Source organism: Rhinolophus sinicus, linkage group LG03, assembly GCF_036562045.2.
Source record: "Rhinolophus sinicus isolate RSC01 linkage group LG03, ASM3656204v1, whole genome shotgun sequence".
In the NCBI taxonomy this organism is placed as follows: Eukaryota; Metazoa; Chordata; class Mammalia; order Chiroptera; family Rhinolophidae; genus Rhinolophus; species Rhinolophus sinicus.
In genome coordinates this window covers 198,068,236-198,138,665 of record NC_133753.1, presented here as the reverse complement: position 1 = coordinate 198,138,665, position 70,430 = coordinate 198,068,236, and the positions used below count along the sequence as shown (strand labels likewise).

At 51.3% G+C, this 70,430-nt stretch overlaps 1 protein-coding gene and 3 long non-coding RNA genes across 4 annotated transcripts; 1 reads left to right on the top strand and 3 right to left on the bottom strand.

The window, feature by feature from the left end:
- Positions 1–37,924: 37,924 nt before the first annotated feature.
- On the bottom strand, positions 37,925–40,988 carry LOC141570742 (uncharacterized). Its single transcript, XR_012495205.1, has 2 exons — positions 40,411–40,988; positions 37,925–38,604 (listed from the first exon to the last, which is right to left on the bottom strand). It is a non-coding gene; the product is annotated as an uncharacterized LOC141570742 (long non-coding RNA).
- Positions 40,989–43,905: 2,917 nt separating this feature from the next.
- On the bottom strand, positions 43,906–52,647 carry IRX2 (iroquois homeobox 2). Its single transcript, XM_074329111.1, has 5 exons — positions 52,201–52,647; positions 50,470–50,872; positions 49,447–50,154; positions 48,611–48,685; positions 43,906–47,930 (listed from the first exon to the last, which is right to left on the bottom strand). The coding sequence occupies exons 1-4, from the start codon at positions 52,444–52,446 to the stop codon at positions 48,633–48,635; spliced, it is 1,410 nt and encodes a 469-aa protein (XP_074185212.1). The 5' UTR covers positions 52,447–52,647; the 3' UTR covers positions 43,906–47,930; positions 48,611–48,632.
- Positions 52,648–52,840: 193 nt separating this feature from the next.
- On the top strand, positions 52,841–56,344 carry LOC109453570 (uncharacterized). Its single transcript, XR_012495203.1, has 4 exons — positions 52,841–53,171; positions 53,600–53,719; positions 54,265–54,346; positions 55,955–56,344. It is a non-coding gene; the product is annotated as an uncharacterized LOC109453570 (long non-coding RNA).
- LOC141570741 (uncharacterized) lies at positions 53,535–54,340 on the bottom strand. Its single transcript, XR_012495204.1, has 2 exons — positions 54,139–54,340; positions 53,535–53,996 (listed from the first exon to the last, which is right to left on the bottom strand). It is a non-coding gene; the product is annotated as an uncharacterized LOC141570741 (long non-coding RNA).
- Positions 56,345–70,430: the final 14,086 nt, after the last annotated feature.

The window sequence follows — 70,430 nt, the reverse complement described above, 5'->3', positions numbered from 1 at the left end:
GCCTGGTAGAAGAAGACTCAACGGACCAAGTCCTCGTGCCTGGACAGTCGGAGGGACCAGACCCCTGTCCCTGGGCCGTTCGCACCCTCCACTGGCCTGGCCCTTTGTTCCAGACACCATATGGAAGCACCTAGTGGGGAGAAACCACGGATGTGCAGAGAGTCTTTGGAACGGGAGCAAATTTCAACACACTGCTTCTAACAGATGAAGCCATCTCACAAAGGGGCGGCATCTCTCTTGATTCCAAGTGAAATCGAGCACGTTTATGTCTGGATCCCACACGCCAGGCTGGCAGGTGAAGATGCCGCCCTGGCCACATCCTGCCACACGTGCGCACATCTGGTGGGGCCTGCACGGTCAGACCTGCCTTGCAAAGCCAGCCACCTTCACCACGGAAGATGAGTCTGCCACGCTGGCTCGGACCTTCGGCTTCGCCCGCAGCAGTCCCTCCAAGGACAGCCACCGGGGCAGACAGACACAACACCGAGGTGGAAGGCCAGCCTCGTTGGAGCTCCACGGCCAGCTGCTCTAACTGCTTTATGTTGTGCCGTGGCAGCGTGAACGGGGACGCGTGGCCTTGTCACGTACAGTGGTCCTCACGGGGACCTAGCACACCTCACCACGCTCAGCCGCGGACCAGACCATGTCCGCTGAGTTCTCTCCTACTGTCGTACCATGGAGACGTGCCCCAATGCTCTCTGTGTGCTATCTCAGCACGTAGGGTTTAAACGAAAGAAATGGTGAGTTTAGCAGAAAAAGCAAAACAGAATGGGGGACTTAGAAGCTGAGGCTCACTTCTTTGCCCCCAGGGGTCATCACCAAAGAAGTCACGCAGATGGTGGAGTTGGCAAGGAGGTTGGCTGCAAACACTGCCCCTGGGACCCGCCGCTGCTTAGCGAGCCACAGCCACACGGGCAACCAGACAGGCCCCTGGCACTGGGGATGGGTAGGTCCTCATGTCAGGAAGGACTGTTTCTTCACCCAGTTGGTCTTCATCCATCCGGGCCCTATTTGTGGGAGTCCTGGGCGGGGTTTCGACTGGACGCAGCAAGGCCCATGGTGCCTGGCTTAGGGCCTGTGGTTGTCTCCTGGACACGTTCCTTATTTAACTAGCTCCCTCCCTCTCTCTCTTCCTTTCTCTCTCTCTCTCCCTCCCTCTCTCTCTTCCTTTCTCTTTCCATGAGCTGATGGAAAGCAAGAGCAAAGTGTGGGGAAGTCTGTACCTCCCATCCCCTTCCCGGCTCCCATTCTCACTGCCGATTGTCTCTTCCTTCTGCAGCTTTACCCCTCAGTTAAATGTCATTTTACGTCAACACGGAGCCATCTCACATTTCTTCAGGGACATGAGAAGAATAACTAAAGAATAGCTTTTATTTACAAATTCAATTTTGTATTTTTAAGGCTTAAAATGTACACAGGCAAGAAGGAATATTTAATTACTGTTTTTTCTATTTTGAAAGTGCTATATATTTATCAAAAATAATCAGATCTTGCAGATTTTAACAAACAGGTAGCAACAATGAAGAAAGGGGAAAAGCATCCTTTTAGTGAATCTGCACGTTTTGAATTTAAACGTACTTCGCTGATTCCCTCCAGAAGACGTGCTGCCCTGGATGTGACGAGCAGCACGGGCCTGGGCCCACCTTGCAGCTCCCACCTGGGTGTTTCGCTAGTCAAACGTCTGCCAGTTTAAAACATGGACTTTTCACTTCCCCTGAGTTTACTGCCATGAGCCAGGCCGCCAGGTTTGCACGGGCCCGCAGGCTGCAGAACGACTGCTGCCACCGTCGTGAAGAGCCTGGACTCGGAGCACCCTCTACTTGCGTCTTTATCTCCTTGATTTGTAGAGCGCGTTTCTTTGTCATAAGTGTTGTATTTTTCCCTCTTTCTCATTTCATCTCACTTTATTTTTCACCTTCCCTAAGTAGTCTTTAAATTTTCATTAGTCAAAGTTTTCATCCCTTTTCCAAATAATTAAAAGCCATATTTTAAAAGCCCTTCCCCAAACCAGACCAATGTGGCAAAAATGCACTTAATTTTCTTCCTGAACTCTCGTGGTTTTAATTTGAATATTTGACTCATCTTAAATTTATTTTTGTGTAACATGAGTATTTGTGTTCTATCAGATGAATTTCTCACACAGATGTATTTTCTTCGCATGTTTCTTTTTTCCAAATGGCTAGCCCAGAGTCTCATCATGCAGCTAATACCCCATCATTTTCTTGTCAACGTAAATGCCTCCTTTGTAATTTGTTAGATGCCACTCTGTACGTCATCTTTCCTTGAACTGGGAATTCAGTTTCATTAATTGTTCTGTCTTTTCCTAGACAAGGACTCTAGTTAATTACTAGAACTCTTGTGAAGTAATTCGAATAATTCTCAAAGAAGCGTTTTTTAAATAAGCCAGCTATGGGTAAAAATATGTAATGACTTATGTAAAATCACAGTAAGCCAATAATGGAAAAGGAAAAGAGAAGCATGTGTATCAACAAGCTGGAAGAAGACACAGAAGCCAGGATTATCAGATACCATGTTGACACGAAGTCTGGGGGGGCGGGGGCAGGGGCTCGGTAATCCTGGGGACCAGAGTCCGACTTTGCAAGAAAGCAGGGGATCAGAACTAGCCGGTCAGTCCTGGGGTGACTGTGAAGCAGGTACACTAGGTTTAGCAAGCCGACTCCACTTGTACCGGCTGAGAAAGCCTCGCATTAGCACGGCCTCTTGTGAAAAGACCGCGGGTTTTCATTCACCGCAAGGGCCCGTCCGCCAACAGGGCACATTTGGGCGGCACCAGCAGAACCGGCCTGGAAGCACATAGAGCGCGCCTGGGAGCCCCTGTCCATGTCGGCGGCAGGTTGCAGGTTTCCCCAGCATGGTACTGCGTACGGGGGTCCCCAGTGAGCCAGCAACAGTTTGGGGGTGGGGGGCCCGCTCCCTCCATCTAGTCAGCTCTTAGCAGGGACCCAGCAAATACTTTCAGAAGTGATATTCGAGTCTAAGGCTAGAACTTGCCTACAGTGCTTGCAATTTTAGCTAGTGTTCCCTTGAAATGATGTTTTTAGAAAAGTAACCCCATTGTCAACTGAAAGTATGACATTTAACAAGAAGAGCACCAACCACCACCTAGAAACCTTCTCTACCTGCGTCAGCCAAGTGGAGCACAGGGGAAGGCCAGGTGAGGACGGCTTACTTACGGTCGTGGAGGCAGGACGCAGAGAGCTTATCAGGCAGGAGGACAGGCGCTTCAGAAGTTAGGATTGTCAGCAGGGCGACGCCGAAACGTGATCACGAAACAGAAAACACTAAGAAAAAAGGAAAGTGATGAGAATACAGGTCTAAAAATATATCTGGATTTTTTGTGCAGAAAATGAATGATAGAGACAAAAGCAATTTCTGTGCTCAAGTTGAGAAAGAGTGTGTAGTTTGGAAAATGAACGGAGCAAAAGGAAAGAAGGAAGAGGGGGAACAAATGGAGGAGACATAGCACAGGTTCTAGGGAACGTCAGCCAGGTGGAGTAGTTACCAGGGAAACACCAAGTAAAACGACTACATCAGCTTGAAAAGACCCCCCATAGGCTCAGCCTCTGCAGCTGGGTCCAGATGGAGCCCCCTAGACAGGTGAGCCGTCAATTGCACCCTAGATGACGCAGCGTCTCCTGCAGGCTACCTCAGAGCAGCGCCCCCTGCCACGGGCGCTGACCGCATAGGTGGTGGCTCAGCTGATGTCGTCTCCGTCTCCACCACCGTGGTTCCCAAAATTCAGTGTTTGGAGCCTGCACAGGAAGCAAGGGAGTCTCATGCACCCCTGTCCTCGGATCAGCATTAGGGCAGTCAGCTGCGTCTAAAAGGTGCCGGTGAGCTCTGGATTTTGTGAACAATGCCTTCCTTTTATCTGTAACTGTTTACTTGACATACAAATATTTTGGTGGCAATTCAACGTTAGGATACAACCCAGGTTGCCGTGGAACCTGACCCCAGGATGTAGCGCTGGTTTGTTGGAAGTAAGTTGCTGGAGTTCAATCCACTCATAAGCTGAACACTACCCATCTCCGCTACCAAAAACCAAGTAACTGCTCAGTCCTGGGATGACAGCTGCAGTGGCTCTGTCGTGGGCCACGTGAACTCCGTGTTTCCCTCCAGAGCCTGGGCCTGGGAACCAGCGGAGGAGCTGGACCCGCTCTGGCTGCTGCGGGCTGTGCGGCTGGGCTTCCCTCGGGCCTCTAACCCGGACGCTAACGTGCAGACAGGAATGTGGGCCGTGCAGAATAAGGCGCACAAGCACCAGGGCGGGGAGCCTAAGAGCGCGTGCTCTCTCCCACCCAGGCTTGTCGTGTCAACACTGCGCCCGGCTCTGCTGTTCAACGATTGTAAGTGACTGATAAAAGAAACACAGTTGCTTGTTTACTTGTCTGAACACAGTGTATGAAGTATCGGGGTAGAGTGTAATGTTTAATTGCTACCAAAATATTTGTGTCTCAAGTAAACAGTTACAGATAAAAAGGAAGGCATTGTTCAGAAAATGGATTAATTAGTATTTAATTGCAATAATGCAATTAATCTGCTAATATTAGGAATGCAAGCTTGTTACAAATTAGCGAGGAACAAAAAGCAGCAAGGAAAGAGGGATGCTTTGCAAATCCTTACTTAGCCCAAGACTTCCCAGCTCCTGCAAAGTGGAGTCAAGCTGGCTGTCAGGAATCTCCAAATCTTTACCGGGCTTAAAACTCGGTCTGGCTTTCTCACCTGAAAAGTTGTTTGAAACGGCTAGGTGGGTTCAGTACTGGTTTGGATGACTCACTTGGAGGCGCAGGAGTGGGTGCCCGTGCAGAGTGCCTTGGAAAAGAATCGCTTTGCTGGGAGGAAGTATTTAGCGAGGTGTGTTTGGGAGAACACAAAACCCCAAATGTTCGCTGCCTACATGATGCCTTCTGGCAGCTCTGAACGCTGGGGCTGAAACCAGACACAAGTTTCCTAATGCAGCTCTGTCCATGGTGGGAGCTGGACATCCTGCCACCTGGACACCACTGACTCTGGTCAAGCTGTCCCCCGCTTGCCCCCACCGTGCTCTGACCAAGGGCTTGAGGAGCCTTTGGGCAGACACATTCCCAGCGCCCACACCAGGCATCACCCAGGAGACTGGGTGGAACCCCAACTTAAATCGTGGGGACCCAGCTGGTGTTGCCTTGTCCCAGCCCAGGGCCACCGTCCCCTGGTCCCGGTCCCAGGGAGCTGAGTCCAGGGAGCTGCTCATTAGGAGGTGAGAGCCCCACACACGACGAGCCTCCCTCCCACACCGTCCACCCACGGCCGCTCTCAGAGGCCTTTCTGCACTGCTTGCTGTCAGCAAAACAAGTGTGTGCCCCGCGATCCCACAGACAACAAAGCCCGCGGCCTCATTGCACACGGGTGATGTCACCCAGGTAAAATCGCACTGACAAGCTTTTAATTAAAGTTTTCCCACACATCTCTCCACGGTCCCTGGAGCGATGACTCATTATGCTCCGACTGCCGGCCAATTGTGCTGGGGAGGGAAGTGTCTTATTTTCAAAGCTCTTGCTGACAGCTAGAGAACACTTTGTTATACAATCTGTTTACGTTTGTTCACACACACTCACACGCTCGCACACCATCTTGCTGAAGGGGAAATGGCCGTGCGGCCGATCGGTGCGCACGGCAGTAATTAAATACATCTGCTGCCCAACGAGCTGGAGGGAGGGGCGGGGCAGCCAGGCCCCTCTATAAACAGTCCCCCCATCTTGACAAGACCCCCCCAGCGTGCAGACAATGATGGCTCCAGGAGAGCACAGGTTCAAACAGGTGCAGCGGGAGTGGTTCCCAACAGGAAAACGTGCGGCGCTGACGGAGCCATGAGCACTTAGAAACTGGCTTGTCCACACTTAAGGCCGAGGCCCGTGTTTCTGTCTCTGCGAACATGCTTCCACAGGGATGGTCCCAGATTTGAAGAGCAGAGTGATGGATCGCGGTCCCATGGTCCCTGGTTCCTGCTGGTAGAATTTCTGCAGAACATGCACCCTTTCTGGACCGTCTGCATGAAGGTGACTGACCCTCCACAGCCCACAAAGGGAGAAAGAGGTGGCCCTGCCCACAGCAGGTGACTTATCTTCAGCTTTGGAGTATGAAAAAGTCCCTTTTCATAATGACCATCGGCCTAGGCCACTCTTGACATCTCCTGTCGCAGATCGGCTGGGGACTGTGGGGCCTTCAGAAGCAAGCTCCCATTGTGAGCAGGCTGCTTGCTAGATGAGGGAATTCATATGCAGCCCACCCTCCCTGGCTGCAGTTTCTCCACGTGTAAACTGGGGACAAGAACACCTGAACCAGGGCTGGGTCGCGACCTGAGCACAAAAGAACCTAGTCCTGCCCTCGTGTAGGGAGCCCATGGACCACAACACCCCGGGAGTCAGGAAAGGCTGTGACCAGGAAAAGCACTGAGGATGGGACCACAACAGTGAGTGGGACTCACTCAGAGGGACGAGCAGAGGGCCCCATGAGGAGTTAGCAAGGCCCAGAAGAAAGGGAGGGAAGGAGAGGGAGAGGGAGGGAGGGAGGGAGGGCAGGAGAGGGAGGGAGGGAGGGAAGGAGAGGGAGAGGGAGGGAGGGCAAGGTGGGGACGCGATGAAGACGGCAAGTGTGCCCTCAGCAGTTTCACCATTTGGAATCGGCTTGGTTAATCTAATTTAGCATAATGCATAAGGCAATTTTTAAACAATCTACAGAAGTCTTTGCTGCTCCTCCGATCGAGTGGTGGGGTCCCTGTGCCCTCCTCTCCAGCGTTGGGTGCTAGTGTCTGCATCAAGGGACAGATTGTGACAAGTATAATGTGTGACACCCGAGGCTGGCTCAGGGCACTGCAGGTGGAGAGTCGGCCGGGTGTCGGGAGCCCCTGTGGAGGCTTTCTGGGGGACGGTTCCCGCGGCCGACAGCTTCACCCAACTTTTCTGCACATACATGTGTCCTGCGCCCTGCGGGTCAGCCCCAGCCTCATGTTTCCACTTAACCCTGCAGGTCAGACACCCTCCTCGGTGCCAGGTTTAAACTCTTAGCTCCCTGCATGTATTCACAAAATAGAACAGTGGTTTGTGTGATTGAGTTGGGAGTGACTTGTTTTGCACCAGCAGGAACTGGGAGCGAATCTGGCAGCTGGAAGTGCAATGCCCCATGATAGAAATCTAAAATCTCAGCATTGGTTTGAGGGCTGGGGGCAAGCGAATGCAGAGGAGACGTAGCAGAAGGCACACAGGTGGCATCGGACGTGTGAGTGAAAAGCCAAGGAAAGTGCGGGAACAGTAATCAGAGCAAAGGAGACCCTTGCTATTGAGCCGTGGAAATCTCAGCGGAATGGTTGTCTGGAACCATGGAAAGAACAGCAAATGTACAGAGTGGAAAGGTGGGCGCAGCCAAGGAGAATTTTAGGGAGACTGTTGAAAGTGGCCACTGTTTTCTTCTAGTTTAACACCTTAAGTAAGGAAGAAGAAGGGTGAGACTTAGAGGGAATAGTGCAGTTTTCAAGCAGAATTTAGAGGAAATAGAAGAAGGCAGGCCGTGCACCTTCGGTGTCTCCAGAGAACGGCGCAAGGCCACGCTCGGAGACGTTTTCACACCAGCAGGGCTGCTGAGGGCCTCACGCACAGACCCCCCACCTCCCCCCACCCCATCGAGGAGCAGGGCTGCTAAGCAGTTCGGGCGCTTCCTGCTCTGTGCTCAAAGGGAGCCCCCCTCAGAAAAAGATTTATCTTGCCGAGTTTTGTGGGTGTGGACTTGATTGTAAAACGACACAAGGGAAACCCACTATGTTTTTAAGGAAATGGTAAATGGTATAAACTTGGACTGAAATAGTGCAGAAACGGCACAAAATGAAAAGTGTGCGCAGCTGCAATATTTAATATGAGTGAGCAAGTTCAGAAGGGTATTGAGTTACAAGCTCGGGTTATTTCCAATAGAAAAGGAAGGATTTTATTAAAAATAAATTCCTTTATTTTTGTCTTCTTTGTTAACTGTGTTGGGGTAATCTTAGTGGGTAACACTATGTAATCTTCAGGTGGTTATAATTCGACATCTGTAAGCTTGATTGCGTGCTCACCACCCATGAGCATACACTTGCCCTCCTTTGCCGTGCGTGGAATATAAACCAAAAAGGCGACTCTTGTACACAAGCCTTTACACGGAGAGGAGCTGCACACGAGGGGCCACATACAGAAGCCTCACTGTCACGTGGCCCTGAGCCCGATGCCGAAATGGCTGAGGACAGCCTGGACCCATTTTGCACAGCAGCAGGATGTAAGTAACGTGTGCCCAGAGGACAGGCCGTGGTGTTCTTTGGAACAAAAGGGGCTGTGGCCTTCTTTGACGTTCCCCCCACTGAGACACAGGGTCTCTGATCCTCGTGAAGCCAGGGAGGGCTGTGGTGGTTGCACTAAGCCTACAGGACAAAGGGTGCTGTGACCACTGAAACTAGTCCATAAAAAGTCACCCCGGTTTCCCCTGGCTCACTGGGACACACAGGAGCTCTGCCACCCTGAGGCCGCCATGCCATGAGGAGACCCAAGCAACACAGGGAGGTCCCATCCCCCTGGTCTTCCATCCAGCTGTGACATAGGATGAGTAAAGGATTCTCCAAGTGCAGTCACAAGCCAAGGAGTGAAGGCAGCCACCAGAGGCCAGGAGAGGCAAGGATGGACTGTCCCTTGGGACCTCCAGAGGCGGTGTGGGGAGGAATGATGGTGTGACCGGAAATTCTGAGGGTCAGGCAGGCGCAGTACGGAGAGGCGTGTCCCCCAGGCGCAGGCCACGGGGCATATCCAGGGAAGTGGGCGCCGGGCGGCTCCAGGCGCAGCCAGGGACAACACCGCTGTGTGGACGGGGACTGTGGTGTCAGCTCCTCTGTGGGCTCGAGCAGTGCAGCTGGTTCTCTCTGAGGACCGGCCTGATGTGAACTCACAGCATCTCCTCCAGTTTCTCATCACTGGTTCTGGTGCAGTGACAAATGAGAGGAAGATAAGGACACATGAGCACCAGCAGAAGGAAGAGTGCTTCCCAGGTCCCTGCTCTGTGTGACAGCTTCCCGGCCACTGGGGCAGAGGACACGTAAGTGCTGGGGGCAGGCGGGTACCTCCTGCTCACGCGGCAGGCAGATGTGCTGGGGGCTTTGATAACCAGGAAACCCCAAAACAGATTGTGGAGGGAAATTGTCCGCAGATGTGTCACGGGGAGAAGAGTCCAACCATTGCCAATAAATTAGTCACAATTACATTTCCCCAGATCAGCCTTATCTTCTCAAGGATAAATTATGGTGTTAGGCATGCAAGCTACATTTTCCAAAGTCTTCAAAGGCAAGGCACCCAGAGCCCTGCGTGTTCTTGGCAAATCTGTGCTTTTCCCTAAAAGTATTCACAAGAGAACTCAGAGCGTTCCAGCGGCTTGCCGTTTGATAGTGGAGTGAGTTATGCAACAGAACGGGAGGGGCAGGGGCGCAGAGCCCAGGGTTTGCCCCCGGGTCACCCTGGGTCCTAGGAGCTCAGCTTCTCCTCGCGCCCAGGCGGGTGCACCCACCTGGTGCTACACAGGCCCCCTGGAACCCTGCAGCTCAGCGTGGTTCTCATCTGGTCTCTGTGTGCCGTCCCCTCGGGGACCTCCAATCCTCATGCGCTAACGTGACACTCATGCGATGCCCCCGACATCATTATGTGAACAGAGATCCTGTTTTTATTAATTTCTACTTTAAATGAGAGGAAACCGAAACACAGAAGAGACCGAGGTCAAACCCCAGCCCTCTCGAGATTTCTGGAATGAAGTTGGGCAAGTTTTCCTCACGCAAGAAAGCTTTATTCTGAGGGGGGTGAGGGCTTTTCAGAGCAGTGACTCCTGATCTAAAATGCATCCATTATCTCAAGGGATTTTTCAGATGGTCTCAACTCCCAAGGCAAAATGCAAAAGAAAACCCAAAGAAAAATTTAAGGAGATATACACACAAGAAATTTCACAAATTCCCTTTGATGCTGCCTTTTGAATAGGTGAACTGAATGTTGGCCCTCACCTTAGAAACTGTGCTGACTGGGTTATGAATAACAGTTAATGTATTGACAAGATAAATGGACAAGAAGTGAGGCCAGGGCACAGAGGACACGGCCCTGAGGTGCTGGGCGCCTGTGCGGTGCCCGGGACTCTGAGCCTCCGGCCGCCTGCGGCCCGATGCCGAGCCCTGTGCAATGCGCTGTACGGTGTCTGTCCAGACACACGCTCAGCGGGAACCTCAGAGTGTGACAGCCTGTTTGGGCTGTCGTGACAAATTGCCACCCCCTGGGCAGCTTATAAACGGCAGACACTTACTGTTCAGAGTCTGGAGGCTGGAAGTCCAAGGTCAGGTGCCGCAGGGCTGGGCTCTGACGAAGGTCGTCTCCAGGCTGCAGACGCCACCTTCGTGCTGTGTCCTCACGTGGTGGGAGGAGCCGGGGAGCCCTGTGGGGTCTGGACTTTCCAGGGCACTGGTGTCCTTGTGGGGCTCCACCCTCACGACCTGCTTCCCCCACAGGCCGGCCTCCAACTCCATCACCTCAGGGCTGGGCTTCACCGTGAGGGTCGGAGGGGGACACACACTCAGGCATACAGTGACCGCCTTCGAAATAAGGGACTTTGCAGGTGTAAATGAGCGAGGGCTCTCAGGGGTGGACCCTGAATCTAGTGCCAGTCGTCCTTGTAAGACACACAAAAGCAGGAGGCGATGTGAGGACGGAGGCAGGAGTTGGGTGAGGACGGGTCGCGGCCACGAAAGTGAGGGCCTGCGGGAAGGAGAAACACAGCAGGCCCGGGCGGCGGGTGCATCCTGGGCGGGACAGGGGCCGGTCCTTGCCCCGCTCTGGGGCACATGGCAGAGGCCACCTGAGCCACTCAGCCAGCCACTGAGGATGCAGGGGGATGGGGACAAAGGCGTCTGCTCACTGCCCCTCTCCAGCTCTGGCCCAGCTGCCCTAGGTTGGAGCTGACCCACCCCCTGGCCCCAGGGCGAGAATAGGGGACAACTCAGGAGGCACGAGCTCCTGGGGGAAAGGGAGCCAGGACGGGAGAGGTGTGGACAGGAGCGGGGCCTGTCAGGAGGCTGAGGGGTCTCAGGCTGGAAGGGGTTCCCTCCAGGTGGTGCCACGCCTGCAGCCCTCCTGCTGGGTGAGGCGAGTTCTGCCAGGACAGGGGCACTTCCCACTCAGACTGGGACAGGAATTCCTGTCAGTCGCCCCTGCGTGTGCCTCTGCCCGCCGACCCCTGAGTTCTGTGTGTTCTGTGCCTGTCCCAGCACAGCAGAGGGCTCGGCGGACAGGAAGGCAGGGGCCCAGGAACCCTGGTCAGGTCCTGGCCATGGCCACACACCAGAGAGCCCAACGCCCTCCAACAGGAGCTCAGCACGGCTGACCAAGATCTGCATTGCCGTGGGGTCAGGAGCCTGTGCAACCCCACAGGAGGCCCACGGTCAGTGCCAGGCTAGGACTCTCTCCCTCCCCGACGCCAAGAGCCACCCTCGAGGGGTCCTGGGCCTCCCCCAGCCCCAGCCTGCACCTAACTCAGATCCTCCCAAGGCTGTTGGCATCCTTCCCATCCCCTTATCTCCCCGCCACGTGTGTCCCCTCAGTGCCACACACCGGGTACAAAGACAGAATCGACGGTGGCACACAAGCCTCGCCGCACCTACATTTTAGCCAGAATAAAACCCAACTTAGAAATTACTTGAAGGGTCTGGCCCAACACAGGCAGAAGCTATTCCAGCAAGAGCCTGGCTGCCCAGGGAGTGGGAAGAATGAAGACCAGCAAGGACCCATTCAGCTCTAAATTGGACCCGTTTCCACACCTCACATTCAGTGCGCTTATCTCCCTGCCCTCCCTCCTCTCCAGCCTGCCTGCCCCACACACTGCGGCCTTTGATGGTTTTCAATCACAGGAGCTGGGAACCGTGCCTGTGCAGGCGACGCAGGAAAGCCTGTCCTCCCACCGGTAATGAAACCTGCAGGCCCGCGCCAGGCCTCCCTGGGGTGCCAGGAGGCTGTCCTCTGTGTGACTTTGCTCGGAAGCCCATCGCGCCCTCTCGGTGCCTGGTGAGGACACGGCCACATTCGTGCCCAAGGGGTCACACAGGACAGACCACACACAGCTCCTCGAAAAGCCTCTGCAACAGGCATTTGGGGAGAGAAAGGGGCTTCTGGGTACTGTGCAGCTGTCAAAGCTGAAAGGCTGATCTGTAAACTTAAACACTTAAATACCTTTCATCTTTCATAAAACCCATTAAGGAGCGTTATCTGCTCTTCTCAGACACAAAATAACTGGAAGTGTGTGAGAATGTCATGCTCTTAATGTTTGATTATTTAAATGTTTGTGAGAATCTGGCCACTCCGCAACTTCACCCAGATTTCAGCTCCCTCCCGCCACCAAACTGTTCTGGCCGCTGTCCTCACGGCCATCACTCCATCCACAGAAACTCCAAGGCCACTCTCTGCCCCTCTTTCCTGACATCTTGGCAACCTTTAACTGTCTGGAAACCCACTTTCCTGACTCCAGGATCGTCCCAGCCCTCCGAGGCCTCCTTCTCTGTTTTCTTTGCTTCATCCTCTTCCTGTGGTCCCCCCAGTGTTGGGGTTCCTGCGATTCTGTCCTCAGTCTTCTGGTCTAATCCAATCCCACGCCTGCCCTTGGGGGGGTTTCTTGTACAGCTAAGGCCACAGCATCTCCTACATGAACGCCCATCTCTAAACATGCCAGTTCCACCCACCCAGCTGCCCATTGCACGTCACCAAAGGATACACCTATTGTCACCTGAAGCTCAGCATCTCTGCAAGACTCACCTGCACCCCAGGAGAGCCACTCCTCTGCCGCTGACCTGGCTGGGCTGCCCTTTCCTCAGAGCCGTCACACACGCTGAGAGCCAGCACATGCTGTCAGCATCTCGGGCCCCGGTCCACCCAGCATCACACTGCTTCCTCAGCTTCCCTCCACCCCCTGCCACCTCTGCCATGGCCTGGGGGCTCCCCCACCCCCAAACTGTGCCACAGGCATCTGCTCACCCACAGCTGCCCGTCCTCCACACACACCGAGGGACACTGGCCAGTGGGGTTCTAGGCAGCCCAGCTTTGCCCCACACACAGCCTGCTCTTTCGGGATGAAACGTAGGGCAGCTGCCCTCCCTGCTGGCCCCTCCCCCTGCTCGTTCTCACGTTGCTTCCTCCAGGAAGCCGTCCAGCCTCCCTATGCCTGGCAGACCTGGGCCATCCCTTCTGTCCACAGCAGCTCGGCCCCCGGGCATGGCCCCTTTTCCTCGTCGGCCCCCAAGCTCTTTGACAGAAGGAACACCTGGTGTCTGTGTTTGATGCCGCACGGCTGCTCCCCGCTCATCCATTCACTCATTCATTCACCTGGATGGGCTTCAGCTGCACACAGCTCCTGCCCTGGGCGTGAGAAGGAGCAGTGGGGAGGCAAGTGAGGCCCCCCCCGGAGGTCGCCTACGACAGGCATGTCCAGGGACAAATTCATGCACGAGTTAACCCCAATCACCCCAGCGTTAGCTATGAGATGGACTAGATCTTAACAACATGCTTTTGAGAGGAACAAAAACAGGTGGTACGTAATTTTGATCTCATGGACATTTAACTTAGGAAATGAGTATCGTTTCTGCGCGGGTAACGTGCAGGCAGTGTGCACATAGCACTCGGTTGCACACGCACACACACTGCAGCCGTCTGAAACTCCAAGCTGTTGTCCCACCTTTCCCAGTGAGCACAGCCGTCAGCTGACGCTGGCCGAGGGCCGACCCCACGGCAGTGCCCCTGACAAACGCCCATCTGCATCTTCTCTCCCTGTCACAGTGGGAGCTGTCCCCAAGTACCTGAGAATTGCCCTGCCCCTCATCGCCTCGGCCAGGGCAGCTCTGCTCATTAGAGGGCAGTCCAACCCCTTGCCTGGCACCCTCCCTGGTCTCCTGCGTGTCCCCGAGTCTCAGGGAGCCAGGCTGGCCTCACGGCCCCACAGAGCAGGGACCTAGCTGTCCAGGCTGCTGGGTGCCCTCATCTTTAGTGCTTTGGTCTGTCGACAGCTGTGCTGCAGAAGTCTATGTGTGACACACGCACCTGGAGCCTGGGAAGTGGGTGGCACCGCTCGGTGGCTCCACAGAGCCTGGCTTTGGAACGAACGAGCCCCCAGCATGTGGTGGCCCAGCCCCACCAGGCCCTCGCGCTAGGACCCAGCTGGGGGGAACTTCCAGACCAGACCGCCACTCTGGCCATGCAGCCGCCAGCACCGTTCTGCCCCATTGCCTCGTGGCGAAATGAAAATAATAATAATTTCTAAGACTTTCAGATTCCACCCCCAAAGTACTTTTCCAGGAACATACTTTGAAAGAACACCATAGAAAATGTGGTCCCGGTGACACAGAACTTCAGACATCCTCGTGATTTAGGGCACAAGAGCCCTAAGGGGTTTCTGGAAGTATTTTTTTGTTTCTGACATTTCCGAAGAAAAAAACACACCTTGGACTGAGTCTGTACCGTCAGCGTTCACAGCTAAGTGTGAGTTTGCGTGGCTGGTGCTGGTCTTGAGTATAAAGGAAGCGTTTGCCGTTAGGCCTGGCTCTGTGCAGTACCCCCTATCCAGGGGAGTCGGAACTCAACATCGTGTCTAAAATACAAAGCCTTGTAAGATTTCTGTAAAGCACAGAACATACAGTATTCTAGAAGAGTCCATGTTGTGAGTGAGTCGCCTCAGTTTTTTGCAGGATGTGAGGTGGATCCAGGATGAAAGTGCAGACTGGAGGTAGGGAGAGCATAGCAACCCAGATTTGCCTCTATGCCTGGAGCACTGACTGAGCACCTACTGTGTGCCTGGCACACAGTAGGCTCAGGGACAGAGGGAGGAGCAGGTGGGGGCTCTGCTCTGTCCTGGGGTCGCTGGTCCACTCAGGGGGGCTGCACAGCCCTGCTGTGGAGGGTGGACATGGGGGCTCAGGGCAGACGCCTCCCCCCAACACGACCCGACTCAGTGACATTCTCTCCGAGGAGAAGAGCTGTGTCTCATACAAGGACAGAATTAAAGCTGCCCTTCCCCCACACTGCAGAGTTCCCAGTCTGCCCCAGAAATGGACCGTGGGCTGCAACATGTAAGAGGAGGAACTGGACCTCAGCCTCCCCGGACACGTGATGGCTTAGCAAACTCAGTTCAAAAAGCCCATCAGCTGGTGGGTTTCGCAGAGCTGCTGATCCAAGCTCCCAGTTGCACCCACAAGCGTTTTGGGGAGGATGCCTTCCCACTGCCCCCCTGCTTGCTTGAGAAACAATGCTCATCGTGAAGAACAATACTTAACTCTTTCAGGGAAACAGCGCTGATAAATACACTGTGGGCCACTCGGCTGAGTTACCGCAAACAAAGGAACTGTCCCTGTGTCCAAAAGAATGGATCGGGTCATAAAGCCAGTGGCTCTGCGGGGATGGTGGGCACGCCTCCTCCTCCCGGTCCGGTCACACAGGAAGCATTTAGGTCCGATGGGTCAGCGCGCGCAGCACCGAGAAGCGGCTCTAAGCCCGCTGATGCCCCATCGAAGAGCTGCCAGTGCCTCATGACAGTTGTACTGTATCTTATGGGTAAGGAGACAGGACGATGGGCTAGATTAATACTTTGCCTTTTTAATCTATTAATCTACCACCTTTGGGACATGATTTTAAATCCACTCCAGAGCCAAGTGACTGAAAATCATTCTGGCCTGACAGCTTTAAAAGATCACAAGTGAAATGTGTTAAGAAGGTCTCAACCCATTGGTACCATGCAAGGATGGCTTCTGGAAGCTTCCCTCACCCTGGTGACGCTTCTACACCCTCCCACCGGGAGCCTCGGAAACAGGCAATCACGTGCCAACAAGAAAGCGTTTCCGTCAGACGGGGTTAACGGGAGCAGGACGGCTTTGCCCGCAAGGGCTCTTCGCTGGTGGTTTGCAGGGGGCCCAGGTTTCTTGGGAACATTTGCTTCTTCCCCACCGGGATGAGTCCTGTGTCACACAGGCAGTTAGGGGGCATGGGCGGTGATCCAGGCCAGGCATCTGTCACTGCACTGTGACAAAACGGACTTAATCTTGTAAAGCTTACCTTTTGATGACACAGAAGAAAAATGTGTCTGCATTTTTAAAACAGGTGACCGAGCCCTGCTTCTCGGGTCCGTCCCTGTGTTCACCAGCCCAGGATGTCCCCATGGCCACAGATGGAGCCCCTCAACGGCTGGGCACTGGTCTCTCCAACCTGTTCCTCCGTTGAGGGATGGGAATTGGTCCCCTCACCACAGATGTCCCCAGCCAGCCCTGGTCAGCACAGGGGGACAACACACAGGTCTCAGCTTCTTGACTAGAAGGAGACCCTCTCAAGTAGCCAGAGGACGCAGTACTAAGTTCCAAACCCCATTCTCCCAGGGTCACATGTCCAATACGCACGTTCAGCCATTTGGATGCAAAGCTTTGCCTCCATGACGCGTAGGAGCCTCAAGGAACTGGCTGCGTGTGGGGGAGAAGCAGGAAAAAGCATGAACAGGAGATGGAGCGGGCGTGGGAGCAGGAGGGGAAACCAGGAGAGCTGTGAGGAGTGAGGCTCCTGGGGCTGCCCACACTCTGGGGACAGTGGGGCACCCTGGGGACAGTGGGACACCCTGGGGACAGTGGGACACCCTGGGGACAGTGGGGCACCCTGGGGGTGGTGTGGGTGGAAAAGCAGCCTTTGGGCTGCGTGACAAAACAACAGGGCAGTGGTTGGGACCAACTTTAGGGGACCAAGGCATTGAGGGAGCATGGAGCTGTGGACCCTAGTTCAGACCGCTTCTTCCAGACCTGGCAATGAAAGGACGGAAACCAGATGGCAGCTTGGGGACCGCAGGGCTGGGTGAAGGTCGAGGAGGGCTGGCCTGCTGTCAGGTAAGGACAACAGCAAAGAGAGGAAGTGGCACAGAGAGGTAAGGTCGACTTGGGGCCTGGGGACAGGGAACCCCAGCAAGGACTGCTCTGTGCCCGTGCCAAGGCTGGAGCAGCCCACCTGGGAGGCCACCTGTGCAGGGCTCTGCTCCTCTCTGCCCACAGGGCACTGCGGCCTGTGGGGTTGCGGATCTGTGGATAAACACCCCAGCTGGCTCGCCCACTGTGGGCGCCACAGAGGCACGTCCCCAGCGAAATGATTCTTCTCCTGTGACCAGGCCTTTGGGGTCACCTCCCAGACAAACTTCCCACCCCCAACCCTTTGCTAGAGCTGCTTTGGGGCAGCCCAATAGAAGAGATTTTCAGACGTGAATGAGGGAATTTGTGAGAACTGTTATCAAAATGCCTCCCAGGAAAAAAACAAAACGACGGTCAGTACTGACAGTGGAGGGACAGTGGGAAAGACATAGGGGGACTTCGGAGGAGGCCCCAGGGGGACAGAGCAGAGTGGGGGTATGGATCTCAGAAAATGCCGCTTTTTAACACTTAAAACAATTATAATGACGATGGAGAGAACACATGAAAAAAATGCTTTTGCAGTAGTCAAGGTTGCCCAAATGTGGTCTTATTAATAAGAAGAAGAAACAAAGTCTGGATTAGACTGAGTTCAGGACACACAGCCCTCTTGTGAAACCTACACACTTTGATTGGAGAGTTTATGTGGATGGACTCCCACAATTGAGTAGCACCCCTTCTCTTTCATCAAGTCGCCCTACACCTTAAAATAGAAACATTGTTTCTCTCTCTCTCTGGATGTATTCCTAATGAGCTTGCTTTTTTTAATTAGAAGATACTCTCTCAGCCTACACGTGGCCCCCCAACTTAATGAGCTCCTCCAGATGTTGAATGGGAAACAAAAAGCACAGAAAAAACAGCTGGACGTTAAATACGACAGCTTATTTTGGAAACCAGTCCACATCCTCACGTTTTCTGTAAGTAACCACTGGTGTGACATTTTCCCTCAAGATGGAGTCAGTCAGTGGCGGGGGCATGTGGCAGGAAATGGGGGCGCTGTCCCTGCGCCTGCTTCCTGGTGGCTGTCCCCGACATGTGTAAGGCCTGCCTGCGTTTCTGGCTCCACTGATGGCTTCGCCCAGATTTCTCACTTTTAGTCACGAACACTGGGCTCCTCCGTCAGGCACAGAGGAAGCTGCCCTGTTGTTTCTTAGAAAACCAGCTCTTTCAGGTGAGTCTCCCTTTGAGGCAAGGAGGGCCGATGTGTGTGGTCACTGCCGTGACCAACCAGCTTGACCTGCTGTGAAGGCCTGGAGTGAGGAGACCTCTGTGCACAGGTCACTCTGGCATCTGCACTGCAACTGTGGCCGCTTCCTAAGGGCGCTCAGTGCCGGTTTGATGAGTGACTGCGTGAGGGCAGGGCCCTCCCCCTCCTGTCCCTCTCAGCTGGAGACCAGCTGGGAGACCACAGTGCACAAGCCCAGCACTTCTAAGGCCATTGTCATTGGTCATGGAGCTGTCTCTACCAGGGGACCGGCTGGTCTGAGAAGACCAGGCGTGATCTTGGGGGGCTGCTAGTCTCAGCTCGGCAGTGCTCCTAGGGCACTGCAGTGAGTGGGTGGGGGGGTCACAACACACAGGCACCTTGGCCAGGAACCCGGGTCACCAGCAAACTCTGTCATTCATGAAATAATGAAAGCAAAACAGGTGACAAAATAAAACTGAAGTATCTTTCCATAGTTTTCATAATTGCATGTTATTAAGAAATATATATAAATAAATATATAAGAAACAAGTAAATATATATCAATATATGTTCAAGTTTGGTTAAGTTCATGATAAATTTACAATTATAAATGTGCTCATTCATTACAAAAAACATTGAAAAGTAAAATCACCTGTGTGAGTTGACTAGCCCGTAATTTGAATGTTTTGGCTTTCCTACTTCAGTCTTTTTTCTATATATGTACATTTTAATAAAATTCAGTTGATCGTTTGTCTGATTTCATGCCATGTTCCTTTTACTTACTCTTATAAAAAAATTTGTTTGGCCTTCTGCCAATTGTTGTTGGCTTAAAAAATGCCTTTGATGTTTCCTATCTTTTGCTCTCTGAATTATTTTTAGTGTACTTGGTCTTTTCTAGGAATCTGCAGGATATATTTATCCTGCCTTCAAGTCTTCACATGATTACTTGGAGTTTAAAAATTTGTTAGTTCCTATTTTTATTATTAAAGTCAAAAATGAAAGTCATTTTAATCCCTTAGCAACAGATAAAATTTTCGTCTATGTTTACCATCTCCCAGCATCCTAGCTTTTCTTGATGGAACTTGAGAGTTGAGACACACATGGCCCTCCTTTGACGAACCTGTGGCCCCTCTCCTTCCGCCGGTTACCACCCTCCGATGTCTTTCTGCATTTACTCCATGTCACTTCCTAACTCTCTCTTGGCCTGTCCACCCCCTTCTGTCTGCTTCAACTCGGAGTCTTCTATGCATCCTTGTACTGGCCCGTTTGTTTTCTAAAACAGGCAACCAAGTGACATGCTGTCTGAGCCTTGTGAACGGAGTGGCATGTGCGTGTCCACGCGATGCTGTCGGCTGTAGTAACAAAAAGCCCTACCCCAACGGGAGGGGACGACAGGGGAAGTAACTGTGAGCAGAGGCGTGTGCTGCCTCTTGCACTAGGACTTAGCCTTGTCAGTGTCACCTCAGGCTGGAACCCTCATGGTCACGGTGGGGCTGCCAGTGTCCCAGTGGGACTGCAGGCTTCCCCCTCATCCTGCCCTCTGGACAGAAAGTGGCTCTGCGTCACAATCAGAAGGGTTAGCCTCCACAAACGTCTCCTGAGGTCTCAGCAGCTGAACTGGGTCAACTGTCATTCAGGCAGAGGATGGAGTCAGTCCTACAGCAGCCAGGGCCCCTGCCAGCTGGCCAAGCAGCCAGCCTCTGAGGGTCATGGCCATATAGGGAGGTACAGGCGGCTACACAAAAAAATCTGTGAAGGGGGAAAACATGCACTGTCCACGACAGCAGTTTTCCGTTGGCTTCCCACGTAAGCAACCAGTTGGCTGGTACAAGACGCTGGAATAAAAGTGTATTTTCCTGCGTCTCTGTGCAGCTGTCCTGCCGTGACATTGGGGGAGGCCTGATTCCTGTTTCCTTTATAAAACGGTAAATTTTGCTGCATTCTGTAATTTAAAAAATCATAAAAGTGCAAGCACTATTTCTGCCTGGAATATTCTAAGCATTTAAAATTTCTGTTTGCAAGAAAAAATAATTTTCTTCAAATTTTATTTCTGATCATGCTTCTCTTTCAGTTGCGCTAGCCTTTTCTACCAGGATATTTACGATAATTAGTCTACATTCTGTTCACTGCCCTCTGTATCCAACTATATCATCACTTACAAAGAATGAAACAATTGGCTTAACTTATCCTGCACATTAAAAAAGTGCGGTCTTGTTTACTGAAGTCGGCCAGTACCAGAAGTTATATGGAGGAACGGGGGTGCAGCAGTCGTGATGTTTTACCAGGCATCTTTGGGTCTTTTTCCTATGTCACATACATCAGTTCATGTGTCAAGCCGCCACCAAATTTTGTCTTTATATTTTTAAAACCGTAGCTGCACTTTTGACCATGTGAAACATTTTCTTGTTGCAGAAAGCGCTCTATACAGAGCTGCCACTCACTCTCGTCCTCTCACCCAGCCCCACTCATCTGTCATTGGTCCCAGGGTAGCCTTTGTGTGTTTCATTTGGCCAAAGTAAAACGATGTTTCCATTCAAATTTCCCCTTCTCTCTGACACGAAAGGCAACCCACTCCATGTGCAGCGTGCGCCCCTGCGTGTTTCCAGTCACCGCAGATTCCCCAGACGACCCTCGGCCCCTAGGAGGTTGTGCCTGTGACACACAGCCCTGTGACTGCGGCGTCAGTTTATAATCATCCCCAGGATGGGCTGTGTTGGTTTCCTATGTCTGTTGTGACAAAGCATCATAAGCTGGGGGGCTGAAAACACCACAGATCTGTCCTGTCTCATTTCTGGAAAGCAAGGCAGGGACAGGGCCGCGCTCGCTCCAGGCTCCAGGAAATGGTCCTTCCTGCCTCTTCCAGCTTCTGGGGGCCCCAGATGTGCCTGGGCCTCATCCCTCCGTTCTCTGCTTCTGGCCTCACGTGGCCTTGTCCCTGTGCCACTTCTCCCCTTTCTGTCCAATCCGTCTACCTCACTCTTAGAAGGACACCTGTCCTTGGACTTAGAGCTCACCCAGTTACCACAGGACAGACTCCTTGTCACAAGGTCCTGACGGTAATTACATCTGCAAAGTCTCTTCCCACATCAGGTCCACTCACAGGTTCTGGGGGTGAGGACATGGGCGGTGGTCTGGAGGCCACCCTCCAACTCTCTGTCCTTAGTGGTTTTCAGGGTCTTATCACAACAAGTGAAGCCTCGTTGCACGTGGCACTTCACACGTGTGCACAGGAAGCCTCAGTGCAACTTCTAGCCGTGTTCAGAGGTGACGGTACCTGCCTGTGTCCTTTTGCTAGGTACAGCCCAATCCCCTCCACGTGGTGACATATCTCTTAGTGCAAGTGACACTGAATATCTACCCATGTGTTTAAAAGCAATTTGCATGTGTTTTCAATGAAATGTCTTTCCTTGACATTTGCCCATTTTTTCCATTGAGTGTTTTGGTCTCTTTTGGTTCCTTGTTTACCGCATTTTATAAATTAGGGGTTTTAGCCCTTTTGCTAGGGTAAGAGCTGTTAATATTTTCCCTACTTTGCCATTGCTTTTGATCACAGTGGTTTGGGGGGAGTTTAGGGGGCCGTCCAAACATTTATATATTGTTGATTTTATTCAGTTTTCTTTATTAAAAATTATATCTTTACTTGTGTCATAAATTAGAAGATTTTCACTACTCAGGTTAAAAAAATGTGTCTGCGTGTTCTTCTAGTATGGTCGTGGTCTCATCTTTATTGTTTTTAGATGCATCTCTGACCTGTTTGAAATGTATTCTGTTCTTTGAAGAGATATGGGTCCAATTCTGTCTTTTAAAATACCTATTCATTTCCCTGACGTCATTTATTTTTGCCTTGATGATATGAGATGCCACATTTAGCATGAAAGCCACGTTCCCTGAGTCTGTTTCTTCCTCCTCTGTCCCCCTGATCCATTTGTCCAGCCACATCCTAGACCCTTCTGGTGGGAGAGACTTTACGACATGGTGTCAAGCCTGGTAGGCCTGGCGCCCCCCTACCCCCCGGCTCATCTTTTATAGGCATTTTCTGATATTCTTACACACTTCCTTGTCCGTAGAAACTTTAGATCAAAGGCAGAGCTGTGACAAGTCCCTGCCGGCATATGCAGTGGCTCTGTGCTCAGTCCACGCGCTCACTAGGGCAGAATGGGGTCTTCCTGCCCGAGACCAAGGGACCCCTTCCCACTGCTTCAACTCAACTTTGGAAAGTGTTTGAATGTCTCCCCGCATAGAGTTTGCAATTGCGTGTCAAGTTTATTCATCAGAATTTCATGTTCTGAGTTGCTATTTTAACTGAGATTTGCTTTTTTCTTACGTCTTCCAAGAGGTTGTTGTGGGTCCACTGAAAGGTGATTGAGTTTTGTGTGTTAGTTTCACATCCTCCTAAATGTTCCTAAAGGTGGTTTGACTTAAGTAGCTGACGGAGGTCTCCATGGCACGTTGACGAATGGTGCTCCCTTTTGAAGCCGCAGACACATGTGCACAGGCACCGAGCGTCGGAAACACTCTCTACACCTTACGCTTCAGACTACTGACGGGCCAGTTCCCGGGAACGATTCAGGCCGCTCCTTCGAAAAATTGCCAATGCATCTGCTTATCAGCCATTTTGGGGACAGCAAAACAAAGGAAAGAAAATATTATGCAGAAGAAAGGAGAAGCACATCTCTCTCCCGTTGTGCACATATGAAATATTTAGAGAAGGCCTACGCATGGAGGGCAGTGCCATCAGCATATTTAAAATATGTATTTTCAGAGGCGGCAGTTCAGCCACGGGCCCTCGTTTCCTCCAAAGGCCCAGAAGGACCACCGAGGCTGAACAGCTCAGCCATTGCTTAGAGCAGACCTTACTCAGAGCATGATATTAAAATTGGGACCCTACCTCTGGCTTCACTGTTATTTGAAAATTCAAAATAACAAAGTGTTGAAAAATATATGATAACAAGTAACTCCCAAGCATAAATGCATTACGGCAGCTGGAACTGACTGTATTTTAGGTATTAAAATTGAAGTTGATGGTGACCCCACATTATTCATTACATCAAATGGAGATGCCTTTAAATTTATATTAAATTCAATTTAAATGCCATCAAAACCATGGTTGACAAAGTACTGACAGATGAATATTTTAGTATGATTCAATAGCAGTAAACTTTATTTTCTTACCTTGAGGCAAGGTGATGGAGTTTTATATGCAGTCGGTTGAACTGGGTTTGTAGTAACATGGCTTATGATTTCCATAAAATAAAATTTTATCTTTAAAAAATGATTTTAAAGGGTTTAAGTCTTGAACTCTGAAAACGTTTCTTCAGGGTGCTTCCTGCTTTACTTATTACTTTATGCTATGAAATCCAATCGCTTCCTCAGACCACACTCCAAAATATCTTCAGGTTTAGAATGAACAATTAGTCATTTGAAAGGCTTTATGTTTGGTGCTGATATTCAGTAATATTTCTCCTTGACATTTCCACTTACAGCTCTTGATCATAAGTGTCTCACACAGAAGTTCACTTGTCCTTGGTGTTGGATGCATATGTTAAATGAATGAATGAATGACACGATTAATTAATTGATTAGTTAGTTAGCTAGTCTCTGTAACTGCTTCTAAGAAACAGCCCTTCGTCTGCCTTCTAGAACAGCCATGGCTTAAGGGTTTAGAGGCCTCATCACAAAAGGACACAGTCTCCCCAAAGAGATGATTAGTGACATGTATTGATTATCTATCTATAGAGAGAAATAGTGGCCGCCGATGTCTTGAGCCCTCCAGCCTGTACTCTAGATGCTTCCATCAGAGCTCTTAGAATTCAGGGAAGGATTCTCCCTCAGCATCTGGGTCCTGGAAGTGAGGGTGCTGACTTTCCAGCCTGTTGTCCTCACTGCAGATTTATGAAAGCACCTGTGGTAAGATCACTTCCTGTAAAATAGTCCTAATATATTGGGGTTTTCTTTAAACCAGCGTACTTTCAATCCCTGAGAATTCTTGTCTAACGAATGGCCCATTTCTCCTAAATACAGGCAGCCACAGGCTTAGGGCCAGGACAGATGACACTGAAGTCAAGAAGCATTGCTCAGCTGTGATGCTCAAAACAGCCATTGAAGAAGCAGCAGCAGAGGAAGGGTTTGGGAACCAGAACTTCAACTGCAAGAGCCAAGTCCTTGAGAAAGAAGAAAAGGATTTCTTGAACTCCAAAGTTTCCCTTAAAACACTAAGGACCTGAGCCTCAAGGACACGGGACAGACCGGGCCCCCAGAGTGGATACAATGCAGTGTCTTTGCCACCAAAGGGGAAGGAAAGTCTGGGCTGGGTCCCTGCAGACAGTCTCCCTGGCCTTGCAGACAGTCGAGGGGCCTGGAGTTGCATGGACCCAGAGTGCCCAGCCGGCCAGCTCAAGCATGCTGGGATGGGCTCCTGCAGTCAGGACTGCCCTGTGCTCAGAGCTCAGAGGAACAGAGATGCCGCTGAGCCAGGAGGGGCGGGGTCTTGGGCTGGGGAGACAGCAAGGCCAAGTTGCATACAGTTTCAAGGCTGATCCAAAGGGCTGCCTCCTCAAAAGAGCAGCCATGTGTCCAACATCAGTGTAAGTGGTGACCACGTCAAGGGCTTAATTCTGATTGTCCCAATCGTTTTATAAACCTTTAGAATTTTTTTCCAAGAATTTCAAAAAATAATCCAAAGTGGATCTTTAAAAAAAAAAAAAAAAAATTGTACTAAGATGGAAAAATCTGTGTGAAAAAGACACTCAATTTCTGCATAAAATCAGTCACTTATGGCTGGAGAACAAAGACCTGTGACCCTGACAACAGAGAATGAGGAAAGTTATTCCAGAATGGGTTTTGTCTGCTTCTCGGCTCTGCAGTAATTTGGAAGTCAAAATAATTCATAACGTGGTGCTATGCCTGAACCATTGTATTCTGCTAACTTTTCACATGATTAATTTAGAATAAAATTACTACATGACTGTATATAGTTTTATATTATTTGTCAAAAGCATATGCATATTGTCTACATATCAGAACCCAAATGCACACATTTAGGAAATTAATTACAAACTTCACTTTGTACGTTTTGAATCATCCCAGTGCCCAAAGGCACTACCGAGAGACACTGAAACTTAGTAATTCTGAGTCGAATAATTCTGCCTGTGGATTTAAAAATAGAAGCCATTACAGTCTCTAACTTTTGCCAAATTGCAAATCAGTGAGCTGAGTGAAGGGTGACTGATGAGTCAGTGCTGACTCAGCTCCTAGACTGTTCTCAACCCCAACAAGTGTCAGAGTTATCACACGCTGTCACCATCTCCCTGAGTCATGACCGTACAGGGGAGCACCCTGGGTCCAGCACAGAGCCCCCAGCCCCTGGTAAGCACAGGTGCCCACACCTCACTCAGGTAGGCAGGCAGCTGGGTCAGCTTCATCCATGCGTTCTCCAGTGTCTTTGACAAAAGCCAGCGGTGCCCAGCTCCTAAAGATACCTGGTTGAAACGAACACAAACCCAGCCGTATTTTGGCCAGTTACCCACCACATCTCCCTGTAGCCTTGTGGTGACCCAGCACCAGGGAAGACTCGCTTTTGCACATTCACATGCTTGCACAGACAGGACGACGTCTTCCTCCTGGGCAGAATCTCAGGGAGCACAGGGAGACCAGAGCCCACAGGCCGCACAGCCAGGAGCTTGGCCCAGTGTGAAATCCCCAGGAAATAAAATGCCATGAATTATTCCAATATTGAAAAACTCCTAAAGTCAGAAAGTCACATGCTCACACTGGTCTGTATTATTCAGGAAAAAAAGAGAAAGCATTACTCTTACTTCTGTTATGGATCATTTCTCTGCACACGTTTAGACCCATTGGCCACTTACATTCCTGTGGCCACAGGGACAGAGAAGCAGAGGTTGCCACTGGGGATGTGACCACAAGTAACCTGTGTGACTGCGCCTGTGGCTGTGGGATTATAGGCAGTGGCACTGGGGACAGTGTGGGAGGTGGCAGGCGAGATGGGCTGGGCGCTGGTGAGTGCTGCCCTCCTGGACCCTGAGTGCCCCCCCCCCCATCACATGTGGGCCAGGCAGGGCGGCACCCTCTCCAGCGCTGACACACCTGGCCGGCCCAGCAGCACAGTGGGAGAGCCTGAGTTCCAGGGCACAGACCAGGCGGTTGGCAGGACCCCATGTGTCGGGAGCCACAGCGATTGTCCAGGCAGAAGTACCCCCACCGCCAGCCGGGCGCGTGGCCACAGCCCCACTTCCCCCCGCCTCTCTCTAAAGCATCAAGGAGAAGTGAACCCTGAACCCAGGGCACATGCTCCCGCATGCAGACTCGGGGACAACTCACATCAGCCATGCCCTCACCTGCCACTGGAGGAGCTGGTCCTGGGGGCTAAGGGCCCATGACAAGGAGGGAGATGCCACCTAAGGAGCAGGCAGCAGGACCACAGACGTGCCTGAACCTGAGCCAAGGCTAAAAGGAGTTCCCTATGGATAATAAGGTGGACGTTTGTAGGCGTGAAACCCAAGCCCCATCATTCTGGCACGTGTCCCTTCCCTGGTGGACAGGCCCCTCCTCCCCCCTGGTCACCTCTGTGCCCACAGATGCCCCAGTGACTCACGCTCCAGCTCACGGAGCAGTCCCTTCAGACAATCGGGCACATCCTGTCCTGCCTGTCTGTGGTGGGAGCCAGAGAATTTAGGGTGTTGGGATGAATCCCCATTGCAAAGTGAGCACAGGAGCAACAGTTTTTGAGGAAAAACAGTTTTCTTTTTCTAAAATAGAGTGAAAGAACATTCCATAGCCTGTTGCAGGCGCTGAGCACACGGTGGCCGTTCAGTTATACATGTACTTGGCAAGCTGGCTACGGCTTCTCCCGCCAACCATTCCAGGGCTTCAAGTTCAATGAATTTTAAGGGTAAATGTACTTGACAAAATAAAGTCTTACAGGGAAGTGATTTGCACATTTTGCAGAACTTTTAGTGGGTGGTATGCATTAAAGCGTGTCAAAAGCTAAGCCGGTACATCACAGACCCACTCCCGGATTTGGGTTCGCATTTAGGGGTGAAATGATGAAGTGCAATTAGGCGGCAGAACCACACCGGGCACCAGGGAGAGCCCCGAGGCTGGATGGCTTCTCCCCTGGCCCCTTGTCCTCTGCCAAGGGGCAGGAAGCAGCTGGCAGGATCTGAGCGCCTCTAACGGAGAGGGTTCTTCGTTGTTTGGACTTGGCGACTAAATGGAATGAGAGCCACACTCCTTGGTGGGTTTCCTGAAAGAGAACTGCCAGGAGGACAACTGAGTCTCCGCACTGACCTGGGGCTTCGGAGGCAGAAATCGTACTTGCAGACTGAGCTTCGAATCACATGGCTTCGTCAGCCTGTTTCCCTCTTTCCACGTCTTTTGAGCGTGTTTCTCAGGTCCAGGTCAGAGGCCTGGGCTACTGTACTTGTCGGGAGTTCCCTGCTCAGAACTCAGTGCCAGGGTGCGTGAAATGGCCTCTGATGGGCTCCTGGAATTACGGAGCGAACCCACAGAGAGCTTGGGACAGAAACAGGAAGTCTGGAACCTTCCGGAAGCAAGAACGCCCACAAGGGCACCATGAGGACGTTTGCAGCTCTGCTAGGCCCTGTTTGGACACTGGCGCCTTGTCTCCATGACAAGAGAAGACATGATAGTCACTGGTTATGTGAGCAGTGTGACGATGCAGGTTGTACCACTTCCTGATACTGAGACTGGGAACCAATCTCATGCCCCCAGCTTCTTCCTTGATTAGCTTCTGTCTCACTCACCTTTCGGGAGTGTATTGACTCTCTTTATTGAAAGGCACGCACTACCTCCACGTCCTATCCATAAAGGCAGAGATGGTGACCCGGGGCGGTGGACGGGCTCCCAGCACTGCAGGCCATGCCAAGGGCTGGAGGTGGCTCGCTGGCATTGCTGCAGAGTCCCGAGGCAGGAAGGGGTCCCACAATCCTCAGACCGAAACACACTTTATAGTTACACACACGCTGAAATACACGTTCACAGACTCTCCCACATGCCCAGGGATGTTTTCCATTCTACCCCATTCATTTAAGGAAAAGTGCTGGTCGATCTTATGACCCTTTAGTGGTTGCGACCCAAAATAAACCCGTTACTTAGTCCATCCGCATATTTGCGAACGCACCGCCACGGAGCCAAGGTTGGCAGCACGTCTCCATGTAGTAGTTTCTGCGAGGGTGAGATGCTTCTGTTCCTCCAGCCACGCCCCGTCTCGTACCCAGAGGACACCTCGTACCCAGAGGACGGGGTCGTTGTGGAGTGGAACCTACGACGTGGGCTTTTTCCCAAGGAAATTTAAAAAACTTAACAAGACAAATAGGTGTTATCGGTGAACTTCACCCTGACCTTCCTTTGTTCAAGGAGCTCCCAGTACCTTGAAAGAGATCACACGCCTACCCAGAGAACCTTGGGATGATAAACTCTTAGCTCTGGAGGGGGTGACCCTGACCCTCCTTCCTAGTTCTTGTTCAATAGATGAAAGGGTGACATCCAAGGGCTGAGCTGCAGTCCAGCCTCCGGAACACAGTGCGAGTGTAACAGTGTGAGCTGCGGTCATGACCATGCAGCTGTTGGCCAGTCCCAAGCGACTCAGAGGGCAGCGGGCTGAAGGTCCAGGCTTCTGCCCAAGGTTCTGCACGTGAGAAGTCCTGTGTCTGCGCCCTGGTGTCTGGCCTGAGCTGACCCTCACCCCGCAGAGGAGCTGCTCACCATGGTCAAGGGCATTCCCAGGTGAGTGGGTGGAACCATGGCTGCTCTGAACTATCTGAAAACTCTCATGTGGTCCCCAGCTCTCTGAGCTGAGAGACAAGATGGGGGTCGTGGCTCCTGGAAATGATTTCATCTGTTCTGACTCATCGAGAAATCAAACCCACAAGCCTTATCTCATTAGCTCTATGTTTCAATGAGGTCGGATTGGGGAAAAACAAGAAACAGAAAGTTCTTTTTTTTTTTTTAATCTAAATTCATACCCATGAAATGGCATCCCCAAGGGAAGTGAAAATAAGACTTTGAAATGAAAATTGCCTAAGAAGGGCCATGCAAATGATATGAAAGGATAGGAACCCACGGGGGCCCTTCCGCCTACTTCTCGCTCACCCCTGGGTGAGGTTGGGACAATTTTTCATTTGTAAAGTCCAAAGTCATTTGAGTCACTAGTGAAAGAGAACAACACTGCTCAAACAGAATCGTGATCTACACACGTATGACACGTGTCATACCAAGAGCTCTGTAAGTGGCAAACCCTCCTGACTCACTCTCGCCTTGAGCCCCGTGCTCCCAAAATTCAGAAGGCGTCCTGCCTAAAACAGGGACACAGAAGCTCACAGGTCACCTGGTATCAATGCAAACAATTGGCCGCTCCTGTGTTTCTACCGGTTTAGCATCAAACGTCCTAAGTCGCTGGAGCTCACACGGCTTTCTTCTCAATAGTAGGACGTCTTCCTCGATCCCTCCCTTTTTTCCCGTCATAGAGTGGAAGGTTGCAGTGCTTTCTTTTTTTAAAATTTCCTTTTAGGTTTTAATCACATTTATGGACAGTATACCTAACATCCATTTTCAGTCCAAAAGTCTGGTGAACCATTCTTAGTTCTGTAATAAAAAAATCATGTATGTATGTCGTGTGGGGCGGCCTCTGGGGCCTCTGGTCCCGCTGCCCACAAGAGAACGCAGGACATGGTGAGGCCAAAAGGGAACAAACACCCACGGAGCCATAGGTAGGGGAGTCACACCACTATATTCTCTCTGGACGCCGGGTGAGACACACGCAGTAGTAGCCACACGATCCGCAGTCTGCCATTCACTTCCCTACCTGCCAGCCAACCAACCAATCAACACAGCCCCGCTGTTACATCAGTAGCCAATTGGCCAACCGGTTACAGCTGATGGCCAACCAATCACAGTTGATGGTCATTCACTACCCGAGCCAGCACCTCCCCACGTGAGGCCACAGCCTGGAAACTGCTCTCTGGGACTCTGTGCCCACAATGTAGCACAATAGAGTTAACAATATTCAATGATTCGAACAATATATTCAATAATTATCAACAGTATTATAACATTTTCTGATTTCTGTGCGCTTCATGTGTACTTCATTTTAACATAACCTTTTCTAAAGAAGAGAATCCCAAATTTGTTATAATGTTCACTTCTCAGCTAAGAAAGTTTGCAATGAAAACAAGCATTTCATCCAGAGTATAAGTTAATGGCTACACCACCTGATCATTTTTAAGTTTCGTAGAGTTGCCCACCCTGTTTCTCCGAAAATAAGACCCAGCTGGCAGCTGGACAATCAGCTCTAATGCATCTTTTGGAGCAAAAATTAATATAAGATCCAGTATTATATTATATTACATTACATTACATTACATTACATTACATTACATTACATTACATTACATTACATTATTATATTATACTATCCCCAGTCTTATATTATATATAGTAAAATCAGACCTGGTCGTATATTAATTTTTGCTCCAAAAGATGCATTAGAGCTAATTGTCTGGCTAGGTCTTATTTTTGGGGAAACATGGTAGCAGCCCGATCTGAGAAAGGACTGAGTCACAGGGTTTCTTTGTGGATGCAGCTTTGGGGATGGTTTTATAGGATGCTCTCCTGGCACAGGTGAGGCAGGTAAGGCCAGAGGTTAAAGGAAGTGGGGGGGGCAGTGCTGGAAGGCGGGTGGCCTGACTCCACAGGCAACATACTCGTCCCATATTTTCTCAGATTACAAGAAACCAATAAATATGCCCTTAAAATGTGGTTTTCAAAATGTTCACACTAATAATGATTCTGTTGGACCACACGTGTCGGGCGCTGTGCCAAGAGTGTAGCCACACAGCTGGGCCATGGGCTGTCCCTCCTGGACACTCACAGGCCAGTCGGAAAGAGAGACCCAGTGCCAAGCTCGCTGCTTTATCCTCTGGCTGCCACAGGGGTTTCCACGGAGGCCAGACAGTGCGGCGAGGGTCCCGCTCGGTGGGGACAACTCCCGGGAGAGGCCAGCAGGCTGATGGTGAGGTCACATGGCCAGAAGTGGCTGCACCTCGGCAGGAGGCTGTGCTCAAGGAGAGGCGCGGACACGGCGCAAGGCTCCGCCAGAAGCCACTGGCTGGCTGACTCTCAAGCAGTGCCTTCTCGCTTCACCCTAAACTTGAGGTATTCACTTGTTTCCAACCCCTGGAGATGTGTGTGCACTGAGACTCGGCATCTGGACACCGCCTGCCCAGCTCCGGGTACTCTGAAAAGAGACAGCCTGACGGAAGGAAACGGGCCCCACTGTGCCTCGCAGTTTTCTCCAGGCAGCTGGCGCTAGACAGAATGTGCCAACTTGCTGACTGGTGATGAGTGACAGTCCCAAAATATTCCTGAAATACGCGGTCAACTTGATACGTCTTGCTTAAGGGTTGTTAATCCATGTGAAATAACGTAGACTCAACTCCTGCTCCAAAATTAGATTGTGCAGGCGAAGCAGAAATCTGAGGGGATGAGACTCGGTGTGTAATTAGGGAAACACTGCAGGAACTGTGTGTGTGTGTGTGTGTGTGTGTGTGTGTGTGTGTGTGTATGTAACAAAAAGGCAAGGCATTGTGCATGGTGTTTAACATTTAAGCAACTTCAACTAACGTTTGAGCCAAGCAACCCAGTGGACACAAGTAAAGGAATCTGACAGGAAGTGCGAGACACGGGACATGCTTCCGTGAGCTGCACCCTCAGTCCAGTGTAAATACTGAGCTTGGCTGGTGTCTTGTGGAACTGGAGTCAGCGAGAGGCCAACGTGTGCTCATTACAAGAGATAAATTAAAGGAAATGTTGGCATAAGCTACAGCTCTATAGTTCACCTCCCCTTCAGATTTTGAGTTATTCTCAGAAATTTCAACTCTGTTGGGGAGGGGAAAGAGATAGATAGATAGATGATAGACAGATAGATAGATAGACAGATGGATAGAAAGGTTTATACCCTCCAAAAAGGGAAGATCTCAGAAAAGAAACTGAGAGCTGAGATTTTAGTTTCAGATTCCAGAAGGATAAAGGCCTGAGGCACTTCCTTAACCCTGGTTTGCTGAGCTCTGGCAGAGCGTGGGGTCCGTCCCCACAGAGTCCCTCTCCCAGGGAACAGCCCTGAAGGACAGAGGGTGGCAGCTACCGTGCGCTGAGAGCTGAGACCACAGCAGTCGGTATCTTTTTGCCTGGCAGTACGTTGCGATTATGCCGTGTGTTTGTTTTTGCAAACGCTGAAGCCCCTTTTTATGAAGTTGCTGTAGAGTGACTAAAGGCAGAGAGAGCAGCTCCTCCTGACATGAGAAGGGCTCTCTGCCACTCCCCATCTGTGCAGAGAAGCCTGCGTCGCACGTAGGCTTGGGGCTGTGTTCATTGTTCTCGGCTGCGTGTGTACACGAATTTGCAGGTCCTGGTGGGTATTCACTGAGACAGACGATTCCCACTGAGGATGATGGCAGATTGGGGAATGCACTACCCACACGACCCCAGGCTGGATCCTGGCCCTTGTCTTCCTTTTATCCATGACATTCATTTGCCCAAAGGCCATTTGGCAGCAAGAAGAGCTGCGGAGGGGAGATCGGGGGTGTGGGGCAGGGAGGAGAAATTAGGCTGGAAGAGCACTTTGTGCAAACCAGTCAGGGCCGTGTCCATGGCATGGGGTCTGTGCCTTGCCCTGGGTTAATCTGGGCAACTTCCAAGCCTCTGTTTTGTCACCTATAAAACGCAGGTGATAATCATCACTATTTTGTAGCCTTAATGTGAAGATTAGATGAGATAATCCAGGTTAAGTGCACAGAGTAAGTGCTAAATGAATGCTGCCAGTTTCTGCCTTTATAATTAGTTGGGTCTGTAATCACTTAGATCTGTAGCGCTGTCCTGTGCACCATGTGAAGTCACAGCAACCCAGAGACCCAAGGGGTTAGTATGAGGCTTAAATGAGATACAGCACGTGAGGTCCTCGGTAAATAATCGACTGCAAAACCTTGGCTAGTCCCACAACTTTCATCAGCTCTGGTTCTGAGCCAACACTGTTGTAAAGCATCTCAAGCCCAAAGCCGCCCCCCACCCCCACCCCAGCGTGAGTCACAGGGCAGACCCCGGTGTCTCTCCCAAAATGCAGAACAACACCCAGCTCATGGAACTAACTCAGGGTTAGACATCAAGCATGAAAGGCGTGCGTTTAAGTGAGGGGACCTATTTGGGGGCACAGCAACCATGACATAACGAGTGATGAGTGGCTGGCCCAGTTGTGAGGTGACTCTGGATGCGGAACGAATGCTGTCCCACGTCGCTGGGCGCTGCCAGTCCAGCCAGTCTCCGTCCTGGTCCTGGGAGTCTGCTCCCGCCACCCGCTACTGTCAGAGCAGCCTGGGGCCGGAGCGGAAGCAGAACTGAGTCCCTAAGGATGACGTCAGCAAAGCTCCGGCCTCTCTCCCACGTCCCAACGTAGCCACACCCGTGTCACCACCCACAACAAACTCTCGGGAAAGGGAAGAGTAAACACGTGCACAATCCCTTCCTCGTCCCGGACCATTGAACGTGGCTGAGTTAGGGTAGAAATGATGTGCGTTGCCACCAGTTAAATAAAAATATTAGGGTGAGAGAAAATTTTTCAAATGTGTTTATGTGTTGAACTTCTCTTCAAGGCCAGTCATTAAAAGTGAACACCAGTTAATGTTAATAAAAATGGCTTTGAATTTCATGAGTTTCTTTTTCATCTTTGCATCTCCAACCCAATGAGAAGGTCTCCCTGGGGCTGAGTCCCATCACCTGAGAGGCGGAAGGGTCTGGGAACGCTCCATCCTTCAGGGGGAGCTCACAGAGCCTCGTGGGCAGACGGGCTCACACTTGCACACACACCTGTGCACACAGACATACACACTGCACTGTGCCTTTCCAGTTTTTCACTATAACATGTATATAATGTACTTATGAGCATAACTGTCAAGTTAATTGATGCCATTGCTACAAAGCCAGGCCTTACTCTGTGGCAGTTAAAAGCCCATAGGTTCCCTGAAGTAGTAATTAAACTTGCTATACCAACCCGAGTTCCCTTTGCATTTGTACCTAGCACTTCTCGGGGAGTTTTACTAGGAGACATCTCAGTTAAGAAAGTGTGTTTTTCTGCTCGCTTCCTGCATGAGGAAGCGCTGGAGGCACCGTGATGGCAAGTTAATTAACCATGAGGAGCTGTCAGCAAGGGCTGGGGCTGGGAAGCGAACCGGCTGCCGTCTCTCCTGCCGGACAGACCACCCTCTGCTTCTCGCCCCACACATTTTAACCAGCGGATGGTGTTTCAAGAGGCCGCGATCGCGGAACAAGTGTTTAATAAGGACACATTAAAACAAATTCGTCGGCATCTAACCTAAGTTGCACTAAAGAACAGTTGAGGCCATTTCATGGGACCTGGGTACAATCAAGGCTCAGAGGCAGCACAGGTCTCCTGGAAGGAGAGAAGATGAAGATCGTGGGTTTGAGGTTCTGGCCTCCCACACCCGCTGTCTGTCTGCACGAGGTCCCAGGACACTTCTGTGTACACGGGGTGCCTGTAGTTGGCAGTCTGCAGGGTGTCCCGGGATCAAGCTATCTTTTGGAATGAGCACCAGCCAGGGGAGATGAGGACAATGACCCAGCAGGCTGCCACGTCCCGAAGCCCGCTGCTGAGGACCCAGTCTCGGGTCTGATCCTGCAGGCCAGGGTCTCCTGCAGCCCCTTGATCCAGCGAGTGTCAGGTCTGCGACCAGCTTGAGGAGGTACTTTGGAGTCTGGAAGTGGAATGGCTGGTGAGGGACAGGCTTTGAGAACGGAGAACAGCATCTGGAGGCTGCAGGGGCAGGCGGCAGAGTACGGGCCAGAGGGAGGCTGTAGCAGGGGGTGGACAGGTGGGAAAAGAAGGCAGAGGAGGCAAATGTAGGCGTTGCTCTTTCAGTTATCATGTGTCTTCCCATCAAAACAGTTAAAATGACAATGTTCAATTTCCTGTGAGTTCCTGGCTTGATGCATCTTTTGTTGGTCCTTCTCACCATATCGTTTCTCCACTTAGGGCACAAACGACTACTCGAAAGTCACATTCTCTGTGAAGAAAGTCTGCTGTCTTTCCCCAGACACACAATGGACGCACCTGGAACGCCCTAAGGAGGCCGTGTCCCCTGTGGGTTTGCCGTGAGCTTGAGGGCTCATTGGTGATGACCTGGACTTGTTAGTGGGGTTGCACAGTGACACAATGACACCCAGGAAGAAATTACTGAAAACCCGAGTGAGCGTTGCTGGCTTTCGTGGTTGTTGAACTAAAAAGAGGGCATTTTAAAGTGCTTTGACCCACTGCCAGAACCTGGCAGTCCCACGCGGAGGGAATGAACGCAGCTTGCAGGGGCGACAACATATCTCCAGAAGTCTCGTGACCAAAGCGTCACTCTGAGGGCACCATACTGCTTCTTGGCGTCTCCATCTGCAGACTCACCGTGCTGACTTCAGGTCAGTGCAGACCCTGCAAGTGTCCCTGTCCACCGGCCTCCTGATTCTCGGTGCTGACTGCAGCTACAACACGCAGTTGGCCCATCAGTCCAGCTCCAGAACCAGGGCCAGAGCCCAGATTTGGCCCCAGCATTCCTTCTTCCTGCCAATTGTGGGAAAGGGTGGTTGTGGGCCCACAGCTGAGTCAGAACTAAGGCAGAGTCCAGTGCTGGGAGTCCCCCCCTATCAAAGGCAGTCATTTTTCCTGCTTCTGATGGAAACCAAGGGCTTGCTGGGCACCCTGTGATGGCCAAGCTAAGCCACCCCAGCCCCCACCATCGCCGGACACCTTGTTGGCAGGACATCAGTGCTCTCTGGAAACTTCTGGCTCTTTCCAGAGTGCATGGGGCATCATATTCCAGACCCGGTCTACAGGTCATGTCACCACACTGCAGAGGCGCTGTCTCTCCCTCTTGGCTCAGCCACCTGAATGCGGCCTGAATTCCACTGCAGGCTTTTTATGTCTTATTTTCTCAGCCTCGGTTCTATCACCTTTTTCAAAAATACCAATGCCTGGCCCCACGCCAGACCAACTGACCCGAACCTCTGTCCAGCTGTCTCCAGTGCGTCCCAACTGAAGAACCAGTGGATTCAAACATGAAGTCACTTAACGTGGAATGTAAATGCTATGAACATGGGGGCGGGTCCATAAACCCATGCTGAATTAAAGTGACCGTCTTTTTTTTTTAATTGTTTTCCTTTTCTTTCCAATAAAATAATTGTTAAACTATAACTTTTGCTTGTGTTATTGCTTTGTTGGATTTTGCAGTCTAGCCAATCTGACTTGATTTAGCTGTCAAAGTGCCACGGACCTCAGTGTGGGTCGGGTCGTGCTCAGCGTTTCTGTGCTGGCATCACAGGTTAGCCCCAAACCCCAAACCCTGTGCCTCAGAACAATCAGCATACAGGTCATTTATTTAAAACAAAGAATTTCCTCTTTCAAATGCTCAGGGTCTTATTTGTACTTATCATACAAGTATTGTACAATTACTAAAATAGAACTGCCCAAAATGAGTATTATAGCTATTTACCGCATATTAACCTGACTGACTTTGATATTGACATGAACCCATCACTTCAGTTCGAGCCTCCCTGTGAATGTCCCCGTGGTGCCTTTCCCTCTCAGTGCACCAGTCCCTCTGCAGCTTACGGCCTTGTCACTCCTCTGTCCCCATGTCTCAGCCTATGTCACGTCCCTGGTTGAACCATCTACCTGGTTGTAAAATGGTTGTTTTTAAATAGAGCGTTGACTCAGGAGGTGAGTGTGTGATTCGAGAACAGCTTTCCGTGGGAGAAAGGAGAGACGGGAAGGTTTGGAGAACAGGTCAAAGCAAAAGAGAGGTTCTAAAAGGATTGTTGGGGTCTCTGTTGAAAGACCAGGTTCGCTTACTGCCTGTCTTACTGTAAAGTGGTGCTGGCTTGAACAAAGGGCCCCACACCTCTGACTCCAGCCATGAATATTCACCTACTTTCGTTGTGTGGATTTTGCCTTGCTGCCTCCCTCCCACGCTCCTCTGTTCCCAGCCATATAAGAAAAAAAGCTTCACTTGACAAATGTTTTTTAATGTGTCTCATCAATGTTAGGGTTACCAGATTTAGCAAATAAAAATAAAGAACTCCGACTCACATTTGAAATTCATATAACCAATGACACGCTTTAGAGTGTGTCCTAAATACTCTATGACACACACTTACACTACAAAGTTTGTCAGTTGTTTATGAAACAATTGAAATGTAACTAGATGTCAAGCATTCTGTTTGGCGACTGTGTGTTTCATGTACTTATATGTTTGAACACATGCATTCATGGCTTCACTGTACACTTTCATTGTACTTACTTATTGGTGGGATCTAGTCTTTCTCTCAGACATCGGAGGGACAGCTCTGAGATCAGGAAGAAGACTGTCATTGTGCTGTATAAAATTAAGCATCATGACATTGTTCATGTGTCAAAACCCACAGACTGTGCAACAAAAGAATGAAACCCAACGGAAACTCTGGACTTGAGTTAATGCTGGGTCACGATTGACTCATCAATTGTAACAAATGCAAACACTAATGCAAGACGTAAATAAGAGGGGACAGAGCAGGGGTCTCTGGACTTGCTGTGCAGTTTCTCCGTAACCTTAAAACTGCTCTAAAATACAAAGTCTATAAAAAAACAAACACACGAGACATAGAAGTGCTAATATTTGATCTTTTTATATGACGTGAGCAGGAAAACATGTGCGCAGGGTCCAGCTCTGTGTGTGAAGTCAGCAGGAAAGTGAGGATTTGGCTCCCGGGGGGGGTTTTGGAATCACACCTCTGGTGAGCTGGTGACAGGGGCACCTGCAGAGCCAGTGGTGCTGGGTCATCCTGGGAGACGGGGACCCAGAACTGAGAAGCCTTGACTGTCGCAAAGGGCACTCCTGAGTATGGCTGGACTGCGTCCAGGCCAAGAGCTGTTGATCTCCAAGGAAAACGGTCCATGACGGGCCTTCTCCACCTGGCCCTTCCACCTTTCAGGGCAGTATTGGGTCTTCTCTGTGCCTTGGCCTCAGACTATCTGAAATTGCCCTGTAGCCCACCCAGCTCACATCCACTGATGTTCAACCTCCAGTGACCTTGACACCACCTTCTCAGTCTTGCCCTGAAGGCCCCTGCCAAACCCTGGCACTTACTCTTCCCATCGCGGTGACGTGGCTTCCCACACGCAGGAGGGCAGAAGGAGGCTGGCACTGATGACCAGATGACAGTGAGCTTGCTCTCTGCTGGGCCCTAGTGGAGTGAGTGCCGCAGAGCCCAGGGCCAGACCCAGGACTGCCTACTCACGCCCGCCCCAGCACCTCACCTCCCTCTGCGGGGTTCCGCAGGCCTCTCCCTGTCGGGGATCAAAGTTTAGATATTAAAACAATGCAGCTTTAAAGTTGTTATTTAAAAATTTGACATTTATAAAGTATGTGTATTTTGCCTTTAAATTTTAATAGCTAGCTTGGAATATTTTTGAAGAAATAATATGTTTTGGAAAACAAAAACCAAGTTGGTCATTTTTATTTCTTACATCAGGTTCACCGTACAGTTCCTGTTGAAAATACATTTGATCCACACTTTGAATACAATTGCTTTTTAATTGTTGAATCATTATTGTCAGTGAAACAAATTATATAAAAATCTTGATTACCTAAGACAAGGAGTGATTCTGCTCAAGAGAAGACAAGAAAAACTCGATAGCATAAATGTGTAATTTATGAAGTATGCTGTTGTCATTTTATTACAAATCCAAGCATTGCCACCCCTCAGAATGGACATGCACAGTAACCATTAAATTTTGTCCTTTCCCATGGCCTGACGATTTCCACACAAAGCAGCTCTAGCCATATTTCGTGATTGTCATTAGAAGGTATGTTTTCCAAGGTAGAAGCATAAAGCATATCGTAGTGAGCAGTTAATAAGCCTGATTTGCCACGTTCACTGTTCAGACACACAGTGTGGCCATCATTTGTCTTCTTGGCCTGGCCCCAAGTGGACATCTCTGGGCCTCAAGCCCAGGGAGGTCTGTGAGTGAGCCCACCCGGGCAGTGGGCAGTGATGCCTGGAGGTGGGCTATGGGGGGAGAGCCACCCAGGGAGCCATACCAGGACAGTCTTGTCCCGAGGTCGTGGAGGTCACCTTCATGCATCACCCTGTCTGGGGCTCCCCTGCCCAGAAGTGTCCACCTTCAGAGTGCATGGACTGTCGCTTTGCAGGACCACTGTCCAGAGGACAGGATGGGGCCAGGCCAAGGAGGCCACCAAGGAGTGTGAGCCTGTACGGAGCTCAACTCCATGGCACGTGGGACACACTCCAGGTGACGACCCAACGTAGTAGCCAGCACCTGCCCCCAAGCATCCTATGCCAGCGTTCCGGTGCTCCTGCGAATCGGCCAGCACCAGAAATGCGTGCGACTCTGAGCCTCCTAACCCCCTGATATTTAGGACCATCACTGATTTTCTCCCAGTTTGCACTGTGCACCTGATCACATGTTTTGCTGCTACTTAAAGATCAGAAGTCAGAAAGTTGTTTACAGTGTAGCTCCTGTGTGGGGCTGTCTCCTGCAGGTTGCCTTTTTCTTCTTTCAAAGCACAGCCTTAACTCAGTCCCTACCTTTATTTAAAAATCCATCCCAAAGGGAATGTTAAACAAACAGTCTCTGTCTTCGGCCTTGAGCAGGACCTCCATACCTGCCCCCCCACCCCTAGACAGGCCTGCCAAGGTAAGGCTCCACACAGGGTTAGGCCCTTCCAGGAACCCCTGTTTATATCGGAGCCCATGGCGACCAGGGGCACTTTCATCTGAGGGGCTGAGTATCACAGACACTATAAAACAAACTGTTTTCCCACCGCTTGACAGCCCAGAAGAATAAAACTGGAGCCGGCCTGAGCCTCTATTTAAATAAACCGACATCATCACTGGGTAAGCTAGGAGCCTGATGTGCCCCCTGCATTTGGGCCAAGGGGCCTTCAGGCCACCCACCGGTCCCCCATATCTGCATCTGGCTGTAGGGACTTTCAGGGTCCAGTTGGGGTTAGGTGCTGGTGGCTGGGAGGATGGGGCTGAGGTCACCTAGGGCCACAGCTTCCTCCATACCAACAACAGGGCCCCAAACCCCAGGTTACAAAGTCCACCACCTCCCCCATCAGACTCTCACCTGCCCCCAGTCCCAGGGCCTCCTGCGCAGCCTCCGGTGCCTCCTGTAGGTTTTGGGCCAGGGGACTCTCTCTCCACCTGCTTGAGGCCATGGCTCCTAGGGTCCCACCCCTAAGCTACCAGGTCTGAGCGCCCAAGTCAAAGCCGCCAGCGGCCGCTGGAGAACGAGGACCAGGTCTGCTGACATGGACCCCAAAAAGGAAAGGGTGAGCAAACCTTTCTTGACACTGCGACCTGTTTGCTCAGCAGGGCTGTCGCAGGATGGAACCCAGCAACCCGGAGCCTCGAAGGCGCTCCCAGCGGGGCGGCGGACTCCGCTGCCGCCACATTGGCTCAGACACCACCTCCAGCCAGCCCTCCAGCCCGTTCTTTCAGAGAATCGCTGGGGTAAGGAGGAGTGTGCCAAGACGAAGACATTGTCGTTGTCGGGCCTGTAAAACCCTCACTTATCCAGAAATTTTACTATAAAAGAGAAACTTCGCTGGCGACTCGCCTGCGGGGAGTCATGCGAAGACGCCCGCGGCTCAATAGCGCGCCCCTTGGGGCCCTCGATTCATTTGTCCAAAGTAGTCCCGGAAGGCCCGCGGCGCGCCCGGGTCCACGCGGCTCCTGTGGTCACCGCATCCCTCGGGGCCATCCGCGGCCAGCGCGGGGCCAGGGCGACCGGCAGCTGCGCGAGTGTGGGGTCCCGCGGCCAGCTCCACCGAACGGGGTGCGCGGAGGCGGGAACCCGGAAAGGAAGGGAGCTAGGAAAAAGCGGGAGGCTGGGCGCTGCCGGGCCGCGCAGAACTGCCCCGCCGACCTGGCCGACCCTCCATCTCCCAAACTAGAATAGGCCGCGCTTTCGGTTCGCTACCGAGGCTCCGCAGGCACCCCCGCCGCACAGCAGCCGCGCGGCGCCGGGCCGGCTCCCCCGCCAGCGCGGGGGAGGTGCAGTCACCGCCACCCCGAGCCTGCCCTGGGGGAGCAAGGCGACAGGCGGGGGAGAAGAGGAGGCTTGCGGAGAGGAGGCCTCCGGAGTGGGCCGGGGAAGGCGACACTGAGTGGAGCCTGCCCGGGGCCAGGACCTGGGGTAAGGGAAGCCGGAGTGGGGCCCGCCCGGAGTGGGGCCTCCTCCGGGTCGTCGCTCCGTCCTGCAGGCTGGTCGGCGGCGGCGGGAGCTTGAGGACCTGGGACCCCTCTGCTTTCCTAGGGATGGGGGCCCGGAAGTGGCGGGAGACGTCAGCAGGCGGCTGAACCTGGGCCTCCCGGGCCGTGGGGGTGTGGGGCGCAGCCTCCTAGTGGGGAGATGGGGGGGGTCGTGCTCTGCCCTCTCCTCCGCGCCCCCGCCCCCCTCCCCTTCCCCTCCTCTGCCAAGGGCTCCCAGCCACGACTTCGCGGGGACGGGAGCAGGCGGCCCACGCTCCCTTGGGGTGCTGCTGCTCTGGTCACCCGCCTAAGTCCAGGTCGCTTCCTTTCAGGGCCTCGATGTGAGCAACACAGCGCACACGTGGCGGCGCTGCGCTGGCGCACGCGGGACAGAAATGGTTCTGGGGGCATCCGCTGGAGGGTGCCCCTAGCTCCGCCGGCCCAGGGGACTGGCGAGGGTGGAAAAACAGTTCCCTGTTGTGCTAGAGCAAAACACGCGTGCTCGGAACCGACGCTTGTGGGGCTTTCCGTGCCTCACGGGCTTCGGGCCCCAGGGTCCCCAGGACAACGCGGGCCGGAGCAGGCCCATTGGGGTCGGCCGGCGCCTCCGGCTCGCGTACCTTCGCCCAGGGCCGCCGGGGTTCAGAAGGCGCAGGGCGACCGCGGCGACAACCACGGTCTTCCTTCCGCTGCCTAGAAGCTTCGGCGGGGCAGCCACTGCCTCTCTCCTCCACGCTCCTCGGGTACCAGTCGGCCTTCCCCGCCTTCCGGGCCACCCACTCGTCCCCACCGAACCCTCTAACTCACCTCTCAACCTTTCAGGGCCAAGGACTCCCTCCATTCCGCCCCTGGGCGGAAGGTGTGGTGCGGGAGCCGGTGCACGCGCGCCGTACCCGCACGGGTGCTGGGCACAGGCTCAGCGCCCTTCCCTCCCCAGGCCAGGCCGCCCGCGCGGCCGGAGTAGCACGGGTTCTCCCCTGTTCGAAGATGCCACGGGTTAAATGTCCACTTTGCCCTTCCCTTGATCTTGAGGGGAAGGCAAGAGCTGCCCGCACCTTTCGGGGCCTCAGACCTGCGGCTGCAGCGAGCAGCCCCAGCCCCACTAACTTTGATCACCTTATTAATTCCAGCTGCGCTCTATTTGTTTGTCATTTTCCCCTTTTCCTCTGGAATCATTATTTATGGCAGGAAAAAAAGGTGCCCTGTAGTAGACTGCAGACAGGGAGGGGGTTTCTGAGAACTGGAGGGTGAATGTGTTTTCCCTAAAGGTCACCAAAAAGGAGGGGCGGAGGGAGCCTGGTCTTTGGATGCATTACTCAGCTAATTACAGCATCAGAGAAATGAAAAAATAAATATTCCTGAAAATAACCAAAGGTAATTATAACCCTGTTGTTGACAGTAATGATTAATAATTGATCAGGAGTTACACACAATAAATTGTCAATTTATCTCCCCACAAAAAAATGCTACGGCTTGCGTCGCTTGTGTTTTGTTTCTTCCCTGTGGGCATTTCCTGTGAAGGTCGACTCTGCTCCCATGGGGAGGAGGCCCCAAAGCTCACGTCGCTTCCTTAAGAATATTATATTTAATTTGTCTTCAGTTCCATATGGAACAAAGTTGCTTTGGGACATCTTTAAAAAAAAGAAAAAAAAAACTTTCCCTTATTATCTTGGGGCCAGACTTAAACAAACAAAAACATTCTTCCTCTTTCCTTGTACCTGGGATTGCAAAGAACAGACGACAGAGATTTCATAACTCATTCCATTTTTATTATATTACCAGTATAATCATCCTCCTTTGTAACATCTTCAATTTCTATCTTTCTTAGAAAGAGGGAGAACGCTCTGCTCTCTCTCAACAGAGGGAACACAGCCTGTTTTGTGTGGAGCCCATCCCTCCCTCTGCAGGAGACACAGTGATATAAGCAGAGTGAGACATGCAAATGGGGTGTTTGCACCTTAAAACGGGGGTTAAAGTTTTTTCTCCCTGGTCTCCCAATGGGTGATGTCCAAACGCATTATCATCAAATCCCAGTTCCCTAGCGTTCCAGCCACACCAAAGGGAAGGGCTGGCGAGTGCTTTTTATGGCCAATAGAAAGTAATTTTCAGCAAGTGGAAAATTATATTGTCATAGATTACTTCTTATAATAAGCCTTTAAAATATCTGTAGGGATTTGTCACTTACATAAAGGTTTGAAACTACATCAAAGGGACATGTCCCCTTTGCAATTTGTAGACATTCAAATGATGTTAATCGCAATATCCACATGCCACAGAAGATTGTGTATTGTTTCCAAGATTGCCTCTTGGGTTAACACGTTTTTTAAATGTTTAAAATGGTTTTAGGTTTTTTTTGCTTTTTGGTGTGTTTTTTTGTAAAAGTAGTTAAAAACATATTTAATAGATCTGCTCATCCTTAATTTGGAGTCAAAATGAATGTTTTCCTTGGGGTTTTCAATGCACTGGGTAACTACAGAGAAATTATATGGTGGATAATCACGGTATACTGTTACTTGGAGGAAACCTAAAAATCGAGTGTATTATTTACATTTGCAAAGGGTTACCACTGACTGAAAAGAGAAATTGGTTTGGAATGATTTTTTTTTTTTCAAACTGGTGTCTGTTTACCGACTCTAGCAGTGGAAGGTTAGGGCACATTTATTCTGTAACGTTAAAAAAGAAATGTCCGCTTTACTCTTTCATAAACAGTTTAATGCAATTTTAAATGACCCCAAAACGCACGCGGGTTTTGCGCAAGACTATTCCACTCCTGAGTTTTTTCCAGTGGTTCGCACCGTGCAGGCTGCAGACACCTGATAAGCGCATGCAGAACACCGTCCCGAGCAGACACCGACCTCTCTCACCTCCAGAATGAGCCCGGGTGGCCGCCGGCGAGGGGGTGCAGGCAGGCGCCCCTAAGGCCCCAGGCTGCGCGCTCCGGCTCCAGTCCTCTCCCTCCGCTCCGCCCCTCCTGCCTCCGTCAGACAAAGGTGGATGAAGTTCTTTTCAAGTTTCAAAGGCTGTGGCTGGGCGGCTTTGCAGAAACAATAACTCTTTTATTGGGAACAAATGTTGACATTTGACGGGCGCGGGAGGCAGCGGCCGCCGGGCAAGCGCTCCAGGTGCTTTCGGCAGCGCCCAGCCCCCGGGCCCACCTGAGATTAAAGCGCGAATTCCGATAAATCAGCTCTAATGAACCCCGGGGCCGCGGAGGGCAGCGGGGCCGCGGAGCAGGAGCGCGCCTAGACCTGCACCCAGCCTCAAGGCCAAAGCCCCCAGCGCGCCCCGCGCCCGCTCAGGTGGCTCTGGGTGTCCCATGTCCTCTCGCCCGGGAACAAATGCACACGGCTATCGTGGCCGGAGACTTAATTTTTGATTAATTAGATTTTAAAGTAAAAATAAAAATCAGACCCCATTAGCCTCCTTCCCCAATGAAGGATACCTCCTTCCCCTTTCCTCCTTCAGCTTAACTAAGGATATGCACGGAGGAGAGCCCGCAAATCACGCTGCATTTCTTTCAAAAGATCCCTCTAAACACCTGCAGGTTTTATGTTCTTAGTGTATATTTAAAAATTAAGTTCTCCAGAAAGAAACCCAGGTCAGGAGGCAGGGAGGGTAAGTTATGGAAATCTCTGATAATTTGTTGGCATATAAACATCAAAGAAGATTCGTTAGCCGGGGCTAATCTCCTGAGCTGCTTTGAGTTTTCACCAACTGAAAGGTGCACGTTGTCCCCGGGAGCGGGGTCTGTCTGGGGTGTGTGCCTGCATGGGGGGACGTATCACATGTCCAGGTAACACAATCTTCTGTTCCAAACGCAGGCGGCTTTTATCCAGGCTCCAGTTTCTGAACATATGCACCGAGATCAATTTTTGCTTGGCTTTCCTAGTCCCGCACTCCACACTTTGAGATGGAGTGTCTTCAGTGCTGTATCTTAATTAGGGTGTGTGGTCTCTCAGTGTTTCATTTGTTAAATATTGTTAACTTTCATCCATTTCACCTTAGTCTTCAAAATACTCAGATTATAATATTACGCATAACAGAGACGTTGCTGCCACGTGCAGTGTGCACTCCTGCTGATTCAGAAAATATGGCTAATATTAATAAAAGCAAACTACTTAACACCTTCATATTGCAATCGAAAATGCTCTCTGGAGGGGAAAGTCCTTATCTTCCCCGAAATTGGATGAGGTATTATGTCTAAAACAAAAACAAGCGAAGGAGCTCCCAGCTCCCTTTGACTTCCACAGACTGGCATTTGTTTTCTTGCAGACAGGCTGCCACAGAGTGGCCAGGCTCCCATGTGAACAGCCTTCTCTGTCTCTGAGAGAGCTCAGCTCCAAACATTTCTGTGTCTATTACTGGGGGAGCAGGAAGGGAGAAAAATAGTTCCCTACCCCCCAAGATTCACGGTGTCAGACCTCCAAATGCTTATGGACTCAAAAACCAACAAAATGCCCAAGAAGTCATAGAAAGCCGAAAGCCCGTTCTGCGTTTTCTCTGCAGGCAAACCACAATCGCTCCTCCCCCCGGCCTTCCTCTGTGTCCAGTTCACAGCCCCCTGGCTTTGCCTCAAGTACCTAAGATTACTTTCAAATACCCTTTCTAACAAGACCCCAGCAAAAGACCACTAATTTCTAAGGCACAAAAAGCCACTGGAGAGAGACCCGTTTGTCAATATCAACTGGTCCAGCAATTTCCCATCCTCAGACACATCAGCCTATCGGAGCTGGCAGATGTTTAGACAAGATTTTATAAATTGTTCAATATCAGCCCATAATGAACCCCAACTGACCATTCCAAAGCGGCTAAAAGCATCCGGGACGACCCCCGCTGGGATGCAATAATGTGCTCATGCTGCAGCATTATTAATCACGGTATAAAACAGATGAACCTCTTGAAAAGTAAGTGTGTGATTGATTAAAGGGCACTCTGAGAAGCTATTATTCTTGTTTTATAACCGTAAGTTATATTCACTCCATTTATCTTTGGAGAGGAAATAAATGATTGTTCATTTCTTTTCTGAAATTATATTATATGGATATCCATATAATTTTGCTGAAAATTAAAGTGACAGGTTTGCTGGTTTTATGATACTAATCAAAGGAAATATGTTACTTGACTACAAATTCTAGACTTGTCCTATAATTAGATAATGAGTAACATGGTAACGAGGCAATAGTCTAAGGGGTGTGAAACTTTTCTTTCCCCCAGGGTAAAGGTGAGGGCCACGGGGAGGAAAATAAATCTCCCAGGTTTTCCTCTTGTGTTTAATGTGAGTTATATGAAATGGAGAGTTAAGAAGTCACTCAATAAATCTGAATAATCTATGCTAATTTGGATAATTCAGGCTTTAAAATAAACAATTATTTCTATCAGTCATTTATGGTGGGGGGTGTAACTATATTACCCATGTTATCACAATTTTCCAGTTTCCTGAAGAGGTTCAATAAGCCAGCCTCAGAAATAAATATTAAATGGATTCTACTGCATGGGGCATAAGGTCATCTTATTTTGCCAACTTTTAAAAAATTTACACTAACAAGAAATTTGCATATTCAGAACACAAAATTTTAATTTTCTTGCAATACATGTGCATATAAATAATCGAAAATCACTTGTATTTCTCTTCCATCTGCCTTTTTTTTTTTAAATGAGCAGAAGGGGAAGATTGTTTTACACATTTTCATTAAAAAGCCTGAGGTCAGATCACCTGGGGGGAGGGGCTGCCATCATCACTAGGTCTCTCCCCAAATCACTCATCTCTGAAAAAGGAGCCCCGAACACCATATTATTGTAGTCTAGTCTGTTTTTATTTACAATTTAAGATATAAATTAGTAAAGAATTATTGTTAAACAACCAACAAAGATTGTATAACCAGCAATGTTCAAATAAAAACCAGGCAGAATTTATTTACAAAAAGTTTAGATTCCATTGCAATACAACTTGCATAAATTACTAGAAGCTTTATATCATTATAAAAATAAATATCAAATTTGTTTCCACTTCTTAAGTACTCAAGTTCTTCAATCACGTTTTATTTCTACTGTGTACATCTTTTACAAATAAATTTTACAGTAAATCCTATCACACCTATAGAATATATACCGTGGCAATGAAGTGATCAATTCAAGATATCCTGAGAAAAAAGATTGTTTTCAAAAGTCACACATACATTGGGGAAGCTATACTATGCCAACAAATTCACGCATATCCAACAAAAGTCTGCTCCGTTAGATTGTGGGGTGACAGTGCTCTGTGGCTCCTTCCTTTACAGTGGCACGAGATGCGGTGGGAGTTGAGAGAGCGGCTTTTTATAGTATCTGTATATTTATGAACTTGGGAAGAGAATGGCCTGCTGACTTTTTTTCCAAAGCAATTGTGACACCTACCTGTGGACCAAGGAAAAAACCAAATCATCCCAAATCCTTCAGTTCCACACCAAGATCATCACATTATAAAAATGAGTCAATCTGAAATGGTTCCGCCTCTTTCCTGACATCAAGATGTGTGATTAGTAATTTTGCCTAGTTGTAAAATAGGTGTTTTTTGAAATACTGCTGTAGCCAGAGAAACTGCAGGGTCCTATCTAGTCCGTCTGGACATGGGGGTCAGCGGGACAGGCCTGATAAAAAACCAGCGCTTCTCGTCTCTTTGACTCTGCAAATATTGCCTAGAACTGCTTCTGAGATCCAAGTTTCGGTAGCCCTAGCTCATCAATGCAAGTGTCTGCTTATTCTGTGTCTAGTGTGGTAAAAACAGCTCCCTATTGCACAGGAATCCCCAGATTGAGAGAAGAGTGTGTGTGTGTGTGTGTGTGTGTGTGTGTGTGTGTGTGTGTATTCACTCCAGTGAAGGAGTGATTCTTCAAAGCAGGACTTGAGCAAAAAAGAGGGACTCTAGAAGAGAGAACACATACTCTCCCACTTAAAGAAAAAAAGACCAAGAAGATTGCAATGCTCCGTCTTCAGACCCCATGACAAGAAGCAAGAAATACACATTAAGAGAGTTGAACGTGCAGGTGCAGGGAGGCTCCCCCAGGGTGGGCAGAAACACCAGGGTGCCCACTTACTTGCATTGCTGTGCTCGGCCCTCTATAGGTAGGGCTGGACGCCCCCACCGACCACGGTGCAGCCCTCACTGGCATCTGTCAGGGGAGGGGGCAGTTAGTGAGAACCGACCCCACAGCCCCGGTCTCCCAGGCTACGGCACAGACACCACCCACACACCCAGGCATGCTGGCTCCCCGCATGCTGGGGCAAACAGTTAGGGAACCTGACAGTCTCCACCACCGCTGTCTGAGACAGATTTGGTCACATTTCCTATTTCTCATTTTCTTTCCCCCTTGAGCTCGTTTTATCAGCTCAAGCCTGAATTATGAGCAACAGAGGCAACATAGAGAAAGGGAAAGAGAGGAAAAACGCTCTGGTTTTCTGTTTTGAAGAACTAAGGCCTCTGGGAGTCAGGAGAACGTTTTGTTTCCTCCAGGCCACGGGCAGAAAAGGAGAGTCAGCTGAGACTATTGACCAACAGGACGCCCGGAAGCTGCAGCTCAATCAGCGGGAGAAAGTGTAATTTGCATTTTGTGGCCGTTTTCGCGGGCCAAAACTCCAACAGCCTGATGGGGGTGGTGGTGATAGTAAGTACAATAAGCAGGAAATAATAATGGAGCAGGCCTCCTCGCAAGGCAAGGAGAGCCTTGCCCTCCTCACCCCCTTCACGTCTCCTAAATTTTAGTCAAAGGGTGGTGCATTCTGTCTTTTTCGGTTTTTCCTTTAGTGACAAGGGTCCCCCCTGCATTACCATAGCGTGGGTCTCCGGGCCCATTCCCCACGTTTCCCAGGAGTGCGGACTAGCGGGACCCCGCGGGCTCTCCCTCCCCGAGGACCCGCGGCCGCAGCAGCCTACCTTTCTTGGGCTCGTAGCCGCCGCCCGGGGGCCGGTAGTGGGGCTCCAGCGGGTGTGTGCCCGCCTTGCCCGCGTCGCTGGCCGCCTTGGGCGCCGTATGCAGCGCTTCTCCGGGGCCCGCGGCCGCCGTGTTGTAGCGCAGGAGCCCCTGGCCCTGCAGCGCCGCGTTCAAGTTCCCGTAGTTTGTGTAGTTGCTATAGAAGGGCGACGTGTAGTAGAGGTGGCGGCCGAGCAGCGGCGACGCGGAGTAGGGCGACCCACCCGGCGGCGCTCCGGACGAGGCGGGCGCGGCGGCCGCCGGCAGTCCCGGCGGCGCGCAGCCCGGGCCCAGGCTCGGCTGCTTGAGGTCCGACGTGGCGATCTCGGCCAGAGACCACAGCTTGGGCTTGCTGGCTGGCTGTGGCGCGCCCGGCGACGTCCGGCTGCCCAGGGGCGTCTTGCCGCCGCCGCGTGGCGCGGCCTCGGGCGGGGGGCTCAGCAGTGGCGCCTCCACGCCGGTGAGCGGTGACGAGGTCACGGCCTTGGGCGGCGCCAGGTCCCGCTCGCCATCCTCCTCGTCGTCCTCGTCATCCTCCAGGTCGTCGTACTTATCCTTGCATTCCGAGCCGGATTCGCACAGGGGGTCCCCGGCCCGGCAAGGCAGCTTCTCCCCATCTGACTCGGCTGAGCACGAGTGATCCGTGAGTGAGTCGACATGCAGGCTGATCCCTGCAGGAGTGCGGGCACCGTCTGTGGCACGTGGGACAGCGCGGGCACCCAAGGCCCCTCCGTCCCACGTCTAGGCGCACCAGGCCCTCCCCATGAGATTCCTCACCTCCACCCAGCCCCAGCGGCGGCCTAGGGGGAGCATGCCCTCCCCGGGAAGCGCCCGAGTTGTCGCTGGGCCTGTGCTCTGCTAGGCGGCCTGGGCTCCAGGCTGGAAGCTGGGCTGTCGGCCAGGCAGCGTCCTCCCCGCCCTCAGCTCTGGGCCCCGCCTGGGGAGAAAGTTCCCCGCGACCTCGCGCCAGCAGCGGCCCCGCTCACCTTCGTCCTCAGCCGAAGTCTCTGTGCCCTCCTGCGCCTTGTCGGGACTCTCCTTGCTCCTGGAGGCGTCACCTTCATCCTCGTCCTCGTCCTCGCTTTTGTTCCTCGGGGCCCAGGTCATCTTGTTCTCCTTCTTGAGGCGCCGGCGCGCGTTGGCGAACCAGGTGGAGACCTGCGTGAGGGTCATCTTGGTGATGATGGCCAGCATGATCTTCTCGCCCTTCGTGGGGTACGGGTTCTTGCGGTGCTCGTTGAGCCAGGCCTTGAGCGTGGCCGTGGCATCGCGCGTGGCGTTCTTGCGGTACGCCGGATCGTTGAGCTGGTATGGGTAGGCCGCACTGCCGTACGGGTGGTAGCTGATGGCACCCGTCATCCCAGTTGTGTGCGCGTCGTAGGGCGCGCCCTGGAACCGACAAGAGCCTGGTGAGTGGGGTGCGCGGGGATCGGGCAGGCAACAGCCCAAAGACGACCCCTCGGCCCGCCCGCCGCCGCCTTTCCCACCGCGAGTCTCTCCGGCAGAGCCGCGCTTCCCGCGGCAGCAGAGCAGAAAAAACGCAGTGGACAGCTGTTGATCACCAAAAGCATTGCAGTTTTATTTTAGAATTTTTGAACTATTTCACTTTCCTAAAATAACATTATCTTCCCCCCCCCCCCCAAAGTCCCGGAGCCGGGATACGTGTGCACGGAAACACCAGGCACATGCAGGCCCGCAGGTAGTTTCTTGATATCTAAATTTCTCTGGATTCTCAAGCGCTGCGGCCCCCCCTACTCCCCTTACCCCGCCCTTACGTGGTTAAAAAACCACCCCGAACCCCCGCTCCGCTATTCACAGTTCCAAAGCTCTGGCAAATCCAATTTGCAACTCAGAAGCCAGTCACCGTTTCGAATTCTTCAAATACGCGGTAATTAGCATTTTAATTCAGCCTTTAATGTTTAAATTCGAGGCATTTGCAGCCTTCACCGAGGCCCCAGCCACACAGTCGTTGCCCTGGAATTCCCCCGAGGGCGGGCTGTGTCCACAACCCCCCGAAACGGCCTCAATCACCCGCAACGCGCTGCCGCCACCGCCGCCGGGCCCAGCAGCAGACCCCAGGCGCGCGGGCCGACCCCAGGTCCGGAAAACTGGAGCTGCTCTCGGTTCGTAGGGGACCGAGGCGGCACTGGCGGGCCACACGCTCGCCGACACTTTTTTCGAAAGCACGGCCTGTGGGACCGATTAAGACCCAGACAACCGCGGGCTGAGACGGGCCCGGGCGCCGCTGGCAGATGCTTCGCTGCCTCCCAACCCGATCACCCCAAGCCCTGCAAGCAGCAGCTAAGCGCCCGGCAGCCGCCCGGAGGTCCCAGTGGCGCCGACCCTCGCGTCCCGCGCCAACAGTAGCGAGCCCCAGGCCCGCTCTGGACCCCTCGCCAAGCTTCGGTGCGCGAGCGAAGGACACCAGAACAGAACCCGACCCCAGCGCACCCGCACTTTCCGGGCTCTTTGGTTAAATGATCCCAGGAGCTGAGGCGAAGGGACGCGGGTCCCGGCCAGGGCTCAGGGACATCGCCGGCCGGCGGCTTTGCCTCTCCCCGCGGCCTCGTGTCCCGTCAGCGGCGCAGCGGCCAGAGTTGGCGACCGCTGAGCCACCGCCCCCGGCACGTTCCCCTCGGCCCGCTCCTCTCGCAATCCCGACGAGGGTCCCCGGGACCGGGTGTCCCGCGCCCCCGCCCGCCCGCCCGCGCGGTTACCATGTAAGACGGGAAGCCTGCGGCGGCGGCGGCGTCGGCCGAGTACTGCAGCGGGCTGCCGAAGCCGGTGGCCGCTTGCGCGGTGAAGGCCGCCGAGCCCGGGTAGGGGCTGAACGCCGAGCCCGACGCGGAGCGCGCCAGCTCTTCGCTGCGCGGCGCTGCCAGTGCCGACGCGCCGTACGCGGGGCAAGAATACAGCGCCAGCGAGCCGGGCGCCTGGTACAGGTAGCCCTGCGGGTAGGACATGGTGGGCGCGGGGCCCGCGTCACGCCGAGCAGCGGGCAGGGCGCGCGGCGCCCTCCATCCACGCCCGGCCGGGGCGCGGCGCGGCGGCGGGCGCGAGGACCGCGGGCCGAGGCAGGGGCGGCGGCAGCGCGGAGCCGGTGGGCGCAGCCGCGCGCCAGGCCGGCGGTCGGGGTTTGGGGGAGTCTGGAGTCGCGAGTGAGGAGTTGAGGAAGGAGCGCTCGAGTTTCCGAGGGACATTGGAACGCGGAGCTGTCCGTCACGCGCTCATCTGCATATTCGGGTGCCCGCCCCCTCCCGGCCCCGCCCACTCCTGCTGCCAGGCTGCGGCCGGGGGAGGAGCACGGAACCAAGAAGGGAGGGGAGAGAAGGGCTGAGCAAAAGGAGGCGGGAGCGGGGAGGAAGGAAGAGGGAGGGACGCGCAGGCTTTTGTGGCGCAGTCGCCTCTCGCGCGGCCCCAGCCTGCGACCCGCGGCCGGCGGCAGGGCAGCCAGGCCCGCGGCGCACCACTTCCCACTCGCACGTACGCCCAGCCGACCCCCCACCCGCGCCCTCTCCACCATCCTCACCCCACTCCGGTCACCCCACCCCAATCCAGCCACTGCCCGGTCCCCCAGCTCGGCCCGCGAGGACTACTAGGCGGAGGCCGCCAGCAGTCGGGCCGGGCTGGTCCGCTTGAGGGACGATCGGCCCGAGCGCCCCTCTTCGCCGCGAACAGGCCGGCCCAGGTGACTGCGCGCGGGACCCCAGCGTCCGGGCGGGCAGCTACGGGACGATGTGGGGTGAGGGTCGGGCTGGTTGCACTCGCGGTCCAGGTCCTCCTGGGGGTGGCGTGCGCGGCTCTCACTTCCACCTTCCTCGGTCTACTTTGCCTCACTATGCGAGGTGCCCAGCATGGCCTCGCGTCTGGTGGCCTGACCCTCGCCGCCCAGCTTGTCCCCGCCGTGCCCGTATCTGGGGCGCCTTCGGTACGAACTGCCAGGAGGGCCCTGAGGTGCGCCTTCTGCTCCTAAGTCCGTGATGGATAACCCGGTCCCTGGGCGTTACCCCCTTACAGTTGTTGGGGACGTTTTAGCACACACTGCCAGGGCTTCACCCCAAAAGGGTTTTATTTTGCTTTAATAAGTTGACTCCTTTTCGGATTTGTGTTGTAAAGCACTCAGGGAAATGACCGTCACTGGACAGACTGCCTCTGGCACGACGTGAAGCCTCGCTGTCACTTAGGGATGGACGAGAAAGCAAAGGGCTGGTGGCACAAGCGCAGTCGGCAGCGCAGGTAACTCAGGTAACACGCGTCTCGAGCGGTGCCTCGTGGGGCCTAGAGGGGAAATGCACAACGCGCCCTGGGGCCCCAGCCCCCGAATCCCCCCCCCCCACTTCCCCATTACCCCCCCCCCCCCAGTCTCGCGGAAGAGGACCGGGGCGGCGCGGGAATCACGGATGGGCAGGCTCAGGGTGTCTACAGGGAGTCTGCTGTGTGCAGGCCCGGGGGGTAGGGGGGGAGGCGCCCACCCAACAGGTGCCTTCTCTCGAAGCCATCTCTCATGGGTGACCTGTAGGGGGAGAACGCCGTAGGTAGAAGCCCCGGCCTGCACCTCGTCCTCTCCCCACACCTCTCCTATACCCTCACGCCCCCCCACACACACACACCCCAGCCCTGTTGGCTCTGCAGCCCGGGGGAACAGCCTCATATACCGCGGTTCCATTGGGGTCGCGCCGACGCAGGGCGAGGAAACGGTGCGGGATGGACAGGCTCCAGCCACTGGCCTTGTCACACGCGGAACCTTCGAGGCGCAGTCAGCGGCGTTTGTCTTTCCCCAGATCCAAGGCAACCAGTTTCAAATAGCAGTGTTGGACTTGAGGACCCGCCCTCCTTGGTCTGCAGGCCTGTCGCTCGCTCCTGGTAGGTGCGGTGCAGGCAGTTATACCAGCTGCCACCCCCAGGTAGCCCCCAAACTGATCGTCCTTCACCAGCCTTCACTCTCCTGCCTCTCTTTGCTCCCCCCCCCATCACTTTTCCCACAAACCACAGCCCGGCAACCTTCACATCAGCGCCAAGCACACCACTACCCCACACACATACACACCACTTCCCACGCACTCTGGGCCACTGCAGGGACCCAGCAGGGGCGTTCCAATAGGCTTCGACCCCAAGAGGGATGCCCGAATTCATTGCAGGGCCGATATTTTAAATCAATTATTGTGGAATGAAAAAGGAAAGCGATAAAGAGAGGAAAGAGGCCTCAGCAGCCCCGTGGAGCATGCCCGTGGCAGGATCTGTGACATTTTTGGTCCTTTTGGAGGGAATTCTGCCAGGAAGAAGCCGAAAATGAGTCCCGCCACTTGGGTGACAAACAAAGACAGCAGCGGATCAGATTGCAGCCTTTCCGTTTGCTTCCAATTAAATAGTTTAAGTGAAAAAATCAGGTCTAATGTTTATCTCCAAGGAGGACTGGCCTCGCAATTTCCATTTCTAAAGACCAGTTTCTGCTGTGGTTCATTAACATCTGGGGCTCGCCCCCTGCCCTCCCTCTCACACCCACCCCCGGCTTGATCTCTGCCAGGGGCAGAGAAGAAAACAGCAAATTATTACAAAAACATCCCCAGTTTGAAGCAGGAGCGTATGCTGCGAATCTATTCGATTTTGACATCAATTAAGTATCTAACCAGACAAGTGCACGTGGCTTTGGAGGGTCTCCCAGTTGCCCAGGGTGCATTGCATCTCCAGGAACACTGCCTACCCTCCCCCCGCTTTACTCAGCGCTGCTGATTCTGAAGACAGCCTCTTCCTGAGTGTGTTTCCCCCTCCCAGCAATTACACTCCTCCACTGAAATCTAAATTTTCCACACTGCTGCCTGCTACTAATAAAAACCGTCTACCTTGCACTATTAAACAGTCGAATCGCACTACATGCCGTTTTTATTGGTAGTGACTGTAGCAAATTAAAATGCCTACGCAGAGACATTAAAACTTACGCTCTGCATTGTTGCCGGAATATATAACTCCGTTTCACTTTAAAGCTCCCCGATTTTTAAAAATCACTTTTCCTTTTCTTAGATTAAAGTTGGCTTGGTCTTCTTTTTAAAAATTAATCGACAGAACACGCGGCAAGTGTCGAGGCTCCATGCAGCGGCTCGGTGCGCAGCCTCCAGCGAGAGTGGCCTGGATTCGCTGGCACTGCGTCTCCGGCCACCGCAAGGAGCGCCGCTCTGGGGAGCAGAGACCAGGATGTGTCGCTCACGAGCGCGGAGGGGCGTCCTGAGGCTGTAGCGCCGGGGAGGGTCGGGCAGTTGGCTTCTGCATCTTTTCAGTTGCCTTCCAAGCTGCAATGGAAGAGAACCCAGCAGGCGTGCGAGGCAAATCGAGCCACTGCTTGGACCCCACGATCACCTCCAACAACTGCTAGGCGATATGAACTTTCAGATTTGCAGCGGGTCCCCTCACTCCCCAAGTGTGCATTGAAAAAAAGGGAGTTTAACACTGTCACATTTTTGTTTCTTGTCCCAACAGTGGCTGCTGCACTTAGAACACGTCGGCGTGGACGTGCGCATTTCAACGAGCTGGGTTTCCTGTGAGGCCAAGAGCTGAGCGACGCCAGAAACGCGGCCCGGGATCCAGGGCTCTCCAGGCGCTCTGCAGACGCGGCCGGTTCCTGCTCTCGCGCAGCCGGGAGGCCGGGAGCGGCGCGGCCGGAAGTCCTGCGCGCGGCCGGTGAGGGGGCGCTGTGGCCCGCGGCTGCGGCCTGGTCCCGGCAGCCGTGGCCCCGGCGCTGTCCCGGGCCACCGACGGGCGGCAGACGCCCCCGCCCTAGCGCAACCTACCCCATTCCCGCGTCGGTTTAATTCCGGGAAGAGGGAAGATTATGCCGGGGCATTTGAGTAAAACCTACGCCGAACACGATCATTATCTCCGCCTGTCTTATTACCGTGGACTTCGCTGGGGTTTTTAAGAGGTTGGTGGGAAAATAACTCCCAGTTGTGGGTGTGTAAATTTTTTTGTCAATTAAGATTGAATGTACACACTTTACATGGGTTCACATTCATGAAGTGACATTTAGAAATGTAAGTCGTTTCAATGTATCAAAGCACATTCCAGTTGCGTTCCCAATGAAGGGTCCCTCCAGTCCCTAGGCCTCCGGGGTTATTTGTGGGGGGAGTGAGAGAAGGCAGAAGAGCGAGAGGTGTGGCTTTGCGGTTTCCCTCCTTTTTCTTTTTTCTGAAAACCGAAGCACGCAGTTATAAATTGTACAAAGTTGAAGTCAAAATGGAACGTGAGGATCTTGCCAGTGTGGTTTCCCCCCTCTGCATTCTATGATCACCTTTGGTAGGGTTTCGGATGCAGCGGTGTCTCCAGGGTCTCAAATTCGCTTTAGATGCTGCCACTTGCGCCTGGAAAACACGCGCGCAGGGGACCGCGCACAGGCTGAAGGGTCCCCGCCACTCGTGACCTGGAACCCTGAGCTGGGATTCAACTAGGGGTTTTCAAACGGGCCTGCAGGCCTGGGCTGTCCCGGGAGCGCCACGGGTCGCGTGGAGAGGACCCCGATGCTCGGGCGGCCCCTGGGGTGGCGCGGCGCAGAGTGCCGGGACGGCCGGCGCGCTCCTGTTGCACGTTCCTAGACCCGCACTCACTTCTCCAGCTCCTCCCCGCTTAAGTGCCTGACTCTGTAGCTCGTAATTACTGCGAGGTCTGTTCCTCGCTGACTTGTCCCTCCCGGTTTCCTCCAGTGGGCAGGAAAACTCCCAGTCTCTCCATCGATGCCCCGCCTCCGACGTGCCTCCTGAAGGTTGTCTCCCCGCAGCGCCGGGAGAATTTCATCTTGCCTTTTCTCAACATCTTGCAGCCTCGGTCTCCGTCCTCTGCCCCTTTCTCTCTGCCTCCTCCCTTCTCCCGTTGGTCAAGGTCCCCCTGCCGCGATGGCCCCGCGCGCACCAGTCCCTTGCCCCGTCCCGCTTACTCCTGGTTCGCATCGGAGGCCCGGGCCTGGGTGGGGGCGCGCGGCCCCGGCCCGGGGAGCGCCAGGATACGGAGGAAGGGGGACCAGCCGGGGACTGGACAGGCCTGAGTTCCTTTAAGGGATCGGAGTCACAGAAGACCGGTTCCCAAAGCAGCGAAGACCTGAGTGCCTTGTTCTTCGTCGCGGTTGTTTGGAAAGGAAAAGTTTGGAAGTGCTCAGCCTTTTCACCTTTCCATGGCGCACTCAGCAGGCACTGACCCGCACACAGAGCGACGCAGACACACGCGCGCACACACGCTTCCAGCGAGGTCCGCGCGGCGCCGAGGCAGCTCTTCTGGGCGAGTGGAAACAGATGAAGAGTTGTCAGTTTTTCTTTCTTTTTTAAAAGTGTTTCGGCAAGACAGTCTTTGGAAGAACTTACCTCACCCCCGCCTCCTCCCCTCCGGCAGCTGCTCCATTGCTTTGTGTTCACGGTTTTAAACACCAGAGCGTACCTCCGAGGTGGCCGCGGCGTGAGCGGGTGTGAGCGCGCCCTGGAGGCCGCTCGGTCCTGGCGGAAGCAGGTAGGACACCTCGCTCGCAAGAAAACACTGGAGAAGGAAGGTTTCCTCCAATCTTTTGACAATTTTATGAAACAAGCGAGGCTCTCTAGAGCTTTTGCCTGGGGCCACGTTTCACCTCCTTTGGCACCATTTAATTCGGTTTGTGTCCCCCGAAACAGCACTCCCACACCACCAATTCTGTGGCATGTAGTCAGGCGCACACACCATCCTTCCCCTCCCCGAACTCTCAGGCACACTCTGACACACCCAGGATTGTATAGATAGGGAAAGTAAGTTTAAAAAAAAAAAAAAGAAAAGAAACAAGAAAAAAACAGGGACCGCAGAAAGAAATATTTGACAAATCTGATCGTATTAAAAGTAAAAACCTCAGTTGACAAGAAAATAAATCGCTGACACTGACGCTAGGAGAAGACATATGCACCACTTACAAGTGACAAAGACCGCTATGCAGAATCATGCAGAATTCCGACAGTCAGTGGGTGAGGGCAAAACACCCAGTGGAAAATGGGTCAGGGATAGGCACAGGCCCTCTGCACAGATGAGAACCGGAAAAGCCATGTGCCAAAGATGCCCACATTCACTGGTGATGGGGAAATCTCCAGACAGTATACAAGAAACCACTTCACAGCCACTGGATGACACCAGCCAGGCCCAGGGTACGCAGACTCGGCAGCTAGCTCTCTGTCGCTGCCACACTAGTTTCACTCTCTCTGAGGAAGTTAGACATGTGGCAATATCTGAAAGAGCAGGAGATGCCCACAGCCTGACACCCTGCGACAATTGGACTCATTGTCCACGGAGGAGAAAATGCCAGGCACAGCACGTGCGGTATTGTCTGCAGAGCGCAGGGCCGGACACCTGAATGTCAGTCAGGAGAGGCCCGGGTAAAGAATCGGGCATATTTCATGAACAGAAACCCCACGGGGCTGAAAGTGCGGGAAGCAGCTCCACTCGCAGCAACAGGAATAAGTCCTCAGACTACAAAGTTGGGTGGAAAATGATACAAAAGAAGGATGCAGACAAGATGACGCTAATGATGGAGTTTTACAAACAGCCACGTTGGTGCTGTTTAAACGTGCAGTGTGTGGGGGAGGGGCTGCCATCACCACGGAAGGACAGGCCGCCCTGCAGGGCACACTGAGGGCTTATAAAGAGGGGTGGCAGGGAGGTCGGCCCTATTAGTGATATTTTATTTCTGAGAAATATATCTGATGGGTGGCTGGTTAGCTCAGTTGGTTAGAGCGTGGTGCTAATAACACCAAGGTTGCCAGTTCGATCCCCACATGGGCCACTGTGAGCTGCGTGCTCCTAAAAAAAAAAAGAAAAAGGAAAGAAATATATCTGAAATAAATGACCCAAATCGTAATGATAATTAACTTTGAACGATGGTTATCTGGGATTATATTATTCTGCATATTTCTATCGTATGAAATAGTTTCTGTTTTGAAAATTCAAATGAAACTATAAATATTGGCATTTAAGATATGTTTCATAGGACAGAGGTATAATGTGCTAATTTAGGAGTTCTTTCTTTTTTTAAAACAATCTTAAAATGTCATATTCTTCATCTCTTTCTTCCTCTCTCCATTCCCCCACCCTTCAAAAAATAAAATAAACAATGTCTGGGGTCTGCAGTTTAGACGTTTAAACTGAGTGTCACTTGTGTGTATGTCTTTGTGCCAATTTCCAAAGCATGGCAGGGAGAGGCAGGCTTCCTGGGAAGGGTGTGGAGGCCTGGCCACTCTCTCTGTTCAGGGACTGGACATGGAGGCCTGTCGGGAAGAGCAGGGCACTGCTGGATGCGGCAGGCTGCCCATGGCCACCTGCAAGCCTCTGTGGGGGGAAGGGAGCCATGCCTGTGCCCTGTTGTGGAGTCATGTGCCTTCTCTTCACATCACAGTAAACATAGTTTAGAAATTCAAATTAAGAGTGGAGAGAGGGGCTGTGGGGAGACAGAAAGTTGGGCAAAAGGCCAGGGGAGGGGCAGGTGCAGACTGGGAAGGAGAAGAGGAGTGAGGCAGGGCTGAGGGAGGTCTCCAGGCTTCCTGCAGGCTCCCCTCCTCCTCACACACCTCTTTACTCTCAGAGTAGAAGGCCCTGCCTTTCTGGCCCCTTAGCTCTTTCTAGAAACGATCCACTCTCTGCCCTCATTCTGTCTACTGCAGCCCGAGAAATCTGGATCTTCACACACAAATCTGCTTAAAAGCCTCCCACAGAGGGAGAGGCCTTGAGGCCCAGTCCTGCCTCCTCCGTGATCACATGGTCTTCCCGTGTCATTCCGTTCTTCAGCCAGTTCAGAGCCAGGCAGAAGGGACAGTGCTGTTTCCTGGGGACCCTGAGCTTGCAAAGGCTTCCTGGCGCCTAAATGGCCCAAAGCCCCTGGGGCTTCCTTCTGCTGCCAGCAGCCGTCTTCTGGGGGCACCCTGGCCCACTCACCCTTCCAACTACAGCCACACTGCCTTTCACTTTCAGCCACTGCAGGCTGCTTCCTGCCTGGCCCTTTCCCCAAGATTCTCACTCACCTCTCTGAGCCCAGAGCTGTTGTCCTCAGGCTGTGACCCTTCTCTGACCTCAGTGCCAGCCCTGACTCCAAGCCTGGCAAGGCCTGGGCAGTAGAGAAGTATTGATTAAGTGAATGAATGAATGGATAGGTCACTCCTGGTTATGTGCTTTTACTTGTAAAAGGCGCAGCAGAGTGTTGAGGGAGAAACAGAAAACCTGTGGGGACACTCACTTACATTTCAGCCCCACTTCCCCCTTGGAGATCTATGGAGACAGAGCAAGGAGTGCAGTTTCCAGGCTCTGGCCCTCACGTGGAAAGGTGCTGGCTCAGGTAGTAAATGGCCATCAGCTGTGGCTAGTTGGCCGTCAGCTGTAACCAGTGAGCCATTGGCCACTAATATAACTGCTGTGGCTGCGCTAGCAGAAAATGGGGGCTAGCAAGGAGATGGCGGCTGGGCTAGCAAGAACGGACTGCAGTTAGCACATGAGGTTGGTTGGTTGGCAGATAAGCGGATGGCGGGTTGCGGATGGTGTGGTTCCTGCTTCCTGTGTCTCCAACCCAGCCTCCAGCGAGACAAGAATGGTAAGACTCCCCTATCTATGGCTCTGTGGGTGTTCCTTTTTGGCCTCACCATGTCCTGCATTCTTATACGGACAGCGGGAGCTGAGACCCCGCCTGAAACCCTGCATGACAAGATCCCTGTGTACCCAACAGGGTGGGTCCCACGTAACCCAGGCAAACCAGACCAGTCCTCAGGAGCCCTGGCCCTCCTGTAGAAAACACCATCTATGTTGGATGTTAAATTTTTAGGGCACAATAGATACACACATTTAAAATAACAGTTTTTAAAATAAATTTCTGAACTAGCAGTCAGCTTGAAACCTTGCTCTCCTTGAGGAAAGAGAGCAGGCGATTTTATCTTGCACCCCAATGTCCCACCCCATTCCCAGCACTTAGCAGGTGCTCAATACAATTAGTCCGGCCAATGAGTGAATGCATGTTGACATTTGGGAAGAGGCAAACTTGAACAAAAGCAAACTGAACTTTGATAACATTTTTGATAAAAAATTCAGAGTGGGAAAAAGTTACAGTATTTAAAACAGTCATTAGATCCCAGCGAGGTTTTTGTAGACATAGACAAGTTTATTCTAAAATTTATTTTTAAGGTCATGAGTATTAGAATACCCCAGACAATTTTGACACAGAAGGATAAAGTGGGAGGAATCTGTCTACCCAATTTCAAGAATTCATATGACTGCAGGAGTCCAGAGAGGGTGGTGTCGGCGGAGGGACGGGCACGTAGAGCATAACAACAGAAAAGAGATCCGAAAAACAAACCCGCAAAATATTCCTGACTGATTTTGACAAGATACAAAACAATTCCGTGGGGAAAGTGAGTCTTTGTGACAAATGGTGCTGGGGCAACTTGCTGTCCATAAGAAAAGCACAGACTGGCAAATAAACACAAAGCTTCAACACCAACATCACACCTTCTACAATCATTAGCTAAAAATAGGCCACAGACTTCAACTTTTTATAGAACTTTTAGAAAAATATATGAGAGACTCTGCAAGATCTAGTTCTGGACAAAGAATTCTTAAGACCAGACAGCTAAAGCACAAGCCATGAAAGGAAAGTTTGGTAAGTTGGACTTTATCCACATTTAAAACTTTAGTTCTGTGAAAGATCCTGCTAAGACAATGAAAAGATGAGTGGCAGACAGAAAATATTTGCAAACCATGTATCCAACAAAGGAATAGTATCTAAAATATATAAAGAATACTCACAATCCAACAGTAAAACAAAACAAAAATAATCCAATTAGAATTTGGGCAAAAGACATAAAAAGACATTTGACCAAAGAGGATATACAGACGGCAAATAAGCACATGATATGATTTGATGTTCAACATCATTAGCCATCAAGGAAATGCAAATTGAAACTGTAATGAGCTATGTGTGCCTATCAGAATGGCTAAAATAACAAAACACACAAAATAGTGACAACATGAAATGCTGGTGAGCATCAGAGAAACTAGGTCATTCGTACATTGCTGGTGGGAGTATAAAATGGTACATTCACTCTGGAAAGCAGTTTGGCAGTTTCTCATAAAGCCAAACTTGCAATTACCATGCGATCTAGTGACTGCATCCTTGTGCACTGGTCCCAAGGGACAGAAAGCCCGTGCATAGCAGCTTTATCCATGATAGACAGAAACTGGAACCAGCCCGGGTCCTCCGGCAGGCGGGGGGCTGAACTGCCACTCAGCTGTGCACAGGCCTGACCTATTAGTCCACACAATGTGGGTGACTCTCCAGAGAAGATTTGTCCCTTGGATGAGGCTGCAGGACAAAACCAATCCCAAAGGTTCTACATGGCACGATTCTGCTTATAGCACCTTTTTGAAATTACAAAATTTCAGAAATGGACAACAGCTTGGGGGTTGTCAGAGCTTAGGGACAAGAGTGAGGGAGTTGGGGTGACAAAAGGGGGGTGGGCATGTTTATAAAAGGCAATGAGGGGGTCCTTGTGCTGATGGTAGTGTTCCTTACCTTGACCTGTGTGTCCTCAGAGACCTTCCAGGGACATAGGGCCTGAGGGCTGAGGATGGGAGGTCCACAATATGGGAAGACCCCCGGAGCACATGAAGGGAGGGCAAGTGACAGGGGAACCATCGTGCAGGTGCAAAGCCAGGAGCTACCTCAGTGTCCCTGCTCTGAGGGGACTGGTGCAAATGGGATGAAGCTGCCAGGTTTAAGTCAGACACAGTGACGCGTGGGCCCCTCTAACAGGCAACGTCACGGCACATCCTTGTGTTGTAAGGGAGGCCTGGGAGAGAGGGAAGGTACCTTTATCAGCAGAGCCGGATCAGCTCTCTGCACAGCTACAGAAATTGGCAGGATTTTTGTTCATTTGTTTTAAAGAATGCTATTGTGTACAGAAAAACTTGGAGGGACACCAACAGAATTCCAAATTGTTATTTAGGAGTGAGATCTGCACCACAAAGGGGGAAATACTCACATTGCATCACTTCTGTATTTTTCTGACTTTTAGTACAGATATCTGGTAATTCTTTTAAAGTGACGTACAAAAATGATGAATTGTGTATATACTGTAAAGAAATGAGAAGAAAGGCATACTTCTGCACCTGTCTTTTGGGAGCTCTAATTTTTCCAGATTTTTGTATGACTCTGAGAAAAATATTGATGGTCAACTTTCCTGTATAGATTCTGATTCAGGTAGATAATCAATTATACCTGAGATAAGCATACACTGCTTCTAATTCATTATATACACACCTATATATCTATATCTATATATACATGTATCTCCATATATTGAAAGACTTTTCTTCAGCACTGTATATTTATATACTTGATTTATCATAAATATACATAAAAATTTCAAAACTATAATATCAACACTATTGCTAACAATAAATTCACCGAGTAGAGTGTTTTGAAATTTCTTGGCAAATCTCTTTGTAGCTCAAAACTCCCACACTCAGGATGCATGATGCAGTGTTCAAAATTACTTGAAAATTTTATTTTATCTGTTATTAATTTTATCCATAGTTAGATTTACTTTTTTCCTATCTATGTTAATTGTAGAGCTTTTTGTCTTTTTGGCTGAATTCCATTTTTGGAAAATGACTTCCATGGTTTCAGAATCATGAAGAGTGCCCTCAGTCTTGGCCCCTTTTTCCCCCCTTGTCCATCTTCAGTGGCTTCTAGCAGGTCTTCTCGCATTGGTTTTTGCAAATGTAAGCAAATATATTCATGCAGTCTTGGGAATAAGTAAATAAATCTTTTCCCTTCCCTCCTTAGATAAAAGCCTATCATCACACGCACTCGCCTATGTCTTGCTATTTTTCTTAACAATAAATCAAGGCGATGGCTGCAAATGAATCTGTAGAGATTTGCTCGTTTTTCAAAAGTATATGAATGGCATTCATTTTAGGGACGCTTCATAGTTATTGGACGAGCCCCTGGTGAGGACACGGGTGCTTTCTGTGCGTCTGCAGCCTGAGGCCGACCGCACTGGCTGTTTCTGGATTTGTGGCCGCACAGCTTTGGGACTGGGTCTCAGGAGGGGCCGGCTGGGTCAGGCGGCAAGAGACCGTGCACTTTAACTGGGATTTGCCCCATTTCTGTTCTGTTCTGCACTCCAAACATCATCGTGAGAGTCGGCATGTTTCTTTACAGCCCAACCAGTGTTACTTTCTAAAGGAACTTGGCATTTTTTCTAATGTGATATGTGAAAAACAGTATTTCACTGTAGTGTTTTTAATAGCTTCATTGAGGAATCATTTACATACAACGAAGTGTAAGTGTAAGAATTGTAAGTGTACAGCTTAATGCGTTTGGGCAGCCACCCGACCATCAGGGCTCAGAACGCTTCCTCCACCCTCCCCACTGTCCCCACGCACTCATGTGCTTTCTGTCATGTGAGCTTGAGTTTTCTAGATTCCATATAAACGGAACCATATGTATGTTGTCTTCTGTGCCTGGCTTTTTCCAGAGCATCTGGTGTTTTGAGCTTTATATTTTCTGTTGCCTGAACCAGTAACCCATTCCTTTTTGTAAGCAGGAAGCCAGTGTGTGGATGTACCACTGGCCCTATCCATCCTCTGCTTCCTGGACACTTGCGTTGCTTCCATTTTTAAGGCTATATTGACACATGCTGCTTGGGACACCGGCTCACAAGCCTTTGGTTTTCATTTACCTGGGGTAGATGCCTAGGAGTGGAATTCAGGGTGATAGGGGAAGTATATATTTGACTTTTAAAGAAGTTGCCACACCATTTTCCAAAGTGATAGTACCATTTCGAGTCTCTCCCAGCAACATGTGAGAGTTTGGTTGCTTCAGACTCTTGCCAACACCTGGTATGGTCAGTCTTTCCTGTTTTAGCCTTGCTGGTGGGTTATGAAGTGTGTTCTAACTGTTTTCTTAGGTTCAGTATTTGTCTATTTGGCATCCATTTGTCACAGTGCCAATTGTTTTAGCTATATTTTTTCATATTCTGTATTCTTCATGCTCTAGACTTTGAGGCTTTACAGAACCAGGGAGGAGAGCAGCCCTGCCCAGGGCTGGCCAGTTCTCAGAGCATGGGGCTCGGCCAGGAGCAATCTTTCATGAGAAAAGCACTCAATTCTAAGTCTGTATATATGCCCACCTCCTCAGTGATGCATACACACCAAGACAATGTTTCCCTGCCCTAAATCACCCAAGGGTCAGGTACCAGGCAACTGGAGACCACCCCTAAGCCCCAAAGCCCACCAGCATTATTCCAACTAGCCAGTCCTAAGCTGTAGACCCTGCCAGCCCTGCTTTCCCACAGAAACCCCAATAAAAGCTCTGGTCTAGGCCTTGTTCTCACTCCTGCTCCTGCCTCCAGAAGAGAATCTAATCTGCTGGTCCCTAGTGGTACGTATGGCGTGCCCTCTTTTCTTAAGGAAATGTGAGTAATAAATTTTTCTTTCAGTGGCATTGATCCGTCCGTATTGGCACTCGGTCACCTCCGTGAATTAAACTCCCACAGGTATGTTTCAGAATGAAATGGTATTTCATGTGGCTTAACTTGAATTTTCAAAACACTGATGATGGTAACCAGCTTTTCATGTGCTTATTGGCCATCTGTGTATTTTTCTTTTTTTTTTTTTTAAAGGATGCTTAGATATTTTTCAGTGGTTTCATTTGTTTCAGTTACTGAGGATCTTTCGAAACTCTATGTTGACTTTTTTTTTTTAAAGATTTTTATGGAGGAAGGGGAACAGGACTTTATTGGGGAGCTGTGTGTACTTCCAGTACTTTTTCCAAGTTAAGTTGTTGTCCTTTCAATCTTAGTTGTGGAGGGCGCCGTTCAGCTCTAGGTCCTGTTGCCATTGTTGGTTACAGGGGTTGCAGCCCACTGTCCCTTGCGGGAGTCAAGGAGTCGAACCAGCAACCTTGTGGTTGAGAGCCCACTGGCCCATGTGGGAATCGAACTGGCAGCCTTCAGCGTTAGGAGCACTGAGCTCCAACCGTCTGAGCCACCGGGCCGGCCCCTACTTTTCTTTTTTGAAATGTCTGGCCATTCTCTCCAGATTGATATGTAGATTCAATACAATGGCAATCAAAATCTCTCCAAGATTTTTTGAAGAAACCGATAAATTTATTCTAATGTTTATGTGGAATTACAAAGAACAAGAATAGTCACACAATTTTGAAGAAGAAAAACCAACCTGGAGAAATTATGCTACTTGGTTGCAAGCTTTACTGTGAAGTTACAGTAATGAAGACAGTTTGATATTGATGAAAAGATGGACTATAGATCAACAGAACTGAACAGAGGGCTCAGATAGGTCTACACAGTTATGATCACTGAAGTTGACGTAACGCTCTGGTGCAACAACTCAATGTCTGAATGCAAAAAAATGAATCATGTCTCCTACCCACATCATATACATAATGGACATAAACCTAAATGCAAAAGCTGAAACATTTGGAAAAGACACAGGAATAAATCCTTATAATTGGTGGTATGCAAATATGCCTTAGATAGGACACACACAAGAATATCCTTACAAGAAAAAAAGGGATAAATTGGACTTCAAAAACTTCTCTTTAAGTTACAAAGATAACAACTAGAATGGCAAGCCACAGTGTATAATTTATGATTTATGACATATTGTATATAGTGTATACATAGACAAAACTCCTGTGCATTAAACACATCTTATATTTGAATAAGAAAACAGGAGTCTAATTTAAAAAAACGGGCACACTTGTCAAAAGGAGATATATAAATTGGCCAACAAACATTTCAAAAATGATCGACATCATCAGTCATAAGAGAAATGCAGACTTAAACTACGAGACACCACTACAGACCCATGAGAATTAGGCTAAAATTAAAAAGAATGACAATACCAAGTGCTGACAGTGAAGCAGAGCCACTAGATTCTCAAATGTCACTGCTGGGAATGTAAAGCTGGAAACTGAGCAGTATAATACAACGTTAAACATGAAATTCCACTAGGGAATGCCTATCCACTAAGGCATTTAACCCAAGAGAAAAGAAAGCATGTCTCGCACACAATATTTGACCTGAGTGTTTACTGTGGTATTATTTGTCATAGCCTCAAACTAGAAACAACCCAAATATTCATCAGTAGGTGGAGAGTTACCTTGTGATCTACTCACACGATGTGATATATGATAAAAAACAACAAGCCGCCACACACATGGGGGAATATGAAACACATTATGCTGAACCAAGAAAGCAGATACAGAGTGTGTAGTGAATGATGCGACTGCATTTGTCTGCATTCTGACGGGCATCAGGCAATAATATCAGGTAGCCTGTGACACAGGGAGGTGGAAGATGAAAGGGACTGGAGGGAACTTTACGGGGTGGTGGATTGGCATCGAGAATACAGGAATATATGTATTGTGAAAACCACCGAATTCTGCAGTCAATGTCAGGGCTTGTTGTATTTAAATTATACTGCAATTAATAAACCAATTAAAATATTTTACTGACATTATAAATCAATGTGTAAAATAGTCCTGAAGAGTTTACGCCTGTTTACATCCCCGTGCCTGAGGTCCCCTCGGACTCTGCACATGCTTTACCTGGGAAGGACGGAGACATCCTCTTAGGAAAAGTTCACAGGACTGGTCATCCCCTTCCAGCAGGACAGGGCCGCTAGGGGCTTGTGGTCATCTGGAAGCAAGCTTGCAGTCGAACCGACTGAGTTACTAAAACGGAGGCACTTAGCTTTTAAATGTAGCTACTAAGAATTCACTCTAGACTTAACGTGACTTCTTCAAGGACAGAAGCGTATTTCAACGGTTGACTTTGGAGGAACAGTGGCAGAAAGCTGTTGTCATAGTGTGGTCTCTGGTTAAAAATGGCATTGCATTTGGGGGCCATTAGGAAACAACCCAGGTGAGAACCAGAGCTGGATGACATTCTCAGGAAAAATGATTTCTCCCAAAGAAAGGAAGACTGAGACGCTTTGGAAATGAAGAGGGCAGAGGCTGTCACATGAACATAAGACCTAGGGCAGGAAGGCAGAAGGTGAACAGAACATACAATATTCCCCTGCAGGGACAGCAGAGGTGAGAGGAATACAACATCTCCAGTTAAGGGAAGTGTTGGTTCCCTGTTCTTACCTGGAGAGGCTCAGTGAAGAGCTGGCTGCCTGGCTGGGGACTTCAGTGAGAAAGGAAGCACACAGTGCAGGTAAACAGGAGTGCAAAGGAAACAGAACACTGCTAAGTGATGTGTCTTTGCAGTAATGCTCCGCTTTATGCAATTCTGGAAAAGGGACAGTAAAGTCTGGACTGAACTCAAACATAGTGACTATGACCATGTGAAGCATCCACTATGCATGTGTGACCTTCTCAAGTCACAGCCAACCCTGGGCAGCTCTGTCATGGGGTGTCCAGGCTCCCACCTTCTGTGCCACCCTCACCACCTGACCAGAATGCCACACCTACCCAGACACCCACCTTCCATCAGCAGCCTTAAAGGCGTGAGAAAATCTGACACTATGTGGGACTTCATTTTTCTCTGTTAATTAGTCAAATATGCCAACAAATATTTTCTGAGAACTGTTATGGGGTGAACTGTGTCACCACCAAATTCATATGTTGATGTCCTAAACCCCGGCACCTCAGAATGTGACCGTATTTGGAGATTCAGTAGTTGGAGAGCTGGTTAAGGTGAAATGGGGTCATTAAGACGGGTACTGTTCTCATGTGGCAGGTGTCCTTATAAGGAGAACATCAGGACACAGACATGGAGGGACCACTGTGTGAGGACACGGGGAGCAGACGACCACCTGCAAGCTAAGGAGAGAGGCCTCGAAGAAACCAACCCTGTGGCCCCTTGATCTTGGACTTTCAGTCCCCAGAACTGTCTGCCGTTTAAGCTGCCCAGTCTTGGTACTTCTTGCCACTGGAGCCAAACTCATAAAAGCACCTGAGAAGGAAAAGCCACTGGTCCTGCGACCATAACTATCATTATGAGTAAGAACCAAAAAGAGGGCTTTGGTCGCTTGGGGTTATTCTCAACTGGGCATGAGGGTGGACACTCACTCGCTACCAAACCACCCCCAAGGCCTCCCCTGGTGGTGACTCCCATGTTCCACTGGGTTTGCAGCAGTCCCCTGCCCCTACACTTGGCCCCATAATCAAATTAAGGCAATGTGACATGCCACTTACACTTCCCAGATGATTTGTCTCTGGGGACGGTGCTCAGAATACAGGCTAGCGTTTTAAATTGGCAGATTCTGGGCAGACTCCTTAAGGGCGGGAGGTGACAGCAAGCGGTCCAAGCAAACACACTCTGGGCAACTCTGCAACCCGCCGGCCTCCAGTGGTGCAGACACCCAGGGACATGGCCGCCCCATGTCTCTCTCCATGGTCACACGGTTTCCCCTCTTCCTGCGTCTTCTGTCCTCAGAAGGACACCCATCCTGTGATGCAGGCGTCCCTAATCCAGGCTGACCCTGACCTTGATCACATCTGCAAAGAGCCTATTTCTAAATGAGGTCAGGTTCCCAGGTTCTAGGTGGATGTTTCTTTTTTGTTGTTGTGGGAGGGGCACTATTCAGTCAACTACTTATGTAGAAAATACAGATTTGGGGAGGGATTCAGAATCAAGACGCCCCCCCTAGAGGACAGGAATTACTGCTGCTTTCCAAATGCCAGAGAGCGATTGCCACAGGGAGGTGGGCCCAGGGGAGCCTCGGACAAGACAGTCCCACCAAGAACAAAGCAGATCTGATTTGCTCAAGGGCCAAGGCGGGGTGGCCGCGGAGGGGCTTGGCAGGCCAGGCAGGCCAGTCTCTGTGCCGCTCTGACTTTCTAATCCTTACTCTCCCCAGATCTGTGGTGGCCCGGCTCTCCCACCTTTCCTGTCCTGGGACCCCAGCTGCCCTGTGGCTGCCAAACTCAGATCCCCCTCCCAGA

What these genes read in the sequence shown, in the direction of transcription:
- IRX2 (XM_074329111.1), bottom strand. Translation starts at nt 52,446, where the DNA reads ATGTCCTACCCGCAGGGCTACCTGTACCAGGCGCCCGGCTCGCTGGCG. An exon ending in GACTTCGGCTGAGGACGAAG is followed by an intron (nt 50,155 to 50,469) that starts GTGAGCGGGGCC and finishes GCACTCCTGCAG; the next exon opens with GGATCAGCCTGCATGTCGAC. An exon ending in CGGCTACGAGCCCAAGAAAG is followed by an intron (nt 48,686 to 49,446) that starts GTAGGCTGCTGC and finishes CTCCCCTGACAG; the next exon opens with ATGCCAGTGAGGGCTGCACC.